Source organism: Pungitius pungitius, unplaced genomic scaffold (genome assembly GCF_949316345.1).
Source record: "Pungitius pungitius unplaced genomic scaffold, fPunPun2.1 scaffold_76, whole genome shotgun sequence".
Taxonomy (NCBI): Eukaryota; Metazoa; Chordata; class Actinopteri; order Perciformes; family Gasterosteidae; genus Pungitius; species Pungitius pungitius.
In genome coordinates, this window is record NW_026909799.1 from 1 (window position 1) to 55,138 (window position 55,138).

General features: G+C 46.6%; 3 protein-coding genes and 1 long non-coding RNA gene across 4 annotated transcripts; 2 read left to right on the forward strand and 2 right to left on the reverse strand.

Annotated features, from left to right (window-relative positions):
- The first annotated feature begins 2,671 nt into the window (after nt 1–2,671).
- On the forward strand, nt 2,672–7,417 carry fli1 (Fli-1 proto-oncogene, ETS transcription factor). The gene is made up of 4 exons (XM_062560310.1): nt 2,672–2,789; nt 3,368–3,427; nt 3,902–3,949; nt 4,050–7,417. The coding sequence occupies exons 1-4, from the start codon at nt 2,774–2,776 to the stop codon at nt 4,577–4,579; spliced, it is 654 nt and encodes a 217-aa protein (XP_062416294.1). The 5' UTR covers nt 2,672–2,773; the 3' UTR covers nt 4,580–7,417.
- A 1,449-nt stretch (nt 7,418–8,866) lies between these two features.
- Nucleotides 8,867–12,031, reverse strand: LOC119214363 (ATP-sensitive inward rectifier potassium channel 1). Its single transcript, XM_037466095.2, has 2 exons — nt 11,937–12,031; nt 8,867–10,500 (listed from the first exon to the last, which is right to left on the reverse strand). The coding sequence occupies exon 2, from the start codon at nt 10,484–10,486 to the stop codon at nt 9,368–9,370; it is 1,119 nt and encodes a 372-aa protein (XP_037321992.1). The 5' UTR covers nt 10,487–10,500; nt 11,937–12,031; the 3' UTR covers nt 8,867–9,367.
- A 4,595-nt stretch (nt 12,032–16,626) lies between these two features.
- LOC119219372 (uncharacterized) lies at nt 16,627–19,705 on the reverse strand. The gene is made up of 4 exons (XR_005120492.2): nt 19,586–19,705; nt 18,111–18,281; nt 16,852–16,956; nt 16,627–16,752 (listed from the first exon to the last, which is right to left on the reverse strand). It is a non-coding gene; the product is annotated as an uncharacterized LOC119219372 (long non-coding RNA).
- Nucleotides 19,706–21,115: 1,410 nt separating this feature from the next.
- kcnj5 (potassium inwardly rectifying channel subfamily J member 5) lies at nt 21,116–36,539 on the forward strand. Its single transcript, XM_037467627.2, has 4 exons — nt 21,116–21,302; nt 29,141–29,223; nt 30,912–31,785; nt 35,857–36,539. Exons 2-4 carry the CDS (start codon nt 29,161–29,163, stop codon nt 36,228–36,230), a joined length of 1,311 nt encoding a protein of 436 aa, XP_037323524.1. The 5' UTR covers nt 21,116–21,302; nt 29,141–29,160; the 3' UTR covers nt 36,231–36,539.
- Nucleotides 36,540–55,138: the final 18,599 nt, after the last annotated feature.

A 55,138-nucleotide genomic window follows, 5' to 3' on the forward strand; every position in this document is an offset into this window, starting at 1 on the left:
GTGTACATTCAGAACTTTTAATTGCTCCGCCTTTGCATTTTGATAATGAAGAAAGAAACAACAAAACATGATATCAACATATTAGACTAAATGTGTGCCTTGTTTATTCATGTGTCCCACGTCGCCCGGAAGGATTTGTTTCCCATTGCGAAGGCTTTCTGAAACACCTGTGTTACGATATTAAAAAACAAAAAAGGTTTGCCCCGTCTGGGTCTCTGTCTGTCTCTCCCCCTCTCCCCCTCCCTTGTCTCCCCCCATCCCCCCCCCCTCTCCCCCTCCCTTGTCTCTCTCTGCCTCTCCCCGTCCGGCACTCGGGGCTTGTTTTGACTAAACGTGTCCTGCAGTCCAAGTCTCCCAGGAGCGCGGCACCACACCCCAGAGCCGAGTGGAAACTGGCTCAAGTCGCAGTCAGAGCGAGGCCTGGAAAAATGAGGGGGGGGGGGGGGGGTTGGTTTTCGGGAGAAGAGCCGGCTTTGTGCACTTTCGCGTCTGCGTTCGGGGGCCCTTTATGTTCCGCTCCTTCCCTTTTCTGCACTTCTGCCTCCTCACCCCCAAAATCATCAATGTAATTTATTGTTTTTTTTATTATTGACAACCAACAACCAAGGCAAAAGACCCCCCCCCTCCCCGCCCACACCAGCTGCCTTTTGCTGCCCTTTGCTTTCTTTTCAGATTTTCCCAAGTTGTGTTTTTGTGCCCCCAACCCCCCCCCCCCCCTCCCTGTCTCTGCTTCCCTCACACTCTTTGTCATTTCTGCCCCCCCCCCCCCCCCTACCTGTTTGTAACCTCCGCTCTTCAGGTACGGAGGCAGCCCCCGTTGTGTTTTTTGGGGGGAGTGGAGAGTGGCTGAAGGGGGCCGGCGGTGCAGTCAGTAGACTGGGGTTGGAGAGGGGTGGGGGGGGGGGGGGGGGGGGGGGGGGGGGGCAGTAAAACAAAGAGAGGTTGTCTGCAGGCGAGTCAGGCAGGAAACGCCAGTCTCCCAGGACTCTCTCCCCCAGTCACTGCTCCTTGGCTATCCTGCCGGCCCCCGCCACATTGAACCTGACAGCCCCCGCTGAGCCACGGCAGCACGTCTCTCCTTCGTCTCTCTTCTCTTCTCTTTTCTTACTTTTCTTGAGCCGTTTTTTTTTTGCACCATTGCTTGTACCGTCTGCTCGTGCTGCAGGACCAGACCCCCCCCCCCGCCCCTCTGTCGGTGTCTGCAGATGTTTGGGCTCTTTGCTGAAACGAATGATGAATCGAGGGGGAAGGGATCACGTGGTGCCCCGAGAAGCGGGACGTTTTTTGATATTCCGCTCGTGAGGACGAGGGAGAACAAGTCAACAACACGTTCCTTTTTAAAGCAGCAGACACATCATCTCTAGAACATTATGAAAGTTGTAAAACAATGAAGCGCTCGCTTGGCAGCTTACCAGACGGGTTTCCATGGTTACGGAGAGATGATGGAACGACGAGTATTTTAATTTTGTTTTATTATTTGTTGTTTGGTTCAAGGGAAAAAACTACAAGTTGTCATTTTGTCCGAAAGCCACAGGAGGGCAGTATGGCACAGTGTTGAGAGCAATGATGTCAGTGGCTGCTGTCTGTGGTTATTTGAGTAAAGATGGCAGACAAAGTCTAAAAGGTGTTAAGACTGTCATTCATTTAGAAAAACACAGGCTGAAAAGCATTCCGCTCTTGAAATAAGCCATTTTTAAAGTGGGTGCTTTTCAAAAACTACAGTCAAAATGATTACACTCTCTCTCTCATTGAGTTACATAAGAAAATGTGTCCAAAGTTTTGACTGGTACTGTGTGTGCATATATTTATATTCCATAATGAACATGCTTTTCTTTGTTAGGAGCGACTGATGGATTATTAACTGCACTGATTAAAAGACAGCATAAGCAGAATAATAATAATAATTTCCAAAGGCAAACAAACAAACACCTACACATAATTGCAGGAATTGGATTTGAAGTTATCAACACACTCCCTCACTGGTTTGTCGAAACATAATCAAATGATCTATTCATGTGGATAATTAGCTATGCCCATTGTGTGCGTAGACATGGCCCTTTTCCGATGAGGACTAGATGCCTTTGTTTCAGAAATTGTGTTTTAGCAAAAGAAAAAAAAACAATTTACGGACAGAAACCAACACCTTTGATTGTCAACATGCCGCATTCCCCCTAATCTTCAGCTTCCTTATCCTCCAACCTCCGCCTATAACACACAAAAAGTATGCAAAAGCTTCAATATTACATTTTATCCCGGTTGAACAGTTTTACCCCGCAGTGACGCTCGTGGGTGCTGGACAGGTGCACTGTGAGCGCAGCGGGGGGGCGGGGGGGGGGGGGGGGGAGAATACATCCTGTCGGTGATTGATGGTCACTGGAAGCTGTCCAGCGTCACACTGGAAACTCGTGTCAACGCGGCCAGTTTGGCTGCTTGTCAAAGGCCCCTCGCGTGTGAAGAGGGGGGGGTCGAGGATGGACGCCTATTGTCTGCGTTTCATTTGCATCGGCCCCTTTTTCTTTTGTCACCCTGGAGCTGCTCGGGGGGGGGGGGGCGCTGCACCCGGGTAGAGAGATCGGGGCCGCGGCCTCCGTTTGAAGCGCCGCGGGCGCATTCCCACGTGTGAGATGACGTGTGAGCGCCACCTAGAACTAGAAATGTAAATGTAAAATATGTTTGTTTTTCTTCTAAATAAGCAAACTCATGTCGTCTCCTCTCGCTCTCTTTGTCAGACCCTTCATACGATGCTGTACGGAGGACAGGGTGGTCAAACAACATGCACAGTGGCAAAGGTGAGGACAACGCGAGTGCTGTGTGCATGTTGCCACTCTGAAAGGAGGCGGCACTCAGTTTTGTGCAGGTTACAATGACACTTCTGAAACTAAGGCCTCTAGTCTTCCAAGTCTGATTTTCTCATTTATTTTACTGTGATTGGCTGTTTTCACAGGTTCACACTGGGTGCATGTGTTGTGAGTTTATTTTTGAATGATGTCTCCGAAGTGGAAAACTTGTTGTTGTTATTGGCAAAAGTGTAGTTTTTTTTCTCATCACAGTTACGCTTCACACTACAACAATTTAGTGTGAAGCGTAACTGTGATGCTTCATCATTAGCAATGGAAAAAAAAGCATTCTTTTGTGTGCTGTACCACTGGAGGCATTTTGATCCTCCACGCAGTCCAGGCATGTAGGACACACTCCTTAAGATAACATCTGTTAAAGCAGGAACAGTCAGTCAAAAGAAGGAATTCTAGCCAACAGCCGCTGCCTTATTCACTTTGGCATTTGAAATGTAAAAACCTGGTTCTGGTGCCACTCCCGTCTCTGTCTGCCTCTCTCCGTTATCCTTCACTGATTACATCTCCCTGTGCAGGTTCACCGGTGGTTACTCAGAATGTGACCAAGTCCACCGAGCAGCCCAGACCTCAGCCAGGTAACTGCTGTCTTCCCTCATCTGGTAGCATAAGCTTTTGTGCCAAACAAAGGCAGAGGATAATTATTCTGTAAGATCGTTGCGTTTCCTTCACTTACCCAATGAAGGAAACGCTTTACTTACGTAAGAAAAGCGCTCGCAGCCTCAGGAAACGGCTAAAACAATTGTTTACACGTGGTTCGCTGGCCATTTAATAACAGACTCACACCGTGTCAAACAGCTGTGAGTGTTTTTTCTTACTACTCAACAACACATCTATTAGCATGTGTAACTGCCTTTACGAGACAGCTTATTATTTAGAGAAGAACAATAATCATCCAGATTTTGTGAAAATACGCTAGTTTTGAATTACGTCACCAGCAGCTCATTGAAATGTCTATTTTCAGTCTTACACACACTGTTTACTTTGGGGGGGGGGCAAAGGGACATATCAGTGTGCAGACCAAACAATCACTTTCACCTTTTTGTCCACAGACCCTTACCAGATCCTGGGTCCCACCAGCAGCCGCTTAGCCAATCCAGGTAGAGTACAGCGCGTCTGCTGCCAACAGGCTGCTTTTTCGCGGGAATTTCACGAGAAGGAGGCGTGACGAGGCTCTTGTCCCTTGTGTTCCTCCACCAGGTTCAGGCCAGATCCAACTGTGGCAGTTCCTCCTGGAGCTGCTGTCGGACAGCGCCAATGCCGGCTGCATCACCTGGGAGGGCACCAACGGCGAGTTCAAGATGACCGACCCGGACGAGGTGGCGCGGCGCTGGGGCGAGCGCAAGAGCAAGCCCAACATGAACTACGACAAGCTGAGCCGCGCGCTGCGCTACTACTACGACAAGAACATCATGACCAAGGTGCACGGCAAGCGCTACGCCTACAAGTTCGACTTCCACGGCATCGCCCAGGCGCTGCAGCCGCACCCCACCGAGTCCTCCATGTACAAGTACCCCTCGGACCTAACCTACGTGCCTTCCTACCACGCCCACCAGCAGAAGGTCAACTTTGTGTCCCCGCATCCGCCCTCCATGCCCGTCACCTCCTCCAACTTCTTCGGACCCGCCGCTCCGTACTGGAGCTCGCCCACGGCGAGCATCTACCCCAACCCCAATGTCCAGCGCCACCCTAACACCCACGTGCCGTCCCACCTGGGTAGTTACTACTAAGCACGCCGACTGTGACCCTGCGTCTCGCCCCCCCCTGCAAACGCCCACGAAACAAAACCAACCCCCCCCTCCCCCACCTCAACATATGCCTGCGAGACGAAGAAGAGTCCCAAATGAAGGACGATCAAATCCAAGGATTTTTAAAAACGTTATTTGTAAAAATCTATTAAAAAAAAAAAAAAATGAATGCTACGGCCCAAAATGGAATACTACTTACTTTTACTAGCAACAATGTTTTAATGCTTTTCATGACCCGCAGCTTCGTTTCCTACTTTCTCCAAAATTCCCCTCCGAGCAATGCGGGACGATGTCCCGCGTCTCGTTCCTCTTCAGAACCAGACATGGGCCTTTTTCTCTTTTTTTAATGGGTCTTAATCTACATCCTCCTCAGTACGTTGTGTACATTCCTCTTGTAGCACCTGACTTGCCCCCCCCCCACCCCCCCCTACCCCTGGCCTTTCTCCGTCTGCTCGCCCTGTTCGTGTGTGTTTGTGTGTGTGTGCGTGCATGTGTGGAGAGTCGTCTGGAATTCGCTGGATAAGAAGGAGCTCTCAAAGAGTTTAGTTTGAGTTGAACTTTTTCTCAGCACTGAATGAAATCTGGCAACTGGAATATGCCATTCACAATTGTATTTATCCTCCAAACTGGAAAGCTAGAGAAGAGTTTAAATTCCCGGAGAAGGAAGCGCTGTATGTTCCTCTGACCTGGGTCAGCGTGCGTGGCGCTGCAGACGGGCGGCGCGTACAGTTGACTCGACCGCGGAAGTCGAGATGTAATTGAAGTCATTTGTAACAGTAACTCAACCCAGGTCAGATGTTTTCAGGGGGAAGGAGGGGGGGGGGGGGCACACACACGAGGCTATTAAATATTTTCCTTGTTGTTGCCTTTCAGCCAATGTCGTTTCCAGATGTTTTGTTGCTCGACCATGTCAGTATTAATGTGAATGTCTTCTGGTTTGCGAAACACGAAAAAAGGGGGACACCCTGCAGCAAAATCTAAATTTGTCAGATGCTTTTATTTAAAATCTTTTTTTAATGAAAACAATGACGTCACGTCTGCTGCAGATGCCTGAATCCAAAGCATAAAAAGTGCCTTTTTTTCTAGATAGTTATCTAAACAAAAAGACCGTATGTTGTTTGGATTGTTTCAGCCAAAGTGCCTGATAGAACCTCACCTTCACAGTGCCTTGACTAATGTTACACGTCATCATCACCTCCATTTTTCACCAGAAATCTGACAATTTTTGATTTTGAGGCGCATCCTGTCAACAAAGTGTCTCCCTCTTCTCTGTAGGCCAGTCGGGACCCTGTAGGTCGGCACAGAGAAGCGGCTTACCATTCAGTCCGGTTAAAGGTGCAAGATACGAGATTAGGAGCATTTGCGATGGACTCTCAACATGGCGACGCCCGAGGGAGGGAAATCGGAGGGGGGAGGGGGGGTTGGGGGCTGTAGCTAATGGTGCTAACGGCGCTAACGATTCAAACCTACGCAGCATCGCTGTCAGAGCAGACGGTGTTTGACGGTAAATGGTCGACCGGGGGCGACGTTATCGGCTGTATCCATCGCGTGGCTGTGCGATACGACGTCACGTAGACATTACTCCACTATATCATTACATAGCAAATAGCTGTTTGCTGCTATACTAATGCTCTGAATGTCGTATGTTGCTCCTTTAATAGGCGGTTAAGTAGAATTTTATCGGGGCTGGATCCTAGTCTGAGAGCAGCATGTGTGTTTGAATGTTAGTTTCTCACTGATCTGAAGCCCAGCAAAATGCACATGAATCTCAAGTCAGAATTGCATCATCGTGTTGTATTTCGTATCATGTCTAAACATATCCGTCTTCAGGTGTTCAAAGCTGTTGATAGCAAAAGTATTCTTTCAGAGTAACGTAAAGTCGACACTTGAAAATAAATTACTTGGGACTAAGTCGTTTTTCAGAGGACAAAACCAATAAAGTATGACGAGATGAAACAAAGAAATCCTCAGATTCGCAAACGCTGTGCGTTTGTCAGACCTATTTTTTATTGTTTTATAAGCATCAGTCAACTAGGCATTAAAGCAACTTACTGTATAAATTATGCAGAGTTATTTTCATATGTGACACAGTATAAAAAGTCAAGAGAATTAATACGAGTTGACCTCGGTCAAAAATGCAAACCTTTGAAGTCCATTTCTGCTAAGTAGTTTGTTCCGCATTTTAAGCGTTTTTATATCTGTACATTTGGGCAATACATTTTAAAATTTTGTTATTGTTATTATTTTCTGAAATTCGGTTGTTACATCCTAAGTGTCTTTACGTGCACGCTGTATTTTCTTGTATTCCCAAAACGACAAATGCGTGTTTGAGTCATAACCCGGGATTCCTTCGCTTTATATGCAACGTGTGAGTATGAAGAAACTTTTCCATTGGGAATCAGGTTTTATGCCAAATAGCCCTGGAATTTGAAAGCTTTCCCTGTGCATTAAATAACTTCAGGTTTACTATGCAAAACAACACAACCAGTATTAACATCCGCAACCTGCTTCTCCTGAAAGTTTATAGCTTTAAAAGAATGAATAAAAAAAGGGGACTTGTAATTTGTAGCATAAAGAAAGTATTCTAATGAACCCTTAATTTCCATGTTTCACAAGCATTATCATTAAAGAAGGATCTGTGCTACTTCGTATATGCAATGTATTTCGGATACCAAATATATATATATATATGTGTGTATAATTTTACAATTAACCAATATATTATTATTATTGTCATTCCTGCAACGTATGAAGTAATACCTTTTGAAAAAGGGCTTTTGTGTAGGAAAATGTGACAAAATAAATGTTTTTACCTCTCAAGTTATCTTCCATTTCCTGCCCGTTGTCTCATTAGAAGACAACGCAGCCATTGTATTGATTTTATGTAAAATATTAATATAGCATTTAAGTGATGTACACATGTGTTACACATATTGCTGTGTATAACCCTTGTGCTTAACCAGCTTGAGATAGTCACACATGCTGAAAACAACTTTTTCTCTCAATCAAGGTTAGATTGTATTAGCATTAACAGCAGCTAACTGTATTTTTACCAGGATTCACAAATGTTAAACAGACTAAGTGTCCGTTTCAGTTTTGGTTCCTGAACTCAATCTCAGACTTGAAAGACTTGTTATCTAATTGGAATCACATCTATGCACAAACTAACCATGACAAGGTGCTACTGAAATGTTGTGTCCAAAATCCATCTGATACTGCAAAAGTACTTCATGCAATCTTTTTCTTTTTTTAATTGATTTTATTGAATATTTTATGATCATCAGAAAATGTAATTTGTGGTTATATTTAATTGAGTTGCATTATTTTTCAGGTACTTTTCCACCACAATAACCGCACATTGATCATATAATTAGCTATTGGCTTTGATAGTTGTGGCTGCACCTGGATAACTGCATTCAATATTATCGGATTGTATTGAATAATTTCCGGTGAGAGGGAAAGGGGCGCTTGAGGCTACGCCACTGTTTTAGTGATTCTATCTCACAACCACGGCGATCACAAATTACCTTTTGTCATTGCAATAACAGTGATAAACAGTGTTTACACACTTTTCGGTCGTATTCTGTTATGAACAGATCATCCAGCGCCGCGAGCTGTGAGCGAGGACATCGTGGGCGTTTAACCACTTTAGGCTGGTTTATGTCAATTAAATCGCACTCTAAGGACACCTTTATATGTGTGTTTGAAATGTAAGAACCAGTGCGTCTGTGTGTTGTCTGTGTTTAAAGACAGCCGCAGCCGAAGGGCTCTTTGCACGGGACAAACACAGCGGGAGGAAGGAGGAGGGAAGTCCGGCAAATGTCATCGTCATGCAAAGTGGCATCATTTGTCAATAATATTCACAATTCTTTACCCAAGGCAAAGGGTGCAGACGGGCACATATTGACGTACAATTTCGCAGTAGAGGTCGCCCTCAGCGAAACCTGTTAAAGCTCTACGTTATTATGTGCTGTTATTTCTCTAAAGGGAAAGTTCTGGTTTCATGTTCGGAGCCTGCACGTAACTTAATGGGTAGCGAAATCAGCGTTTGTCTTTTAAAAATGTTCCCTCTTTATTGTTTGGATCCCTGCTTGCTGTCACAACTTCTCTTTGTTTTTGGATGAAACACCACAATAAGGGTTGACACCTGTCATCCCGCTGGTTTGACCTTTTTCACCACAGTCCATGTATGGCATTCAGGTTCCGTTGGGGACAGAATGATGCAATGAAACATTTTCAATGCAAAAATAGCTTTATTACTACTGTGAGATAAAATACCAAAACAAAATACAGACAATTGGTTATTATACCATTCAGCATGCAGGCTTCCTGTCTTCACTCAAGGAGAAAACCACAACTTCGTCACCCACTGTTTGAAAAGAGTGGCCCGCTGAGCTTCGATTTACACCAGGATTAAAGATTTCATTCATTTTAGTCGATTAAAACCTTCTGTCTCCGTCGCTGAGTTGTAGCCTGTCTGCCTCGCGTGTCTCAGTGTCCCTTTGGTAAAACAGGTTTTGTCTTTTCAGCAGACATCGACAGGTGTGGATTTACATAAAAATGGTTCAGTGTCCTGGCCCACAGACGCCATTCTAATCTATGTTAAAAACAATAGAATAACAATTAGACAGGTTTTATTTACATCATGTTTGAATGCCACACAAAGTGCCATCAGGTCTGCCTTGACACCTGAGATTTGAGGCATTCATCCTTCGGCGGTGTAAGCCTCTTATACCAGTTTCTATAGTCTGTTACTCCGTGTCCAGGCGCTCACATATCGGTGCTAGGGGGATCATTGATTTCAATCACCTCAAAGCCCTCGTTTTCCTGTCCGTCTATTGAGTGATGATGGTGGCCCTTAATGTTGTGGAAGCAGTAGGCACAGTGCGCCGTGGCCACTGGCTCCACCCTGGAGAAGTTGGAGAAGTCCACTTTGTACTTGCCCTCTTTGCTTCTGGAGATGATGGGTAAGAAGTTGTAGCCCCACATGATCTCCTGAGGAAGGAAGGAGGTCCGGACTTGACAAGCAGAGGTGGTGGACTCTGCGGTGCCGTCAAAGAAGACGACCAGCTCGAACTCTTGTTTGTGGAGCGTATCCACGGCCATCTCGAAGAAGGGGCTACTTTTGTCAATGATGTGGTAGAGCGTGAGAGGACACACGAAGAAGAGGTTGTCCTTGCCGGCGTCCACCGTGAAGTCGATGCTCACCTGGTCCATGATGATCGTCTCCCCCTCGGGTGTGTACGTCGTCCTCAGCAGCTTGCCGTAGATCTGGCTTCCTATCATCAGGGACTTGCGCAGGTTAGCAACTCTGATCGACAGGGAAAGGAAACCGTTTTTGGGGCTGATGACAGCCATGTCACTGAACGAGATGCTCTTTGCCCGCTTTTTGGGCAATGAGATTTTGCACAGGATGACTCCGCACAAGAAGCAATTGATAATGGTTCCGAGGAGGTACTGGATGATGAGAAGGGCCACGGCACTCGGGCAGTGAGGGGTGAGCGCTCGGCCACCATACCCGATAGTCGTCTGGGTTTCAAAGGAGTAAAGGAAAGCTTCGGTGAGTCCCTCCATGTTAGCGACACACGGCGTGTGATGTATTGTCGGGCGTTGCCACGTCAGGTCTCCATTGCTGCGCGCAATCCAGTACCACAGCAGGCCAAATATGAACCAGCTGAGGGAGAAGGAGGCGCAGAACATGAACAGGACAAAACGCCACCGGATCTCTACGAAGGTGGTCCAGAAGTCAGCCAGGAAATGTAACTGGCTTCTGTACTGGACGTTCCCGTATTCAATGTTGCAGCGACCATCTTTGGTAACCAGTCGGGCTTTGCATCTTTTCCTCTCGACGATGTAGTCCTGGATCCGTCTGGTCATGCACCCGAACATTTTGGCCGACTGACCTGTGTGACAATGACACAGGAAAGGCACCTGAGTACGGAGTAGAAAACCAGTAACCGGGTTGTTGCGTGAACCAGAACTTCATGAAAGCAATAACAATCAACCCCTATCTGACTTTTTCTGAGAGATCAGATCAAAAGAAAACCGTAGTTTAAAGGGATGGTACAATTCATACTTGAGGGCTTTTCATCACAACCCTCGCTATTGAACCAGTCCGCCAGTCAAGGCCTTGTTAAACTGTCAATCATCCTTAAATACAGTCAATTTCTACAATCAGACAGCAAAATGTCAAGATGACACTAGTATCAAGTTTTGAAACGGAGGTGTATTAAGGGGGACAAGGACAGTTTATGTCGGGTACAAATCATCTATGTGCACAGTTGCAGGAGCAATTACCTCAACACAAGGTTTAGCTTGGTTTGCTAGCCTTCAATCCCGCCAAAATAAATGTGGCATTGAAACACTTGGGGTTCCCATCGCTTTGGTGCTTGACGGATAGTAACCGGCTATACAGAGGCGTGTGAGTAAAGGTCTCTGGTCATGCCGTGCAAAGTTACCATTTGGATCACTCCGTGCTTGTTAGTGCGTGTGAAGTGGTACAAATGTTTTCTTTTTCATCCCCTTAAAGCTCACATCCAGACATTTGGCCAAAAAGAAATCTGATAATCACTCTGTATTGTTTGTTCGAGAGCTTCAATTGTTTTGGAAGCAAACACCGTTCATTGCACACCTGATCCTTTGGTAGGCATGTTTTCACAACGTAACAAGATATGCACTGCAATCATTTTGTGTATTTTGTATTTTAATTGTATGTTGGACAAGTTACTCTGTATTATTACTTTGCATTGGAAAACTTCAACTAAATCAAATCTATTGGATCATGACTAAAAATCAAATTTCAACATTTTAAATAATAAGATCTCCCACGTCAAACGTGGTTAGTCAAAGAATAATAGGTATTACTTTACTTTATAAACCGCCGCACCTTTATCCTGATTTATTTTGAGTTACTTCTTTCTGCAAACTGAATTGAAATGTGTACCTAACTGGTACACATGGAGAATCCCTTAGAGCGAAAGGTAGGAAGAAATAAAGTAATAGTGCCAGCTAGGTTGCATCAAATGCCTTTTTTTAAACTACCGTACTTCATCTCAGGGTTATGCTGAAACTACGATAGCCTTATTTTAACATCAGTTAGAGGATATCTCAGTTGATTATTTGCATTATAAAAGTGGAGGTCTCGCCTCGATAAGTGGAATAAATCTAAGTCACACCATATTTGTTTTAAATGCTCTTTTTTTTCAATAAGATAAAAACCTGAACAAATGTAAGTTTAAACACATTTGAAATCCCTTTACTTTATTAATTCATTTAAAAAAAATCTTCACTCTCAATACTATGTTAACATGAAAGTCAATTTTCTTCAGTTGAACCTTACCTTAGCGATTCCAAGTGAAAGTTCGACAATGCGTATCACAGGTTTTTTTTTCTTCGTCTCCGTCTGGTTCACAACCGATTGAGACACTTTGGGCGTTTCCTCCTCTTGTGCCGGTTTACCAACACCTGTGTGCATTTATACTGTCCCGTCTCCAATCCTCCAGGTGATGTTTACACCCACAGAGACATCAAGCACGCCTCCCTCTCCCCCCAAAACACTCACGCACACCCTTCCCCCCAGCTCTAATAAGATGTTTACCCTACAGATGCCTGGCACCAAAGGGCCGAGCTGACCTCCGTCCGGCACATTCCCGCAACAATGTTGGCTGTGTGTAATACCTCTGTGTCTTTTTGTTTTTCCTTTATCTGGATGTTTCCGCTCCTCCGTGTCTCTCCGAGCGACACACCCACGCTTTTATTGCGACGTTTCGGGCAAATCATTTTTTATTGACTGTCTGATCGCTCTCGTGGTACTTAACACGTAGCAATATTGTTGTTGTCTCTAGAATACTTCATGCTCGATGACAATAGAGAGCACCCATCCCACATTTGTTTTTGTATGTATTTAACACATCCGGCATGCTGTGTTTGTGTGTATGTATTTGTGTGTGTGTGTGGGGGGGGGGGAGGGCATCCACTAGATGGACATGAATGATGAAATGACAGAAAACTGAAGCCGTGGTGACGACAAAAGATGCTCCACATGCACGGATTTAGCTTTCCAGGGTCGGTGAGAAGCCGAATCAGTTCATGAGCCCAAAATGAATACTTACAGGAGGGAAGTTGTGAATTTGGATGGGAATCAGTATTCGACAGAAATGGCTGCAGTATTAATGTGCATGCTGTGGAACGTGTTTCCCATTGGCCGAACCCACTGCATTTCTGGTGTCCCACAAGGAGACCGAGGCTTCCGTGCTATTGTGAAATGATGACAGGCCTTTTTATTTAAGCTTCTTTTTAAAAAATGTATTATGATGATTTTTTTCCAGTTTATTTTGTTAATGTTGAAGCATTTCATTGCTTTCGCACAAGACAAAAGGCCTCTTGAGTAGCCGCACACATTTTGTGCTGGTTTAACAATGTAAAAGCTGCGGAGGGTGCTTTTGATTGACACATGCGATGTGAAACAAATAGTGTGTTGAGGATTTAAGCAAGAAGGGCACACTTAGGTCAAAATTATAATACATGTAGAAATGTTGTTTGTGTCATGTTCGTTTGTAGTTTACATTTTTAGATGAAGTGAATGCAATATGAATCAAACACAATTTATAGTCATGTAAGTCATAATTACTGTACACATTAAAACCTGGGGACAGATAATTGCCGTCCTTTATTGATTTCTCCCAATTTTATCCCCAAAGAGGACTTTTTTGGGAGTTGGGAGTGAGGCAAATATCTGGAGTATTGCACCACATGAACTGTGATCCTGTATGTTGTGTTTATTTGAAGTGTACTTGTTTTAAGATGAAGACAAACCATGTATGCTTGTTACATTCACTCATTGAGTCATAAAGCCAAATGTTTTTACATAGAATGCATTCGAATGTGAGGAAGAGGTAAGACAGAGAGGTTTCAGGTTGCAGCAGCAGACTCACACCTGGATATGAAGAGGACAGACAAGGAGGAGACACTTTGAAGGAGAAGCCAATGACATTCAAATACACCCAAAAGACACACCCAGGAGTTTTCAAAAGACCAAAACTGAAGAACTGTTAGAATTTCCCAGCAGTCGCTTTGATAAGTCACCTTTGACTTGGTCAGAGAATTCTTATAAATATTTCACTATTCACATTGTATTTCACTTTGCAAAGTGTTTTCCTGATCACTTTTAGTTCTTAAATACTTTATTTTTAAATTTGAGTCATAGTAGTGTGATCTCCTTCGAGGCCTACCCGAACCCTTAACAACTGCCACTGAATAAAAACCACACAACAAACATAGATAAGTGCCCCTGATGTGATGATGCACTACAGTAGGAAGGATACATTAACATAAATAATGATTCAGACAGAAAACTGTAGTGACTTAACTAGAAAAAAATTGTTATTTGAATTCAATCAATTAAATTTATGAAGTGGAATATTCAATTGGATGAGTCAAACTTGAGTCCTCACTGATAATAAGATGCGAAATGTTTGAGACATCCACGCTTAAGTGCTTTTGATGGCACAATTCTCACCGCAAGCCATCGCAGTTTCTCTCCTCGCTAATTAGCATTCAAGTGAATCACGTGCGTTTCCGAATTAGCTGCTGGGAATCACCTGTGTGTGGCGAATGGCTTGGTAGTGGTCCTTCAGCATCACCTGCTACTCTTCACTGTGTATAAGGTGGTGTGTGAAGTAACAAAATGATGAAAAACCACATAGTCATGAGTGATCTTTCCTGAAATACTCAATGACCTAATTCCCTGATCTTGCTGAAAGTGACAATTTGGCTGCAGCTCGGATCCGTGTTGTTCTGTAGGTGTGGGAGAGATGAGAAGCTTCTCAGCCAGTGAAGTCAAGACCTGTCTCGACATTTAGAACTTCATAACTTTAACTAGATACCGGAACACAGTGCTTAGATGAGGCTATTATTTTTCAAAGGAAGCCGTTGCTCATGCCTCACCCATTCAAATTCGTTGCAAACGACCGACGGTTTCACAAGAAATCTGCAGCAGCGTGAAGTAATTATGCAACGTAGTCTTCAGCACTGGGCTAAAACCATTTGATTAATTGTGGAGTGAATAGAAATGAAACCTTTGTTTAATCTTTCCTATTGTTTGATTCAGATGGGCTTTGCAACGTTTGCCAGATATCTACTCTGGGGTATAAGAGCTTGCGTTGCGTCTCTATTGCTGTGTGTGTTGGGGAAGGGTCCAGGGGGTGGAGGGGGGTGAAGAGGGGGGGGGGGGCATGCATCAATCTCTGAGTAAAAAAGCATTACGATCCCGAGTTGTGTTGGGAAGATGATGTGATCCATGCACTGTGTTTCTTTAATGGCAGCGCGCATTTGTATTTGTTCAGGATCGTCTTGTGTGGAAAATTTTCAAACATGGGAAAGCAGCGGAAAAAAAGATGCTGTTAAGATGATAAAGATCTATAGGACCGGTGACCCCTTCTATTGACGCCTTCGGGTTGAAATGTTGGTGTCAATAGAAGCATGTAGACGTGGAATTGGGTTATCAGGCCTGACTAAGAAGCCTGTTCCACAGGGTTTGTGGGGATTTTGCCCCACAGAGCACTTGTTTGTAAACTATTTTCCTAATGGGATCATTTAGCTTTGTGTTTTTCAGTGTGATTCTATCACTCTGTGTTGAGATACATATAAAGCAAAATGTTTGAGATTCTAAACCAGGACTACAAAATAAAATTAAAGCTGCGAGCAGCGTTGGACGGGTCCTCGCTACTACTTGCACGTCGGGGCACTGGCCAGACGGTAACAAATGCGGCCGAGGAACCCTGTGGCCGTCGGACGAAGCGTTCACAAGTCAGTGGTCATCAACCGTGTGCAGCAACGCCAGGAATGCCGCTTTGCAAACTTTATCTTTGACATTATCATGGTCTTAGGCCTTTTATGTCAACATATGACCAGGGGCTTCTGATGTACCATTACAAATTAAATCCTCTGAGAATATGATACGATACAATTTCCTTCAATATCTCATTCACCAGACTTCCTTTTCGTCATTTTCAGATTAGATATAAAAGGAAACAATCAATACTTTCATGACCATTCCACTTCGGGAAGAGAGTACACATCACCATGGTGTGACTTGGTGATAACCAGGACATTCTGATGTGCCAGTCCAAAATAAAAGCCTCTCAAAATACCATATATGAGCCAATTTCCTTCAAAATCAATCACCAGAATACGTTTGGTCATTTTCAGATTAGGTTTAAAAGAAAACAATCAATACTGTCATGACCATTCCACTTCAGGTTTATAGTACACATCCCCAAGGTGACACTTGGATAACCAGGACGTTCTGATGTTCCATCTCAAAGTAAAAGCCTCTCAAAATACCATACATGACCCAACTTCCTTCGAAATCTTTTAAAAGGTGTTTTTTTTAATTGCTTAATATATAAGTATTATTTAAGTTGAAAATTTCTTCCAGTGAAATGCAACTTTTCGAGGCCAAGGTCTCAGGAGCACACTGCATGGATTTGAAAAGAATCGGGTTTAATCCCTGGGAGGAGTTCGGTCTTTTAACGGTCTTTAAAGAAATTATGAAAATATGCCAAAAAGGCACATCTTTAATTTTGGTGAGGGCAGGCCAAGCCATTTGGAAGTTATAAATCTTGCGAGATTAAGCCACACCCCTTGCAAAGTTCATTAACCGTAATATCTTCTTAAAACCATAAGACAGGTTAGAAATGATCATATGGATGCTTAAAGGGTGAGAAGTTCGTGCTATATGAGAAATATGGAGCAGATTGGTTAAAACAACGTTCGTGGCGAATGGTGGTTTTGTGAAAATCAAACTCAGTGTTTAGGAGAAATTGCCAAAAAGGTGTTTTTCAGATATCCATGCCAAATATAACAACTTTTTCAATATGATAAAGTCCCCAAAAAGGCCCGCGGTTTGTGAGAATAATTATAATAAGAATAAAAATAATAATTCCTCGAAATACAATAGGTTCCTCTACGACTAGTCGTAGCGAGGTCCCTAATAATAGCATTATTATTACCTGGATTTGGGGGGGGGGGGGGGGGTTTATTCTTGTCCTCCACTCGGTGTTGTCAGGTCTCACCGTGGTGCTCTCTTTCTTCTTTTTGCCACAGCAGCAGCCCTCCACTTCAAGGACTTGAGCCTCATTAGGCAGTCACAGAGCCTGAAGAAGCAACTCAAGGAAAGGTAAATAAAGAACGACCCCCCCCCTCCACCCCCTCCGCAACTGTGCAGCGATACGGCCAGTGTGAACATTTTGTACCTTGTAAATGGACACCGGGCGACAAAAGCACCAAGGGAACAACGACTTGTGGTTTCAGCCGAGTGGTATTCTCCATCGAAGGAACTGGCCGATTAGAACACCTCCCTGCAAGGTGAAAGCGCTCTGTTAGACAGGGAGGTGTCTCTGAATTTGTATTGTAAACCCTGCAGATGAAGGTCACAGAGATGAAATACTTGTCCTCTCAGAATGAAAGAGCATATAGGAGAATACACTGTATTTATTTAACAATGATATGGGCTCGCTGTCCAATTTACTTGATTGCAAAAGGTTCTACGTTACAGTTATACGTTTGCAAGATGAACGTGGCGACAATGCGTTCGTTTTTTACCAAATATTCAACAACTTCACTTGAAAAGATTCAGTCACGTCGATATTAAGTGACCCCGGTAATCATCGTTTTCAATTGAGTGACACTTCCGTCCCGCGCATTTTGAACCACGTGGACATCCGCTTCACGTGTGGAAGGGATGCCGTTTCCCTAAAGGTAAGACCTGTGTAATTATTTGGTAGTTTGACATTGTTTTGCTCTTCTGTAAAGTTAACAAACACGCCAACTGTGCTGCACTGTAAATGTATTTAAAGTCATTAAGCTAACGTTAGTGGTTTTTATTGTGTCGTCATATTTCATAGTTTCACTAACAAGCTAACCAAGCTAGCTAGCTAGCAACAGCACACAGACGCAGCTTTACGGTTAACGTTTGCAAAAGGAGAAACAAATATTCTTGCTTCCAAAGGTTAGTAAAGTAATTTAGTAAGGATTATGAGTTATCTGAATATCCCTGCACATTGTTTTGTAAGTAACATTCAACTCTACAAATCTATATCAACCCAATCCGGTGTTAGAGTAATGTAATAGTTTAGAAAAGAGAGAGTAGAGAATAGAGAGAAACCAATTCAATCATCAATGCCATCAAGTAATGCTAACGGGTTATTTTTTATGAATGATATAACTGAAGCCAAAGCTGTTGGACATTGATGGACTGCATATGGAAGACTAAAACGGAGGTAATGTCATGCGCTTTACTGAGCAAGGTGTACATCAACCCATGTTTCCTTTCCATGTTTTTCCTGTGCCGATGTGAGGGTTTCGGGACAGAGGATGTTGCATGTGTAAAGCCCTCTGAGGCAAATTTGTAATTTGCGATTTTGGGCTATACAAAATAAAATGAATTGAATTGAATATTTTCCACAATACTTGGTAAAAAAAGCTGCACATGGGTCTGCAGGGGATGACTTACCCAAACAACAAAGCAGGAGTTCACGTTCGGGGTTTTGGGTTTGAGGGAGCAAGCTGAAGGTGGTCACAAGTCGCATCAGCCCCTCACTGCGATGACCCCACAAGGAGGTTCTTCCAGGAGCGTCACTTGCTGCGATACCGCTTTCCTCCACATGGTGTCACTGTGTCAGGACTGCTCATCCACGGCGGGATGAAACAAATTATACGAGATTAAGAAAAATAGAATTTGCGGCGGTTCTTGCGCACAATGGCATCAACAAGGCCAATCGTTTCTAATACCACTGATTGTTAAGTTACAAATGAAGAAAAATGAGAAATAGTCCTGGCTTTGTAGTTCGGATCATCCGTCTTACATAATTATGTTCAGGCCATTGAATTGTGTTGTTCTGAGCTTAATAGTCATTTGATATGTTGATGTTATAAGGTGACTGTATATATCTGCTTCAAACCCTCCTCTGTGCCCAGGATGAAAACATACATACACTGTTGTATTTCTAAATAATTCATTCACATATTACTCGCACGGCGTAGCTCTTTAGATCTTCACACTCCTGTAATTCATTATTTAACGGCTAATAGATGTAGTCGTTCCCTAAGAAGTCCGGCTTCCCATCGACCGACACACGATTGTATGCAAAAGATAAGCAGCACACAGAGTGCTCGCTGACGTGGTTCACAATCTGCATTTCGTCATCTATATTCTGATGCGTCGCACAAATATGTTGACACGGATGAATTTGTTCCAGCGAAGCCACGCTCCGACACATAATTCAATAATTTACACTCCCTCCCATGCAAAAATACCTTCATGCATTCACCAATTTGCAATGCCATTAAATGCTGGCCTCCAGATATGCTCTTTAAGGAGAAGGAGGAGGAGGAGGAGGAGGGGAAGTTAAAGGTTTATCATGACACCTCCTCCTCATCCTTGGCCGGACACACACTGTCCGCTTGTTGCTGAAATGGACGGAGAGACCATTTTTGACATAGGCCACGGTTTATTTAATCTATACGTAGTCCTCCAGTGATTTAGGAGCTAGAGATCTCTGCATTGATGAATATTAAATGAGACTCACAGAGTAGGGAGCCCTTCACTATTTGCATTGGTTCACTTTAGAGGGATATCGCACGGTTCTATCATCTGATCGTCTATTAAAGCAAAGGAAAGCTTATATGTTGTGTAACCAAAAGGTGGGTTTCTCAGTGTGTGTGTGTGTGTGTGTGCGCGCTACAGTAGGTAACCACTCAAATGAATTTACAATACATTTTATTGCACTCTGAATCACAAACTACGAATTAAAAACAGTGTATGTCTGAAATGACAATCTAAAAGTCTCAGAGGTTCTGCCCCACCATAAAAACCCAGTAAAAGAGATGCATTTCTATTGAAAAAGACAAATAAAAAGAGGACACCAGATTGGGCCAGCACGGACAGGGCTCATTTAGGTAATTAGGACCAGAGGACAATTTGCTTACCAAGTGTATTAAAAGCCAAATGGATGACGGATGTCTTAAAAGCGTTTGAAAAACCCCACTAAGTCACAATGCTCTCTGTCGAGGTCCTCCGGTGCACCTCTACCTGCGTGCTGCTCCGACCGCCGCCGTCCCCGGATCACACCGGGCCCTTCTAAAAGGTGCAGAGTGGCACACCTGCTGTCAATTTCAGGGCACGCACCTGTTGACCCTAATCAGATGTGCCGTTAGACACTCACTTAATGAACAAGGTAAGGTAAAACAAATACAACCGCATCTGCAACACATTATTGACTGCACACTGACAATGAAAAAACAACAGTCAAAGCATGCAGATACAAAGTAAAAATGACTGTACAATCAAAACAGCAACGGTTACATTGTGTTATCCACAACCCCATTAAGCCAATCTAATGTACACACAATGTACGCTACGCACACAGCTTTCCTTTGAGCTCTCGCGGAAGTGAATGTGTCGGGAAGTTTTATTAATATGTGATTAATGTGTGTGTGTGTGTGGGGGGGGGGGGGGGGGGTACGATCATCGTCTCCCCATCTTCCTCTGTCTTTGCTCTCGCTGTCATTAGTCCTGCTCTGTTATGTCATGCCTATTGAATTTTCCCCCATGCCTAATAACATCTCAATGTCAAGCGTCCCTCCACCCATCTCCTCACTGAGCGCCCCCCCCCCCCCTCGTTGCCACATATTTCCCACACACCTACCGCAGTTGAATTAGACAGAATTTAAATGTAAAGGGGGGAGACAAACAGGCTCAAGTGCTGCATTCTGCCTCCAAGCCGGATTTACTTTGCTTTTGAACCATTCCTGGCCGCCGTGATTGATGTGATGCAACTTTTAATTTTCAACAAGGCCTCATTTCATTCGTTGAGGGGATTTAGGGAAAGCAAAACTCAACATTATTTGTAGGCTCCATCTGAGGAGAAATCCTGGTTGAAAATGTCCTTTTGTTATCTCGACCTTACTGCTTCTCCTCTTTCCTTGCTCCCTTTTATCCACGTTGACGCTTCTCTCCTATACTTCTTTGATGTTTTTATCTTTTGTTCATTCTCGTTTTTATCTGCTACTACCTCTCTCAAACTGGTAGGGTATTGTTTTCATGATTGTACCACACATCAGCTCACCCTGACAAGTTAATACCCGGCTGTAATGGGCTTTTGTTCCATGTATTTTGTCTGTGTGTATGTGACATCGCCCTTTCAGCAGAGAGAAGGGATGTATTCTGTCTCACACACACACACACACACACACACACACACACATATTTAGATATTTGCTGATTCTTTGTGCAAATACACAACTCTCCTATGAAGGACAAATCCTGAGAGACAAGAGCTTCGATATCTGTGTGCAAGTGAGAGGAGCATCGAAGAGAGAGAGAGAGAGAGCACACGCGCACATCTACATTCTCACCATCTCTTCACTCACCCACTCTGACTGACTCCCTCTCTCCCTCTATGTCTCCCTCTCTCCATCTTTCCCTCGGATACACACGCACATGCAGACCCCCCCCCACCCCCCTCTCACACAGGAGTAGATAGAGAGCGGGGAAGAGCAGAAGGAGCTGGGTGGCAGGAGATAGGCAAGGAGGGCTTGTTGTCGACGGAACAAAGCCAGGAAAGGAGTGCGCATTCCCGGGGAGAAGAGCAGCTGTGAAATGCCTCGAAGGGAACCGGCCAGCAACTCCTGCAGAGACCCGAAGGTAAGCGCTGCGCACCGCTGACGGAGGAGCACAGAGGAAGAGATGGAGAGAGCGAGAGCCGGAGAGGAAATGTGGAGTTTTTTTTTTTTTTTTTTTTTTTTAAAGCGCTGATGCATGGCACGACCTTATAGCTCCGCGTCCGCGCCGCCGCCGCCTCCTCCCCACGCGCGCGCACATCGCATGCGGTGGTTGCATCGCGCGTGGGGAGGAGGCGCCGCCGCTAATCCCGCCGGCGAAGCGCGCGTTACTTCGGGATGAAGAGCGAAAAAGTACGGGAGAGGGGGAATCGCTGTGGGAGACGGGATGGAGACGGGCACGGTTTGCGCGAGGAGGCGCGAGACGATGCAGCAGAGGAGAGCACGAGCGTCAAAGTGATGAAAGTGGCCGCGCCGTCGCCCTCCTCCATCAGCCACATCTTGCCTTAGATCGTCGCCATGCATGTACTTGCTATCATGTTGGGAGGAAGGGGGGGGGGGCGATGGATTTCTGTGACGCAAGCAGGAGGAGAGCCTGTGAACTCCCCTGCTGTGCCTGCGCTGTATAGTTATCGCGCAATGCAGGAGTTTCACACGCAAAGGAGCGAACCAGGACTCATTGTGCATCTGCATGTGTGTTACTGTAAGTGCGGGGGTGCAATGAACACGCAGCACAGCATGTTGTCTCACTGTGTGCCTCCAATAAAAGCACACGGCTGTGGGCAGAGTTTTCATGAATATGTCTTATGACACCAAAAGGCATTGAGTGAAAATGATTTGTACCCCAGTTCAAACACCCCGATGAGGATTATACTTGCTTCGATGACCGACGGACACCGCTATTTTCTCCTCATTTCAGTGCACATCTGGAGAGAATTCATCGTAAAACTTTGAATCAAGTGCAGCTCCCACAGCGCTCAGCTATTTCTATCATTAGGAAATATCAAGACAGCATCAAGGGAGCGAGTGGACTCAGTCGTCTTTTTTTAAATATATATACATCTGTATTGCTGGTCACTGTGGAGGAAAAATAAGTACAAGCCATGTCGGCGCTATAATCATTTTACAACATTGCACGTTCTCATCTCGACCCCAATGGAGGCGAAGGGGTACCCGGTCTTTTATTGGCATTGCAGCAACGCTTGTGTGCTGCTTTTATGATCTACACCACGACCAGGGCTCGCAGCCTGCTGGAACCGTGATTGGTTTCCGAGTGAGAACTGCTGAGATGTGGTGCATTTTTTTTGATGGATGCGCGTCATGGTACACACAGCCTCAGCCCGGCGCCGCTTCGCGTCTTATTACCCCGTGTCCTGATCCCACTCACAAGTGGACAAAAGAGGGCAAAGGTCAGACGCGATGCCACGCAGCATCTAAGGAGAGCCTCAGAAGACAAGACACTGTGAATAATTAATTGGATCTGTTCATTTAGTCAAGACTGTGTTTCTCCAGGGGATGTACAGGGAGCTATGTTCTTCAAGCAGATCCACACTCCGTAATACCGCAGCAGTGCATTTGTGTCAAGAGCTTAGTCAGGCGTGAATGTTTTTCGTATTTAGTGCCCTGGAAAGTGTGTGTGTGCATGTCAGAGTACTGCATGAAAATACAGTATATCTTTGTAGGTCCGGTGATATGTGAAAATGCCAAATTTATGCAACAAATATTCTCCTTCGGTCCTCGTTTGTATACATCCCTCTTTGAAAAATATGCGTGTATTATTTCAAATCCCAGCCTTTGCAGCTGTGTATAAATACAGTGCTCTTGGTATTTGCACGAAACAGATAAACAGCAGAATGCTTCCAACAGAATCTCCTCATCCCCCGTAAATCTGTTACTGATGCAAATTCAAGCTATCTGTATTTTAAAGATTTAAAGATGCCTTTGTACCAGATTTATGACGCATCCCACTCACCGGTCGGGGGAACGGCTTCACAAGGCTCGTATTTCTCCCACGGCCCTTTCACACATTGTACATTGTAACAGTTAACGTGGGGCTGCATGCGGCACACACAAAGCGATGACCTCCTGTACAAACATGGAAGTGCGTATACACATGGACACCCCTTCAGAGACTTCCGCCATGGTCAAGAGATACATGCACATATGTACAGCTTGCTGCCGCTTGGGGGTTTGTAGGCAGAAACCCCCCAAGAAAAAGAAAAATGGCTACTTGTTTCAGGTCACCTCGCCCTTAGCGTTTTGTCGGCTCGTTTACACCTGCCAGGTGGTCAGCTATAGATCCCGTCTCCAGGTTAACCTGTTCCCAAGAACCTCCAGCATGGCTCGTGTCGAGTTATCTGCCAGCTTAGACGTTCAACAATGCTGCTCCCGCCGAAGCCTTCAACAAGGGAAGATCCATCCCTCTACTGATCGGGAGCCCTTTGCTAAGCAACGGTAGACGCCAGCAGACGATGGCGCGGATGCATTCATGTCCAGCTGGTATGCAGGTCAGGCCTGCTTATACATCATTTTAGAAAAACAACATGGCAGGATATGTTACTGAGTTAAAGGACCCCTTTGTTCGTATGGTGTATGAACCTTTAAGAATCACGTTTTATTTATTCCATAATTTAAAATCAAACTCCTGACAACCACAATCCTGTCGTAATTGTCCAGTAACATATGCCCGTGAATGGGATTTACACACCTGTTCACATGGGGCAAGGGCACTACGTTCAGTGAAGGCAAACACATCGCGCTGAGCACTCGCGGGAAAAAAAAAGTTTTAATCATAGATCGTATCATTAAGATGCAGGAAGCCAACACATTCAGGGCTCCACCATCAATGAAGCATCAATGAAGCATCACTGAAGCGTGAGCATCCTTCGCCCTTGGGGAAGCCCACCTCCGTCGAAATTCAGCTCGTTAACACCGACAGAGGAGAGAAACACAGGATGCTCAATAGTAGGTTCTGTAAAGTGACAGCATGTTTTATTTTTTTTTATTTGACATGCTTCTTTATTTAAAGATATATAGAGTTAAATGTTTTCTGTAATTAAATGGTTGCTGCGCAAATTTTTCAACACCATCACATACTGCCAGCAAGGGAGTCGTAGGCCAAAAGACGTGTTATCAGACCTCGTGGAGTTACTTTCTAAATAAATGCGTAGCCCCAGTTAGAGTAAACACCTGGTTACGTTGTAAATGAAAGCATCTATGCTTGCTTAGGTGCTTAAGAGTATGAAAAATTTTAACTTCTCGTAAGGTGTTTTTATTTTTGACTTCATACCACGTCATCACACTTGAAAAGTCACTTGAAAAGCGTCTCGTACTGACTATGAAGGGGGCCTTTTGCATCGGCAAAAGCACCAGTATTTGACACCCTGGTGCTGAAGATGGGCTGTTTAATCCCAGGACCGAAGCACTCCTTGTCATTGCGCCGAGCGTCGCCGAACGGGCTTCCGATCCACTCGCAACTGGCACACGGCGACCGTCGAGAAGGAGGCCCCTGCGAGGGACGAGCCTGGGGACACAGTGGAAGCATGTCAGGAATTACAATCAAGAACATTTGACCTTTGGCTCCTCCGGCTTTGTTCGCCGTGCGCCGCCTCGCTCCGCGGCGTTGCTCCGCAGCCCCGCCTCCTCTCGTGGCCCCGCATGGCGCCGTCCTCCTCTGCTCCCCTGTCCTCTGCGGTGAGGTGAGGCAGAGGACCGGCGAACCGCAGACGCTGGGATCCAGCTCGGTGCAGATTTTTGTTGCATCAGCAGAACAGTTGGTGTACAACATTATTGTAAAATCATTTATTTAACGCAGAGCACGGTTTATCCCCACATGCTTCCCTCTCGTTGTCATTGGTTCTTGTACTCATGCTCGCCTTCTGAGAGAGAGAGAGAGAGAGAGAGAGAGAGAGGTGTCAAACCGAGGCTGTAATTCACATCAAGAGCCCGACACAAAATGCATGATAAGAAGAAGAAACCGAGTGTCGGGGAACATGCCCAGCCACCCGGCTTCACACGTCTCATGTCTCTCCCTCTGTCTCTTTCCATCAGATCTCTCGCTCTGCAGGCCAGCTATGGTTGAAGAGGGTGTTTTTTGGCTCCGCAAGGTGTCGGGTTTTAATCCCATCCGGGCTTCACTCAGCGGCAATGGGAAATATTAGCTATCACTATTCAGAAAATTTAAAATAAACCAGCCTTAGTAGAGTGACATGGCAGATCTGTGACGCGCAACAAACAACAAAATAGCTATTTCTGTCTTCAACAATTCTACTTTTGACTGAATGCGGCAACAGAGAAAAAGAGAGAAAGAGAGAGAGAGAGAGAGAGAGAGAGGGATCGTTAGGGAAATAGTTCCTCCAGTGCGAGTCGGACGTCTTGTGCAGCAGTGTCACTCCAGAGAATGTCACCCAAGAGAAGGATACAACTGGATACACTCAGCTCACTATCGGACATAGCGGGGATGGAGTGATGGTATGAAGGTTGTGCGTGCGTGTCTGTGCGTCTACTGGGCCTGGAGCCATACTAGCCCGGGACGTTTTTAGTCATTTGACCCGTGTGACCTCAAAGTGTCATAAGTGAGCAGAGATGGGGACGAGGCCATGTCATTTCATGGGCCAATCTTAGCCCTGCGACATAATCACAAGCAGGGCCCGGTAACCGTGACTCTTTGCCTTCACTCAAGGGGAGGAGGGATGGAGGACAGGGAATCAAGGAAATGGAAAGTTCTAGAGCTTACATGGCCAGGGAGCAGCGACGCTAGATTCGATGCAGTGATTCCGTAAATACGGTCATGCGACCTCAAAATCTATGGAGGACTGCCCACCAATCCCCATTTGTCTTACTGTAAATTTAGGGATCCTGCTGAGTTTGCAAAAATGTGTCATTTTTAACGCCGTCACGCACCAAGTCCCGCCCCGTTTCACCCCAAAAGAGGAACAGAGGAAAACACAAGCACCGTATGTCAGGCCAGAGCCTGGTCCATTTTGGAAGGGTTCTGATGTCAGACATAAGAAAAGAATACTGCTGATTTTTGTTATTCGTGAACTGCTCAGAGTGTTGGGGATACAAAGAAGCGTTCTCAGGATGTCGGATGTGCAAATCACATTTGACAAGAAAAACGACATGCCATTGCCTCCCATGTAATGGGAATGAGAAAGTGATTCACAGGACAAAACTGTTCACAATTGTGTTGATCAAGCGAGAATTTTAATTAATGTAATTAATCTGTTGCCCGGGCCTTTGGTATTGATAAACAGCCTCGGCTCAGTTCCAAGCCAGTCATTAAGTTTCAGAACTACACACAAACACAGCAAAAACGTAGAAAAAAATGAATTGCCCTGAATTTCAGTAAAATTCAGGGTCGAGAGAAAATTGATAGAGCTGCTTGCCACAGGTTGAAAGGAAAAGAGATTAAGAAAGAAACTTCACTGCGCTGAGCGAACATTTTACTTTACAGCGTCAGCAAACGAGAAAAAAAATGTCCCTTCGGCTGCATCCCTTTGGACGCAGGTCCCCTGGTTTACTGCCCCCCCCCTCTGCTTCAAGCACAACAGATGAGTGCTCTTGTTATCAGGACACAGACACAATTCAGCCGAAGCGTCCTGCCACTCTCTCGGTAACAAGATAAATGCTTGTTCCCCCTCTCGAAGCGCTGAGATTAAAGAACCCGGGCTGGTGTCCATGCTGGAACACCTCTCACTTTGGGGCCCGTTGACTCGGCCCGCGGCTGAGAGACCGTCGAGGGCCTCGCCGGAAAAAAACGAGCCCGGGAGTTCACAGAACCTCGGGGGGAACCATGTTTAATTCACGAGATGACCTCAAACGAGTCAGAAAGCGACTCTAATGTATTCAACAAGGCTTTTTCAGGAGCTTTGTGTGCGTCTGAGTGTGTGTTTGCGTGTCTGTATCCCCCGCCCCCCCCCCACCAACCGCTCCGATGCCGGTCACGTCCCTCTGCCCTTTGCTTTGGACCGTCAATGTCAACACGACATTCCTGCGTGTATTCCGATTCGTGACGCGGCCCTCTCGCCCTCCCTCCTTTTGTCGAAAAATAGAGCGAAGACGGACGACGCGGGAAATGTCACGCGTTTGTCCGGGGTCGTCGGGGAACCGTCTGTGGTACAAGGCGGCGCGTAGTCGCGCCAGTGGAGACTTCTTCTACTGGTTAAATTAAAAGTAGTCGATTTCTAAATGACACCCGGAGGCTCGGGGAGCTAATTGCCTCTTGTGGGCTCCAAAGGTGTCGTTAGATTACTGCTAAAATTAGGGCTTTATCTGAGGTTCGCCCCACACACACTCATACACCCCCCCAGCCCCCCTCTCTCCATAACTACAGCAGTGGCTGTTATTAAATCGCACATCAATCAGCAGACATTCAAAGTGTTCCTCCTCTACCTCTCCTGTCACTTTGGACCTCAAACCACAGAAGTTTAAAAATACCTGTTTTCGGGAGCAGAGAAACACTCTTTAAAATTACATCACACGTCAGCGCGTCACCCCGTCGCTCCGGCTGAGCTAAAAACAACCACAAATATAACATGTACACTTGTTTTACGAGGGGAGACAGTAGGTTTCTGACAGAAAGTGTTTATTTGATTGATTAAGAAGGCAATGACTACGTCTGATCAGGTGTTTTAAGTGGCCGCGGCGGAGCGGCGTGAGTTGTGTGTCCGCGTGGGTTTGTGTGCGTGTCTGCACGTGGGCACATTTGGTCAAAGCAACTGGCGATGCCGGCAACGACGAGCCTTCTCTTTGGGAATATGACACTGTTAGCCGGCCTCATTGTAGCCGCTAATTAGCCGGCAGCGAAAGCGCTGGTCATTTCCCAAGTGACGTTCAGAGCTAATCCCTTTATCATCCTGTTCTTTTTCTATTTTAATATCCTTTTTGGGAATAAACAGTGCAAGGGTGTTATTTTCCTCTCATGGTTGATTTTAGTTGTACTTTGAATTCATTGATGGTCATTGATGTGCTGTATCCATCAATTAACCAACCATGTCTCCCAAATATATGTATGTCAGCTGAGCTCCAAAACATTCATTTGTTTGCTTCATCGCTGCTGTTTTCCTACTGTGTGCAAGTAACCACATCTTCAAACAGTCCATTTGTTGTTAGCTTTAGGCAACAAAACACACATTCTGACTCACTGTGATCATTAAAATAACCATAACAACATAAAATGTTATTTGGTTGGTACAAGAGTGCAACAGTGCACAGTATTGGACAACAATACAAATAGAGTCCCTACAGCTAAAGCAGAGCGCTAACAGCTTGAGCTAACTGCTTGAGCTAACTGCGTACTACAGCAGGCTAACAAGCTCACAACGGCAACGCTAGCATTATGCTATAAAACGGGTTGGATATTCACTATGGCCACCATCAGTCTTGTAAATGACTCACGCTAAAGCTGAAAGCTGTGTCTTAGTTTTGGAGGTCATAACTAGCGTGCTTGACTAACAAGAGATCAACGGGGGAGATACGAGGTTTACAAATAACCGCCTCCAGACCAATGGTGTATAAACATCAGTTTTTTTAAAGATAAACTGAACTCAAGATTTTCCAGTCACTTTCCTGTGCAGTTTATACCAGTATAACAGACTTTCATGTACACTATTCAAGCAAAAGATTCATCCAGTACCATTTTGACATTTCTGTGTCTCACATAATTTCACATGTTGGAAAATAATGCCTTATTGACATTTTGAAGCAATTACAATATGCCTTCTGGTAAGTCGTAATGTATATGTATTTTTTATGTAATTCGATTAGTTGGCTGAAAGGTTGAAAGGCCTGTTGATGTTTACTCTCGTTTATTTAAAATTATTATAATGTTGGTCATCAACTCCCCGAAGCTCGGGGCGCTGCTTGAGGGTCCAAACAAATGTTTATTTCAGAGGCTAAATTCAAATGACGTTTGTCTTACAGATGTTGAGCTTCAGCTGAGGATGGCGGGAGATTCTCAAATCCTCATGGACCACAACATGGAGATAGGAGTCACACCTGCACAGGTAAAGATTGACAACCAGTCCAGGACCACGGCAGGGAGAGTGTGAGCGATGAGACAGGCGACGTGAGACAGAGGCATCGTGATGATGTCTTCTATTTATGGGGCCCATAGAGCGAGCAGAGGACAGAAAGGAGATGGAGAAGATCTAGAGAGACGGGAATGATGGGCGATGTGTGTGAGAAAGGAAACCAGACTGATTGCTTCCCAGAATAGTGAGAATGAGTAAAATCAAAAAAGGTGTGATTTATATTTGCTGTATACTTGATTGATTGATGATTGAAGAAAGAGTAACGATTGAAGTTTCATAAAGTTTTACATAGGCTGTTTCTTTTGTTCGGCTTGGCTGTCGAGGTATGGAACTATAAAGGAGACAACCACGCCTGCCACCATTAATCAATGGTGGAGTGGCAATAGTTATCCATCCTGATTCCCCAGCTGATTCGACCCACCCAAAAGAAAAAACATCCGCCATTTACTGCTGCCACAAAAAGAGAACTGATGGCTTGTCATTTGAAACAAATGAAATACTGATTAACAACTATTTAAAGAGACCGTGAACGTTGCCTCGTGTTGTCAGTGAAAGGTGTCACTCTTGGAAACGGCGGACTGACAGTGTCGTGAGTCTATAGGTTTATCCAACACCCCAGGACACAGCTGGCCCATTGACATTTAGTGAGTAGCCTGGTAACCAGGCCACTAATTGCATCTAGGTGCGATGGGATTTACCAAAAGGTGTAGCATGGCCTCGTCTACGCGAGATAGACCAGAGGAGCCGTCGCCGTGACCACACAAGGTACAAACTTGTCTGGTAACATGCGGATTACCCCGGAGAGCGACGGATCTCAGCTGTTCTATTAGAAGCGAGGGAATCAGAGGGCGCGGGAGTTGTTTCCCTGCCTCTACACAATCCATTTCAATTATCAACTCGGATTGGAAAGTGTCAGTGTGCTGCCGAGTGTCCTTGGGTTGTGTGAAAGGTGCCCTGAAACTCTGTCCTCCTGCCTGTATGTGTGCATGTCCCCAAAAAAAGAGGAACAACCAGCTACCCCTTGCAGGACTACGGTGCCGGGCTGTGGGGTTTGTTTTTCGTAACCCTGAATGTTCTAAAGCGTACCATATTAAAATCTTTCCTCTGTCTGCATAAAAGCCGGTTTCCAGATAAGCAGATATGTGTGCCAAGGCCTATGCCAACCTTTTTGGAGATGCCATAAGGATCTTATGGGAGAGGATGGGAGCTCTATTCCTATCAAAGCCTGCCAATGTCCCATGGGGTCTGAGGGGAGGGGACACGGGGGACAGGGAGGGAAGCGGGGCACAGCTGTGGAGCCAGATCTTCCCGGTGGAGCTGAGCCAACATAGACAAAGACATAGAGGCGTCCTGGTGTTCTTGTTGTGTCCTTACTCTCTTATTTCTCCCTCTTCATGTGTGCACACGCTGACACCTACAATGTCAGTGTGGAGTAGCGCGGAGCAGTCACTTCATAACTGTTGGTAATTATGTTTGCCTCCATGCCAGAAGCGCGGAGCAGTGTGCTTTGGCCCATACTAAAAACAAAAAAGGTTAACACCTACTTTTGTCCTACACAAAAAGAATCAAGAACAAAAAGGCTTTTAAAATGTCTTCACTTTCTTTCTTTCGCCCTCCTCCTTACCATTGCCTCTCTTTTTTTCTCATTCTCTTCCCTCTAGGTGAGGAAGCTCCCTAAACACATGCGGGAGGCTCAGATCTCGACTGAGCGAACCCACCTGATTTCCGACCCGGCCAAGAAGCCACGTCAACGATACGTGCAGAAGGACGGCAAGTGCAACGTTCATCACGGAAACGTGCAAGAGACCTACCGATACCTCAGTGACTTGTTCACGACGCTGGTGGACCTACGCTGGCGTCTTAGTCTCTTCATCTTCACCTTGGTCTACATAGTCAACTGGCTTTTCTTTGGCTTTCTGTGGTGGCTGATTGCGCTCATCCGCGGGGATCTGGTGCACGCTGATGAGGAGGGCTGGACCCCCTGTGTGGAGAACCTCAACAGCTTTGTCTCCGCCTTCCTCTTCTCCATCGAAACAGAGACCACCATAGGGTACGGTTATCGCGTAATCACGGAGAAGTGCCCCGAGGGGATCATTCTGCTTTTGGTGCAGGCCATCTTGGGCTCCATCGTTAACGCCATGATGGTGGGCTGCATGTTTGTCAAGATCTCACAGCCAAAGAACCGCGCCGAGACCCTCATGTTCTCGCACAACGCTGTCATATCGGTGCGAGACAACAAGTTGTGCCTGATGTTTCGGGTGGGGGACCTGAGGAACTCTCACATCGTGGAGGCGTCGATCCGAGCGAAGCTGATCCGCTCGCAGCAGACCAAGGAGGGGGAGTTCATCCCGCTCAACCAGACTGACATCAACATCGGCTTCGACACGGGAGACGACCGGCTTTTCCTGGTGTCGCCCCTGATCATCTCTCACGAGATCAACGAGAGGAGTCCCTTCTGGGAGATGACACTGACACAAATGGAGAAGGAGGAGTTCGAGATTGTTGTTATCCTTGAGGGCATGGTCGAAGCCACAGGTATGAAGCAGTCGGGGTATGAAAAGGGAGGGAATGTGTGAATGGCTGGAGGGGGGGGACACACAAACACGTGGATGACGGGTGGTTTGATAGTGAGAGAAAGAGATTGATGACATATTGGATGCAAGAAGAGCGCTGTGTGGGAGGTATGGGATAATGGACAAATGGATGGAAAGAGAGAAGAGGTTTACATGGAAAGATAACTTGCTTTAGAGAAAGGAGGGGCAGTAGCAACCACCTGTGAGTGCTGCGGTTATATTAATTATTGCTTCAACTGAAGGAGGTCAATGTTTTCTTTTCTCAATGCAACCCACATTTTCTTTTATTTTGTGTATTTCAAATATTTAATTGTGTCTAGAAGTCCTTGAAAGTGCTCCGGGCTGGTTACATTTGGTAGGCGGGCATGACCCAGTGCTTCTGTAAAGTTCCTAATTGCCGGATGAGACTGCGCTCAAACCCGCTATAAAAAAAAGTAGCATCTTCAACTCAACGATTTACAAAACTAGTGTATAACTTGAACAGTATTTTTATGTATCTAAGTTGCAAGAATGATTACAATCAACTCATTTTTAACACAATGCAACAGTAAATGCGTGATAGGGAGCGTTTAGTCTTTTGTTCACCAATGTCATTTTAAACCTTCCAACCTATACACAGCCATACAGCCCTAATGCAATCAGGCACGGCTTCGCATGCTTGTGAAATCTTTTTTTTCTCCTTCTGCCTCTAAGCACCAGCAGTCATCACGCTTCCCGCTCACGCTGCTGGATGCCTGATTCAGGCATTAAATCACCTTTCGCTTCACCGGCAGGGACCCTTGGTTCATGCGAGGGTTACGTCGTCACCGTCCTCGACCTCTCGGCAGCAGACCAATCCACTTTTTTTTGCTTGACACACATGGGGAAGTCAGAATGATGTTTAACAAAGAAGACAAGACTCTTAGCCAGTGAAGTTTGATCAAAGCCTCTAAAGAGATTATTTCATTCGTTAATTGCGTTTAAGATTTAATATGAAATTCAACAAAGATCACTACCCCCGCCCTACTGAGTAAATGTAAGATTTTATATTTTATTTATACAAAATGCAAGTGTATTTCCTATATCTAACCTTTGTAGTAGACGACTTTTCCTATGAAGGTGGTTGACTTAGATTTTCTTTAAAGCGATCCTGCGACAGTTTATTTTAACGTACCTGGGGCCCAGTAAGGCCCAGTCGTGCAACAACAAACCTTGTTTCCATTGTGGAATGGTCTCTAAAGATGCTGACGTATTGCCTCTTTGTCTCTTATTTCCTGGACACATTTAGAAACACGAGTTTTTAATCCCCTTGGGTCAGGATTTCCAGTTCATATGCACATGCAATTTCTCATCGATCCGATTTTATTTTAAATCTAAACCACCTCTCTCACAATTAAAAAAACAATATGTTACAGGCCAGAGGTGTTCTGACACAAAATTGAAAAAACTTTTTTTAAACGCAGGCATAAATTGACACTTGTCACCTTGTCACTGCGGTTAGCGGTGGAGACATTTTCGGGCCTGCGTGAGTCTACTGGTGGATGCTCGAGGGACGTCATAAGCCCACATGAAGTACTCGAGAGGGGGCAGAAGCCGTCACACCTGCAGGACATTCTGACATTTAAGCAAAGGTGTGACCACTAACACTAGCACTAGTTAAACACACCTCAGGGTATGTTGTGAGAAAGTCCTCTTTGTTTCCTCTTTGTCACTCACACATCCATTGAACTCGTGTGCTCCTGCATGCTTTGGCTTCTCTGTTAAAGTGTTCTGGCTTTTCTGATTGCTGAAGTGACGTCGAGGATTAGTCTTCTATCAACAAGAAGAGGGGCCCTGTGGGAAAGGTTCAAGAACCACAGTGCTTTGCTGTGTTTGTGGAAATACAGCCTCTGCTCTGTGTCACGTTCATGTGCTCAAGGTGATGACAGGGAGCAAATATGGTGGAAAATAATAGCTTAAATTCTGTTTTATTTAAATGGCTCCTGCTCCTCTGCCATCTCTCAAGTCTTGAAGCACATGAACACATCGCAGCCCTAAGGGTCTCCTACGCACCGTGCACCCTCTAGCACACTTTTTAAACCACTTTTTCTTCTTTCTTTTTTTTTAATAAAAGATGAGACCAGGGCCAAATCACTTCTGGCAGCACAGGAAAGCAGGAGACATTACCATGCACTCTAGCTGCTGTCGGCATGGAACAATGGAAAAAATTGTGTGTATTCTAAAGCAGTTTGAGAATAGACGAAAAGAATGTGTGGATTGGTTAGTGGTTGTTGTATTTGTGAATGATCGTATCTCTCGAAAAAGCAGCACGACAGCAATGCATGAGTGAAAGAGTGTAGCAGTGGCTGTGAGGGGACTCGGTCATCCTTTAGACGGCTTCCAGGAGAATTAAATCAAAAGCAACGCGACTCTTGAATTGCGACATAACCCTAATACGATCAAATGCTTATGGGAGAAGATTCTGACAGACCTTCACACCACGACATCTTGTGGTTGGACTCCAAGGTATTAGCCACGCTAAAAATTTAAAACCTGTACATCAAAAAGTGTTCCAACGTCCTGAAAAAAAAACATTTTAGAGCATTTCATGGTCTTTGATGAGCCGGTCACAGACATAACAAACATTTCACAAGCTAAATGTGGAAACTAGGCCACGTTATCTCCATCTTCAGAAGTAGCGCTGATGAAAAGGTGCAAAAAGTCTCGCCTTCCACTGGGCCACGAGACAACATCTCAGTCTTTCAGGCCACCTGCATGAAGTTATTGGTGGTGTTTTGCATTTATGGACAGACAAAACATGGTTCTTCAGCTGTGAAGAACATCATCATCATCATCAGGGGAGACAATTTTTTCCTGTTTCACGAAAATCAGAAAAAAAAATCAGAAAAGTTCCAAAATAAAATAAAATTTTGAAGTGAGTCATCATTTTTTTAATACAACGCTAAACCGTTTGATTAAAAAACTGTCAGCAGTTCACACTCACAAACAAAGGGAATTAAATAACTAATTTTTAAACTAAAGAATCAAGACCACGTCAATTTTGATGACTTTTTCTCATTCCCTTTTTGTCACATAAGCAAGTTAGGCTCACTTTTAGGCAACAAAACTATTTGGTGGGGGTCAATAAAAGGTCATGGCTTTGGTCAGAATTACATCACCAGTAAATTACAAACCCCCACGTTACGTGACAGATTGTAATCAGAATCATTTCCATAATCAATTCTAATTCTTGAATATTTATTCAGCATCTTGTTTAACTTAATGTTGAATCCACAAGAGAGATGATGGTGGCGAGCTGGCTCAGCACTAATGGGGGTGCATATTGTCACCACTAAATCCTGTTCATACTACACAGTGGCACTGGGCTATTACATCTGGGATTCATTGGGTGTTTTTTAATTCCTCCTCAGTATTGATTTCTTAACGTTTGTTTCACACTAAGCCGGTTTGCGAGCTTTCTGCCGCTAAGCTTTTCATGCTACGTATTCTTCATTGTTGGAAAAAAACCCCAAAAGAAAGCAGATGTAATCAACAGCAGATAAAATGACTGGGTTCCGCTCGGGTGAATCCCTCTCAGTGTCCGGATAGAGAGCGCGCTGCCTTAATGGCACAAAACCACCGTCCACTTTCAAACGATGACGCCCACGAGCTGTGTGGGAGTTCATATCCGAGCCCACCACCGATGCTGGAGGACGGCACTGACGTTACGAAAAAGCTTATTGACTTGAAAGAACCCTCATAATAATACCGACACTTATCTTTTTTGTGTGAAAAGCCGAACGTGTAATTTATGAACCAAATCTTCTTCTATTAAACATGTGGCCTTTCACACTTTCCACAACCACGATGGAAACACTCTGCAGTTTTGACCCTTTCACAGTGTTTACAGTTCTTATTATAACTATGACTAATTTCCAGGCTCTCACTCTCTCTCTCTCTCTCTCTCTCTTTCTCCCCACACCTCTTTCTATCTGTACGCGTGTGTGTGTGTGTGTGTGTGTGTGTGTGCGTGTGCTTGCGTGCGTGTGGACACCTCTTTCCCCGCGCGTGACAGGGATGACGTGCCAGGCACGGAGCTCCTACCTGGACACGGAGGTGCTCTGGGGCTACCGCTTCACGCCGGTCCTCTCCCTCGAGAAGGGCTTCTACGAGGTCGACTACAACAACTTCCACGACATCTACGAGACCAACACGCCCAGCTGCAGCGCCAAGGAGCTCGCCGCCAAGCTCCGGGACGGCCCGCTGCTGCCCCAGCTGTCGCTCCTCAGCCCCGACCCCAAGACGCACAGTACTTTCGACCGCCTCTCCGACCGGGACCCGCTCAGCCCCGGCGAGGGCGGGGAGGAGAGAAACCCGGCGGGGGGCGAGACCAACGGCTCGGCCGGCGCCGCGGAGGACCCGCCCCTCGCCGACGGGCTGCCCGGCTGACGGGAGCGGTCGGTCGGCGCGTAAGGGGGGGAGAGAGCCTGGACGCGAAGGGGGACAGGACAGTGCAACGCTTCATTTAGTCAACAGGCCAGCTTGTTCCATCGCAACGCTACCCGGAGATGCAAGACACACACACACACAGCCCCCTCCCCCCCCTCCCGAACTCATGCAATACTCCTCTACTAGAGTGTCGATCTATGGCATATAGGCCGGTTTTGTAGACACGCAAGTACGCACACACAGACACACGTACGGCATCTATAACCACACTAAAAAGGCTGGTGGTCGGATCGTCTTTTTTTATCATGGGGGGGGTGGGGGGAGGGGGGGGGTGGGACCTCTTGCTGCTGTAACAGCTGTACGTTGCATAAGGTGAAGATGAGCTGAAACCCGGCAGCCATGACGGAGCGCCGGGGGGGTCTCATCGTGGAGGCCCCCCCCCCCCCCCCCCCCAGTACTCATTTAAGTGTTTTGATTCAGCCTCGTTTGAACGGAGTCACTCGCAAAACACAACTAACGCAGCTTCTGAGGGACAATGGAACCTTGTTATTGACGGTTTTTGTTTTTGTTTTTTAATGTGGCGGTATTTCCTTTGTTGTTACTATTCTGTGTTTCTGCAACCAAAATTCACCCAAGGAGGAGTTACATAAGGCTTGACGAGAGGTGAGAGAGTGTGTGGAAATGTGTTCTCTGGAAGGCAATTTCATCAGCAGCTGCAGTCCAAGTCGTATTTGTTCACGCTTCCTTCGTGGCCGTGCGCTCTCTCACGGAGTTTCTGCACCTGACCTAAAATAAACCAGCTAGCACCTCATTTCATACTCATCAACGGAGGTTTTGAAAGCAACAACGATCAAGTCAAATGCTGGTAAAGGACTTGTTTATTTTGCTAACCCTTTTTAACTGGTTAATTAACTTGGTTAATCTTTACGACATTAAGTTCCGAGCCCTCCTCCTGGGACAGAAAGCACAAACGGGGCCACGAGGCGACACGCTCACCTGACCGCGCAGCTAGAGACGCGCAGCTAGCGACGCGCAGCTAGCGACGCGCAGCTAGCGACGCGCTGCTAGCGACGCGCTGCTAGCGACGCGCAGCTAGCGACGCGCAGCTAGCGACGCGCAGCTAGCGACGCGCAGCTAGGGACGCGCAGCTAGCGACGCGCAGCTAGCGACGCGCAGCTAGCGACGCGCTGCTAGCGACGCGCTGCTAGCGACGCGCTACCGGCTAACGCACCGCCAGTCCTCCTGAAGAGTGGCATTCAAATATTTACGTGGATGATTTACTTGAAAGCGTTTTGGATTTCTACACGCCGCACACGTTCATATGTCACATGCTCCACACGCAGATCTATTGTTTGCTCTTTCAATTTTGTTTTTACGTATTTAAAAGATATCCAGCCATGGCGGCGTTTTTGTTTGTTTAGTCCAGTGAAGATAGAAGCAGGTTTTCTGTCTAGTCTCACGGTTGGACAGCTCCAATCTGTTCAGTTTATGATTTGAACCCTCGTTCCATCGGGTGCTGTTTGCTCTTTATCCCCACAACCCACCGCTCTGTGGCCATTGTCACCACTGGAAGCCGACCCTTGTCATGCTGGGGGGTGGGGGGGGCACGGCAGATTTGAACCTTTCTTTGGAAGCACACGTGTCAGAGCTTGCATGCACGCATCGACGCCGCGTCCCGTCGGTGAGTACGTTTCATACAGTAAGAAACACAGGGTATTTTCTAGGCATGCAAATGATGAGATTCATACAAACTATTAACAGATAATGTATTACTATTCAATCATAATTTGTCAAAAGATAAATTCTTGATACTTTAAAATCTCTGACTCCCTAATTCTCTGTTATTACATTTTGTTTTTGTTTGTTTTTTTCACAGAGGCTTGTCCGATCAATGTATTTATTTGAACTGTGACATTTCAGCATCTTACTATGTATCACATTTGAAACGATACATTTGCCATCAGCAGGAGATCATCTTTCTTTGCTGGAATGTCATCTGTTGTCTCTGTGTGCTCATGGGAATAAACATAATATGGTCGAAAGAACAAAATGTTCCTGTTAGATAATGTGTGCATGCACGGGCGACTGCTTGAGAGTGTGCGAGTGTGTAGCTATTTTGCACATAACTTTGCGACTGAGGATTGGAGAGTTTCAGTTGCCTCGTGTGACACAGTATCAGCTGCACTGTGACAAAATGCTGATTCATGGCCGTGGATCTGTGTTCAACAACTGCGTCTGAAGCACGAGCTGAAAACTGGATTAGTCGCGTATCAAATCAAGTAAAAGGAGACTTAAGCAACCTTTTAATTATCAGTACAAAACAATCTTGTCTTGTACAGGACCTTCGGGGGGAGTTTGGGGGGGGGAGGATCTGCTTATTGCATGCTGGAGAACAAACATAACGGATCACATTGAGAACTTTGAATTCATAAATGGAAATGATACACCAGCAAAGCGTGGATGTCGAAACCTCATCGCACTCTGTTGTAAATCGTTGCCTCAGCCTCAAAAGACAAATAACCAACCGTTTTTTCTTGGACTGGATAATTGCGGCTGTGGGGTCCTCGGGACCTTAACGGCAACCCCAGAGTCGGCTTTGTGTGTTGGAAGACTGCAATTGCACACACATTCACGCACGCACGCACGCACGCACGCACAACCACAGGAAGACACAATCACAGCCGGCAAGACTGATTAAGAAGGTCGGCGCAGCTAATAACCAGTGACAGAGGAAACGGAGCCCAAGTCAACGGGGTAATCGTATTTATCCAGCGTCCAGAGAGTGCAGCGTGTCATAAAATGAAACTTGATGTTACGTTTGGAGTGCGGTGTGTCATAGAAATTCACTGAATCACAGCAGCGGGGCTGTCGAGGCTATTCTTGTCCGAACTATCACATTTGGGGGCAAGCTGACAGCCCCTGATTCAGATCTGAATAATGTACGACGGAGAATATAATGCGCCATTGAATGGTGCATTGAAATAAGTACTGAGGGCAGGTGCATGTTGGCGAGCAGGGGGGTTTGTGTGTGTGTGTGTGTGTGTGTGTGTGTGGAGGGGGGTGGTAATCAATCAAACACACAACAAAAAGCAAATTTATCCATGTATCTTTTGCCAAGTTTGACGTGCCTTTTTCACAATGAAGAAATTATGAAAATGGAAGAACAAAGAAAGATGAATTGACTAAAGCTGATGGATGGCTCGGCACCAACAGAGTAACTAGCTATTATCCTTTCTCTTTCCGTGGCTGGCTAATACTCTTCCCTTCTCTTTTTAAATAATGCATGCTGGAGACAAAGAAAGGAAGCATATAGCCCATTAACAACTGTGCAGTCAGAATGAAAAAAAACAAGCGGGAAGAATTTCACTCAGACGCAACAAACTGGTGTAAACTCTTCTTCATGCTCCATTCCTTATCTCCTTATTCTGCAACACAACGGAAACACACACAGACACACACACACACACAGGCACACGCAACAGTCTTTTCCACATTTCTCCGTGAGAGCTCGCTGGCTTTTCTTTTCCGCCCCCCCCCCCCACCCCCCCCCCCAGAGAAACATTAAGCTACCAAACCCGATTGTTCCTCCTGAAGCAACTGTGAGTCCCGTCTGCAATTACATATTATTAAGCATTCAAATATCCTCTCACGCACTGTAATGTTTCCAATGTCTTCATTGCCTAAACAGCTCCCACCGGTGAAAGACGGATGTGTGCGAGTGCTTCACGTCATTTGTGTCTTTCTTACCCTCTTACCTTCAAAGCTTTTCAGTTAACCCGCCATGTGTGCGCCGCATGGTCCCGAAAACCCCTCTCGTTGCACACATGTCCACGCGTAGAACGAGCCGGGTGGGAACCTCGCTCGCCGCTTTTTCGATGGCTCGCGGGGCCTCCGGGCTCCAAGCAGGGGCCACGGTTTATGAGACATTGTGTGACGCGAGCTTCACGCAGAGCGGGGCGGGCGTGGCTCAGCCTGCTGTTTGCTCGCGGGCGGGACAATCACTTTTCAGCTAAACGCCGAATTACCCCGAAAAACCGCTGAAATTCCGGTAAAAAAACAATCCCCCTCCGTAAAGGAGCCACCGATCCATCTGCAGCGTAGAAACCACTCGTCCCTCTGGTTCCGTGTGAAAAGGAGCCCGATGGAGCTTCGCGGTTTGAGAGAGAGAGAGAAAACCTCTGCTTTTCCACCGGCCGGGAGACAGAGGTCTGCCCTTTGATGTGTTTGGACGATGGCGGCCTTTGATGGATGGATCTGTGGCTTCGAAATTAGGCCGGGCCGGGCTTCTCCTGCTGAGGAGAGAGCTCACCGAGAGCTCACCGAGAGCTCACCAATCGCGTCGCCCTTTCTCGTTTGTTCGTTTTCTTTTGAGCGCTTTTGCTTTTCCCATCTTTCGGGAATCCGAATCAGCGGCCATTCGTTGTCTCGGTCGTGGTTTTCCATGTCTCCTTTCATTTGATGAACCTGCCATTGCCACACGCCCTGTAGCTGCCTGTGCATCGTGCTCCCGCCAATACCCCGATCGCCCCCCCGATTCCCCGCTCCCTCATTAGCGCCCCTGCACATAGCCGCAGTCATTAGCCCGATAATTGAATGTATGTAATGTTCCAGCCTCGGTTCCTGACCAATTTGTCTCACCTGCCTCTTTATTCATTGTTGCTGACTGATTATCTGTCGCCAAACTCTGCCTTGATCTCCAAGTAAAAGATTGATGCTACAAACTGCCTCCGAGTCCTGCTTTTGAACACATTGCGAAAGGCGAGGCGTCTTTATGAAAGAAGAATGATTCACAATTTGGTAAAAAAATATTCTTATTTGCTTTGAGGGCTGTCCATCTAGTGGTGTTACACTAATCTGTCCGCCTGCTGTCCTTAAGTTCATTTTTGGAAAGCAAGTATGAGACATGGATGCAAAGATGTGAGTTTACAAAAGAAAGAACTATGCATTTGCGGTAAAACAGCTCACCCAACAAGGGTTTGTTAGGGTTTAATTCATAGAAAGCAGTGTGTGATGTTCTGGGAAATAGCATTGCAGGCCTGCTTTAGAACTGTTCAAAACCAATAGAACAAACGAGGTTTGATTCATTCACGCTTACATTTTTGGATCACAGTGAGGCCATAACTTCGACGTTAATACTGCAGTGAAACATTCACAGAATTGTAATGTAATCCGCAGTCACTTCAGAAGCTCACTGACTCATCTCAGCACAGAGCGATGCAGAGAACGCTGGATGCTGAGGTACTTGTTGAGGATTGTGTGAAGAAAAAAAACGGAGCGTTGACTGAGGTCTTTTATTCGTTTTCATCGAATTGATTAGACAATCGATGGGAGTATTGATGAATTTCAAGGAGGAGGAGAGGTCGTAGGTTGAAAGAGAAACATCTCGCGTTTAATTTGTCACAGGGTGAGGTCAAGTTGGGTTTTTGTCGGCATGTTTTGGTCTTGTCATTTCCGTTTTATTTTGAAAGTAGTAACCTTCCTCTCGTTTCAGGTCACTTGCCCTTCCTCATGTCACCAGTCCAATCGTCTCCCCTGATTCCTGATTGTGTCCACCTGTTTCCCATTACCCTCATGTGTCTTATAGTCTGCGTCTCCCTTTGTCTTGTGCCTGAGTGTACCACCGTGCGTTCACCCAAGCCTCGCCACAGCCACAGGATTTGTTTATACCATTGCCTTGTCTCGGAATGATTACCCCTTTTGTTTTTCCTCTGAGTAAGAGTGACCTTTTGTTTGAGCTTCTTAGATTTAGTTTTAGCGCGCTTTCGAAGCCGTTCGTTTTCCTCGTTTAAGAGAGATTTTAGTTTGTTAACTTTCGTCGGAAAAGCTGATAGCTCATAGCCGTTTGTTTGTTTTTTCACGACGCGAATAAAGACGCCAAACCCTCTGCATCTGAGTCCTCATTTTAATCTGGTCCTGACAGAACACTCAGGCCAGTATGGACTCAGCAGAGGCAGAACAGATGGCGGCAGCCCTGGGTGCCCAAGATGCCCGTCTTTCCCGTCAGGAGGAATTCCAGACGTCACTGGCTTCCCACATAAGCCTACTCTCATCCCAAATTCAGGGTCTGCGTGACCTTTTCGTCCAGGACACCACAGCCCCCAGGGCCTCGACAGTAGAGGCTGCTCCTCCCCCAACAGCGGTTGTCCATGGGTCTGGAGGAAGGTTAGCCCCCCCTGAGAAATTTGCGGGGGAGCAGGGACTATGCAAAACCTTTCTCATTGACTGTTCCATTCATTTTGAACTGACTCCTCATGCTTTCCCCACCGAAAGATCCAAGGTAGCATTTATGATGACACACCTGACCGGCAGGGCCAAAGCATGGGCCTCGGCAGAGTGGGCTCGTGACTCCCCACTCTGCTTTTCCCTCACCGACTTTAAAGCAGCCTTACAGAGGGTTTTTGACCCAGTGTCGACCGACCGCGAAAAGGCTCAGGAGCTGAGCAGGTTGAGGCAAGGCGACAGCTCTGTTTGTGACTACGTCATAAACTTCCGCACCTTGGCTGCAGAGAGCGGGTGGAACTCCACCGCCTTGTACGATGTGTTCCTGAAGGGGCTGGCTGCCCCTGTTCAAGACCTCCTGGTGCCTTTGGATCTACCCCCAGATTTAGACTCTCTAATCGCACTTGCCATCCGGACGGATAACCGGCTCCGCCAACTCAGACGAGAGCGGAGCAACAGCTCTGCTACGGCTGAGGGATACCCACGCACCCGTGCACCAGGCGGGCCAGACCCCCAACGCGCTCCGCCCGACCAACCGGGGCCTTTCACCACAGAAGAAGGGGGGGAACCTATGCAGCTGGGGAGGGCCCGGCTGACCACGGGAGAGCGACTGCGACGACAGCAAGAAGGGCGGTGCTTTTATTGCGGGGATTTGGGCCATCTTGTTGCGGGCTGTCCAGCCAGGAGACCCACAGTGGTGAGACAACTCGCTGCTCCAGGCTCTGCTTCCCGAACCTTCACAGCAGTCAAGGTAATGCACCACACCACCACAGAACTTGAGGCGCTATTAGACTCGGGAGCTGACGCGAGCTTGTTGGACTGGGGACTAGCGGAGAGACTCGGTATCAAGTCCGAACTCTTGGTAAAGCCTATCCAAGCCAAGGCCCTCAACGGAGCAGAACTGTTCACCATCACCCACACCTCCGAACCTCTCGAAATGCACATAAAGAACCATAAAGAGATCATTCGTTTTTATTTATTTCAATCCCCTTCTCAGGCACTGGTCTTGGGACAGCCATGGCTGTTTCGCCACAACCCCCATGTGAACTGGAGAACGGGAGAAATTATAGGGTGGGGGGAGGACTGTGTTGGGAACTGCCTCGACGTTTTTAGTCCGGCAGAGGATATTCTAGTGCTTAACCTTGCTTCCATTAAATCTACCACAGACTCAGAGTACCCGGACCTGAACACCGTGCCCTCCTGCTATCGCCACCTTCGTGAGGTTTTTAACAAGACTAAAGCCATGTCTCTTCCCCCACATCGGACATATGACTGCGCTATAGATCTGCTTCCGGGCTCTGTCGTTCCCAAGGGCCGCCTGTACTCTGTTTCGGGGCCGGAGAAGGAGGCCATGCGGGAGTACATCCAGACTTCACTCAAAGCGGGGTTGATCCGTCCCTCGTCATCCCCAGCAGGCGCCGGCTTCTTCTTTGTGGCAAAGAAGGACGGGTCCCTGAGGCCCTGTATAGACTACAGCCCTCTAAACGACATCACAATAAAGAACCGTTACCCTCTACCCCTCATGTCCTCTGTGTTCGATCAGCTCCAGCAGGCTAAAGTCTTTACTAAGCTAGACCTTCGCAGTGCCTACCATCTAATCAGAATAAGAGAGGGTGACGAGTGGAAGACAGGGTTTAATACCCCAAGGGGACATTACGAATACCTGGTCATGCCGTTTGGGCTAACAAACGCGCCCGCAGTGTTCCAAGCCATGATTAATGATGTCCTAAGGGACTTTATAGACCATTTCGTGTATGTGTACCTGGATGATATCCTCATTTACTCACCTGACCTTGACACCCATAGAGAGCACGTAACCAGAGTACTTCAAAGACTGTTGGAGAACAGACTCTACGTCAAAGCAGAAAAAAGTGTATTTCATGCCGACACCATCTCCTTCCTGGGCTTCATTGTAGCCCCTGGAAGGGTGCAGATGGATCCGGCAAAAATTAGCGCTGTGGCAGAATGGCCCACACCTGATAGCCGTAAAAGGGTTCAGCAATTCCTCCGCTTTGCTAACTTTTACAGACGGTTCATCAGAGGCTTTAGCGCAATAGCTGCCCCTCTCCATGCTCTTACCTCCTCAAAGGTGCAGTTCCAATGGTCTCCACAGGCGGAGACAGCCTTCCAGAACCTCAAGCGTCTTTTCACCTCGGCCCCCATTCTCACCATGCCAGACCCCCGGCGACAGTTTGTGGTCGAGGTAGACGCCTCCAATGAAGGAATCGGGGCAGTCCTCTCACAGCGGTCGGAGCAGGATGGTAAAATGCATCCCTGCGCCTTCCTGTCACAGCGGCTGTCCAAAGCAGAACGCAATTATGATGTTGGTAACCGGGAACTGCTGGCGGTCAAGGTGGCCCTGGAGGAGTGGCGACACTGGCTTGAGGGGGCTAACCACCCATTCATTGTCTGGACTGATCACAAGAACCTTGAATACATTAAAAAAGCCAAAAGACTGAATTCTCGCCAGGCCAGGTGGGCGCTTTTCTTTAACCGGTTTTCTTTTTCCCTTTCCTACAGGCCGGGGTCCCGCAACGTCAAGCCCGACGCCTTGTCTCGACTCTTCGACCCCGAGCCTGTTGCCAAAGAACCAGAAACCATCCTTCCACTAACCTGTGTGGTTGGAGCAGTGACTTGGCAGATAGAAAATGAGGTAAAGCAGGCTAATGGTGAGACCCCACCACCTAGTGGGTGCCCCGCAACTCGGTTGTTTGTTCCGGTTGAGTTACGCCCACAGGTGATCCACTGGGCCCACACCTCACTGCTTTCTTGCCATCCGGGAGTTCGGAGGACGATGTTCGTCATCTCCCGGAGATTCTGGTGGCCAGCCATGGAGCCGGAGGTCCGGGAGTACGTTGAGGCATGTTCGGTCTGCGCCCGAAACAAGACTTCTTCTACGTCACGCATGGGACTCTTACAGCCACTACCCATCCCCTCCAGACCGTGGTCAGACATCTCTATGGACTTTGTCACGGGGCTCCCGGTTTCACAAGGTAACACCACTGTCCTCACAGTTGTGGATAGATTTTCTAAGATGGCTAGATTCATTGCTCTGCCAAAACTACCCTCCGCCAAGAAAACGGCGGAGGTAATGATGAACAATGTTTTTAAGATCCACGGCTTCCCCAAGGACATAGTTTCGGACCGGGGGCCCCAATTTGTTTCCCGGTTCTGGAGGGCCTTTTGTCGGCTCATCGGAGCGAAGGCCAGCCTGACCTCGGGATATCACCCAGAGGCCAACGGCCAGACCGAACGCCTCAACCAGCAACTGGAAACCAGCCTCCGGTGTCTGGTGGCCCAGGATCCCTCAACATGGAGCAAGAACCTGGTCTGGGCCGAGTATGCCCACAATTCATTGCCTACCTCAGCCACTAATTTCCCACCATTTCAATGTGTGTTTGGTTACCTGCCCCCCGTGTTTGCAGACAATGAACCGGAGGTGTCTGTGCCCTCCGCCCTTGCAATGATTCGTCGCTGCCGTCGCATCTGGGCAGCCGCCCGGCAGGTGCTGATTCGCCAAAGGGACAGAGTAAAGAAGGCTGCAGACCGCAAGAGACGACCCGCCCCTGCCTACCAGCAAGGTCAGAAAGTGTGGTTGTCAGCTAAGAACCTCAACCTCAAGGTGCCTTCAAGGAAGCTGGCGCCACGGTTCGTGGGCCCGTTCCCCATCACTAAGACCATCGGACCTGTGGCGGTCCGTCTTCGCCTGCCTCAATCCCTTCATGCTCACCCCACCTTCCACGTCAGCCAGGTCAAGCCTGCGAAAGAGAGCCCGATGGTCCCTGCTGCTGCACCCCCGCCACAACCAGAAGTTATAGACGGCGGTCCGGTGTATAAGGTCAAGCAGTTGTTGGCGGTACGCACTCGGGGCCGGGGTAGACAGTACCTAGTAGACTGGGAAGGATATGGACCGGAGGCGAGACAGTGGATCCCATCGCGTTTCATTATAGACCCTAACCTCATAAAGGATTTTCATAGGGACCACCCTGAACAGCCTGGGCCGTCAGGAGTCGGCCCTAGAAGGGGGGGTACTGTCACAGGGTGAGGTCAAGTTGGGTTTTTGTCGGCATGTTTTGGTCTTGTCATTTCCGTTTTATTTTGAAAGTAGTAACCTTCCTCTCGTTTCAGGTCACTTGCCCTTCCTCATGTCACCAGTCCAATCGTCTCTCCTGATTCCTGATTGTGTCCACCTGTTTCCCATTACCCTCATGTGTCTTATAGTCTGCGTCTCCCTTTGTCTTGTGCCTGAGTGTACCACCGTGCGTTCACCCAAGCCTCGCCACAGCCACAGGATTTGTTTATACCATTGCCTTGTCTCGGAATGATTACCCCTTTTGTTTTTCCTCTGAGTAAGAGTGACCTTTTGTTTGAGCTTCTTAGATTTAGTTTTAGCGCGCTTTCGAAGCCGTTCGTTTTCCTCGTTTAAGAGAGATTTTAGTTTGTTAACTTTCGTCGGAAAAGCTGATAGCTCATAGCCGTTTGTTTGTTTTTTCACGACGCGAATAAAGACGCCAAACCCTCTGCATCTGAGTCCTCATTTTAATCTGGTCCTGACATAATTGGTAAGAAGCTATTTTCCCGTTTCAATAGACTAACCAGGTTTCTCTCAGATGTTTAGAGTAGTCTGGATTCCAATTACCCTTTGCCACCAACCCTTTAATTCTTACTTTGTGAAATATTTTGCAGCAACCTTATTGCATTTGCATTTCTAAATGTTGGCCTATTATTATTATTACGCGTGAGGCTGGAACCGAAGTGTGCTTTTAAACTGGTGGACTTTTGCCTTCTTGAGAGCCTTTTTGAATGTGTAGGAGAAAGCGAGTCTGGGAGATTTCAGAGATCGCAGATCAATGTTAGCGATAAATCAATAGTTCCAAATGAAGGCATCGGTTAGCTTTGTCTGAGCTCTCTTACCACCAAGCCCTTTGTTCCAACACGGGTTTTAAGCCTCTGCAAGACCTACTTTGTGTGCTGACAGTTGGGTTTTATTGCAATATTTAAACAGCTTCCAACTTTCTCTGTGTTGAGGGGGAAGGCAAAGAAAGAGCAGACAATACGGATATAAATAAATGCCCTCCGACACTTTAAGGGTTCTTTTTTTTTTTCTTCGCCGTAAACCGCCTGAATCAATACCCGTGAAGCAGCCCTCCCCTTTCTTTGAAAATCATACAGATTAAATCATGAAAGAATTATTTATGTTTTCATCACAGAGCGCGGTGTACTCGGCCAAAAAAAAGCCAACGGCGGGTTTATTTGCAGAAATCATCAAATTACACGGCGTCCAGTGTAAGTGGCTTCATGGGCATTTAATGGGGAAGACTAGTCGTGCAAAGTAACCCAACCGTGACAATGACATTTACTTACTTCACTGCTGCACAGTCTGTGCGAAAGGCGACCTGTGCAAAACAAATGACCTCATGCAGAGGTGTGTTCATGCTTTAATCTCTCTCTCTCTCTCTCTCTCTCCCTCTCTCTCTCCATCAATCCCTCTCTCTCCCCCATCTCGTTGAGCTGGTAACCCTCGTGACTCTTCCCCCCCCTCCCACGCGCTAAAAAGGGTACTGGAACAGGAAAGAGAGCTGTCCGGTTCACACGGGCAGGGATGTAGCTTCAAAAAACCTGCAGCCGTATCCCTGAAGTAAATCGCATATGAATGTGAAAAGCGAGAGAATTTACTATAAATACAGCCATATGGATCAAATTACTGATAAAACGGTTCTCCAAAATGTTAAATTTCTCCACAAGCTCTCAAATACCAGCCTGATGACGGTGTTTTCCCACACGTCTGTTGGAATATCCACCAGCTGACGGAGTCCACCACCAGCCAAATCCTTGTCTTAACAAGTAAACACTTTTCAGAAAATAAACCATCCAATCCCGTCTGGGAAGGCCTCTGGACTGGGTCGTACAATTAATAGGGGACCATGACCAAGAACCATACATCGAGCCATCACCAAATTCGCCATTTCGCCATTTCCCGGGAAGAAAAAAAGACACTTTTAGGATTTTTTTATCATTTTGTCGTCTTTTATATAAAGCTTTTTACTAAAGGTTTAACATGGTGGACTCACTTTTTAATCTTCTAACATTCATTTAAAAACACAGACTAAGAGGCACCATTGTATACGAACTTGATTGTGAGCCTGTGCACGTCTATCCTTCCCCTCACCTAACCCTAACGCTAACCCTGCTACATGCTAATGTTTAGCATCACTCGCACGGCCCGGTCCCACAGCTCGCACAGCGCCAACGCTGCCTCGCTTCTGCTTGGGTTTCTGGAGAAATACACAAAGGAACGTTGTTCGCACCGATGCGACTAAACTATTAGCACGTTCCCCCCCCCCCACCCCCCCTCACGTTAACCACGCCGAGGCGTCTCAAAGGCTCTCGGAGGCCCCCCCCCCCGGAACGTCTTGGTCACATGCTTTCCCCCCCGGTCCCTGCTTGTCATCCCTCCAGCCGAGCCGCTTGCGTTGCCTCTGACCTTTTTAGCGGATTCCCCCCCCCCCACCCCCCCGGCGCCGCCGGAGCCCGCGGTCGCTTGCAAAGCGCGGCCGTCACCGTCGGCATAGCAAACGGTCTCCAAACAGGGCCACGAGCCGCATGTCGGGCGTCGCGGTCGGGCGCCGCTCTGATGGGTTCCACCCAGATTTATGTCGCCATCACCATGGAACATTTTAAAGGTGAAGAATCAATAGTTTGCTTCACACACATGCTGTGATTTGTTGGTTTGCCCTTCGGCATTGGATGAGGCCTATATTTAGACAAATGAAGTATGCTAATGAGCACCTAGCTGCTGGAAGGCATATCTGACACACGCTCTGCAGAGTCCACAATCTTTACCCCCCCCCCCAAACCCAAATCCCTTCTTTTTTTTGTCCTCGCTCGGCTTTGGTCTTTTTTTTTTTTACAGATCTATTGTGTTCGCGTTGTGCGTGCTCACAGAGTTACACAACGTGTGGTTTGTTCACACGGATATGGATGTAAGAGAGGGAGGGGGGGTTCACACATGCATTAGCTGCATCTTAATTTGACGACTTGACACTAACGCTCACCCCCCCCCCCCGGAGAAAGACAACGCTTGCATAACTGTGCCCCCTCACCCCCCCTCCTCCTCGTCAGAGCGGTGCTGACTTGTTCTATGGAACATTAATGATGATTCTTGATCCAGATGAGATCGTTAAATCACGCCCGGGACGCAGCATCTCACCAGCATGGTTTTCTTCTTTTATTTCAAAGCAATCGTCCAGCCTGAAAAATAATTCCAAAATCTTCAAATTGGTCCACAAAAGCTTGTAATGACGAGGCGTAAGTTAAGGGAAATAATTAAGAGCTGTTTGCTGTTTCTAATTAAGAGGAGCTTACCTGATATTAAGGGAAATTATTTTCACTAGTAAGCTTTTAAACCTCACGTCAATACTCTGCATTTGGATTAGGCTAAAAAAAGGGAGAAGAAACAAATATATTTGAAAAAAGGACACGTCTTTTCTGTTTTAAAATAGTACTTAACCAACTCAGCCTCTTTCAGACACGGATCCACAAATTTCCTGGAAAGTATTCAGGATCGGATGGAGCTCTACACTTTAATTACCAAGCGGGAAAACCCTGTTTAGCATAAGTGAACAATAGTGTAGACAATGCTAAAGATAATTAGTCCATACGAAACTATAGTAGCATTAGAGTCCTGTTGTGTGTAATTATACAGCTGCAACCAGCATCTTAGATGGTACGTACTTAATCACTCTTTCAATTAATCCAATAATTTCTATTTTGAGGATGTTTGAGTCCAACCACATGAGGGGGGGAGCGGGTGTCAGCCGTTACGCAGCAACGTGCCCTTATTTAGAGAGGTCAGAGTTTGGGGTTTGCTGCGGTTTTAGAGATGATATTCCTGCATCAGGCTGTGGTGTCGCTGCTATTGATTCTTACCTTTTCAACATTATTACATGGCCGAGCAGTGCAATTTGTAATTCTGAACATCAAATGAAACGCTAAGAGTCCTCAAAAATCATCAAGTGTCACTTCGCGATGGCTCGCTGGATTAGGGCGTGTGTGGGCCCACAAAGTCACGCAGGTCCAGGTTTTCTGCATTTTCTGCATAATGAAACACGGTCCCTCGCGTCCAAAGTGCCCGACACTTTACACCTCCTAATCAAGCAAAAAACTCTCAACAAAGCAATCTCACGATGGCTCTCCAGGGCTTATGAATAATATTTAGCCAATCCTGCAGTCCACTGGTTTGCCATGAATTAACATGCTATCATTGTGAGGAGGTCACAATCAGCTCGTGCCTCCGAGGAAGACTGTCTTCACCATCTCCGTCGGCACCTTCGCAGTGGAACGAGGCGAGGTGTATAGTGCAAATCAGAGGGTTTCCAAAGAGTAGCACTGCATTTTTTTCAACGGGAATTGGGAGGTCTGGCTCGTTGCGTGCTGTTGTTGCCATGGCGATCGCCTAGCTTTTGCCTCCCCCCCCCCCGTTTCATTTTGTGTTAAAGTCGGGCAAAAAAAAATGTGATGCTGCTGCTTTTAGTTTCCCCTGCCGATCGCTAGGTTGAAAGAATTATTTGTTTTCGTGGTGATTTGACCATTTCTTTTGTACTGCAGGTGTGCGCCTCCGTGACCAGCCCGGTCGGCCTTGGTCCGCGTCTGCTTTTGTGTTTGAGCCTGTCTCTGCTTGTGTGTCTGTGCTTGTATTCATGTGAGGACTCAGCTGTAAAAAAAAAAAAAAAAAAAAAAGGTCTTTAATTAGGATTGGACGGCTCCTCGTATTCTGGGTATTTTCAGCCATTACACAGGCAGACGTCCCGTGGGACAGGCGCTACTGAATTAGAAATGGAGAACTGCTTCTCACTCACAGGATTTATTTAACCAATCAATGTTTCCATCAAAGAGCGGAGGCGTCATGTTTGCCCCGCGTGCATCTGGGATCGTATTGCAGCCACCCATCCACAATTCTTTCCAAAACGAATATCCAATGAGAGGCACCGTCCTGCGGGTGAATCGTTTCCCGCCTCAGCGTTCCATAAAAGTGGCATTTAGAACGATGACAAAGCAGCGATGGCATCACTCGATTTTTTTTTTGGTGTAAAACAACTACTGCCGCTCCATCTGACCGGCGCTTGTTAATGTCATTCTCAATCTGCACACATCCCCGTTGGGTAGATGCCACCGGTGAAGGGCCTGTCAGCCATCTGTGGTACGACAGCATCATCAGAAAAAACAGGCGACGCTGTTTTGTGACCCCCCCCCCCCAGGGGTAATTAATGCACTTCAGCGAATGCGGTATTTGTTGGTCCTTCTCCTCCAATGTTCGAGATGAAAAGCTTGCTCGTGCGGGTTGGTCCAAACGGTTCGATGGCGGCGAGACCGGCTTCCAGCTGATCAGAGACCAGACAAGAGAAGAGACACGGGCAGAATCGTCACGTCACTGTCTCGGCTCCTTCCACTTTAAGAGGCATTCCTCTCTGTGAGCGCGGTGCACTTTGCTCAGTGTACCTGCCCTAATAGTTGAAATTCGTGCCCACTCATTGCGCTGCCGTGATCCGCCTGGCGAAAAAAGGCACCGTGGCCCGATTTTGTTTCGGATGCCGGCTGCTCGTCTGAATGAAGCATTTACATCGGGTGCACATTTGACAGCGAGTGGGCTTTACATTGCTTTTTAAGGTGGAGTCTAGTCGGATAACAGTAACAGAACAAAGAATGAGCAGGCCGGACTCATGAAAAACATCTGCACTTTCAGATTATTTTCCTGCAACGCGTCTTTATGTGTCATCAAGTGGGTACGGTGCATTGAGTGACTTCGTGTGGATAGCACACCAAACAGGACCGTCCCTCAGCTGCCTCTGGGTTCAGCTCTTCCAGACATACGCTTTACGTTCAGGGAAGACGTCGTATTTGGAGTCTCTGCACAGTTTATGAAATGAAAATCATGAAATCCTTTGTGCAAACGAGGGAGCATTATGCCCCGTTCGTCTCCTTGGAAAGTAAGAGACACGGTGTCAATAGCCACGTCACGTGCACAGCATGCTACTGACACTCCACCTGACTGTGCTTTAACAAATGGTAAACTACGGTTTAAAAGAAATAGTAACAATACCTGATGAAACCTCATTCAGAAGCTCACTAATTGGTTCCCGTCCGAGTTGTTAGTACAACTCGCCTCCCCCGCCCAAACCCCCATGACACTGTCATCATCTCGGCGACAGCCCAGGATCCCTCTTCCCCCCGTCTCGTTTGCGGTCCATCTGACGCCGGGCGTCCCTTCTGACAAAGTCAATTGCCCCGTCTCTACTTCTCTAATAGCGGCTCCCGCCATTCTGACTCTAATTAATGGACGAAGCGGCTCCGGCTGACAGCGGCCCCCTTTGATGTAGAGCTATCGGCGTATAATGTGCCCCCCCCCCCCCCCCCCCCGCGGCTGTGTTTTTATTAGCCACGGTTTTGATCTGGCGTGCAGAGCCGAGGTTAAGGGGCCAGTTTGGCCCTCCGTCACTGCGGGGGGGGTCCGTCTAATAACCCCGGTTTGCGGCCGGCACTCCATCTTCATCCCACACACACACACACACACCGTCGCTGGTCGATGGTCAACGCGGACGGTATTTCTCCATTTTTCCATCACACGCGCGATGGCTCGTAAAAGGTCTGCGCAAATGCTCATTTTTCCACCAGTCAGCTGGCTGCCTCTGACAATTTAACCTGTACCTGTGTAAGACTGAAAGGTAATGGCAGGTCAGGGAAGGTGGACGAGCACGCTTTCACCTCAGAAAGAACCGCAAAACGAAATGTTTTGACTGTTTTTTAATTGTTAAAGTCTTCCACAACGTTGTCTGAATGTTATGCTCCACACAAAATTAATCAAAATCCTCGACAGTTGTTCACTGCCAGAAACTTGATGGTGTTCAAACGTGCCTGTCTTAAGACAATGGATTTTAAAAACCTTTCCCATCCAAATTACTTGTTCAGCTTCTCGTGTGCCCCGAGTGTAAAATTGAAATTAATTTTTGCCTTCCCGCCGATACGGAGCCATTTCTCCCTGCCAAGTGAAGCTCGGTCGGGTCTATGAAAACACTTGGTTCGCCCTCTCAGCTCCCTCCACGTCTTACAGCACCAACTCTGGCAGGAGCGACAGTGAGGGACGACGTTGGAACACAGACGGTCGAACCCCGCATTGGCCGCTGCCAGGAGGAAAATCAGAGACCAAATCAAAGGCACAGGTGGAGCGTGCCAACTCCAAAACTGGGATGGTGTTAATGACCAAACACAAAGCTGGTGTGGACAAGTTTTTTTTTACATTTTTTTATTATGTTTTAAATGAGAACATTACATTTGGTTGCACGCTGAAAAGTGGCCCTCGCGCAGAGGTTTGTGGTTCACAGCCTTTGGTTTGCCCTTTTGGCGGTCTTGGTTTTTTGGATTCGGTTGAATGCTGGATCTGCTGCTCGGTGCTGCTGGGAAAAAAAAGAAAAAAAAAGAAACAAAGCTTTTGTGTTGTGTCTATTTTTGTCTTTGCCGCGTACCAGAGCTGCACAGGTTAGCCAACATGCTGCTTTAGCTTTAGCTGCCCGAGATACAGACCTCTATGCAGGGCCTTCCTCTCCTCCTCCTCTTCTTCGTCGTTGATTTTACGTTAGCTTGATCTTGAGCTTGAGTGTGACCGCAAACATAAGCGCGCAACCATCGTCGCCCCCCCCTCCCCCCCCAAACACATATAAGATTGAATTTCAACATATGGCGGGGGCGCCATGTTTATTTGATTTAATAATGGTTTTATTTCACCAGGGTTTTATTTCATTTATATTTTGTTATTCAATGTTGTTGAGAGAAAGATGTATGCCTACGGGCACACCTAGAGGGCGCCCCCCCCCCCCAGCCAAATTTGGCGCCCCAGGCTGACAGGTCGCCTATAGGAAGGGCCGGCCCTGGGTGAAAGCACAGAGATCTCACAATAATACGTGAAATGACCACAACCTCATGAAAGAGCAATGCGATTTTAAATTACAACCCGCCAACTCCGAGACATCAGAAAAACACCTAAAAGTCCAAGAAGGTTAGAAACAGAACAGGGCTCAAGATACGATTTCAATACAATTCGAGCGACTCCTTTAAATGTATAAATGAATGGCACTCTTGTCACTTAGTAATAATTTACTAATTAGTTTATTGCGGCACACTTATTACACTATAGCATGATAATGATTGGATTTCTGTTCATTTTTCCACAAAAAGGTGAAGCTCCAGGAGATGGGAGAAATGGGATGGCTCCCATGAGAGCGATGGAGAAACCGGCGGCCGGAGGGACCCGAAAACAAACATTTGGATTCTCTTGAAGAGATGAAGATGTTTTTTGATGAACTGAGCTTCAACTTTTACCGACATATTTCCAGTAATGATTCGATCCTGAATTCAAAGAGTTCACAGTGTGGGAAGAGATTTTCTTACAGCTTTAGGGTGTAATCTGCCCCCACCCACCCCTCCTTTCCTCCACACAGGATTTACATGCCCGGGTTATACAGCTCGTGGCCAGGCCTAGTTTCGCCGGAGGGGTTATCAATTTTTTACAAATGGTTGGAAAACGAAATCGGTTGCCAGCGAAAGTAGGCCATGACATGGGTAACGTAACGTTTCTCCTGAAAAGCTTGCAGCCTTGAGGCGGCGTCTTTGGACCCAGCAGACATTGTGGTTCAGGC

Bases quoted from the DNA above. Each gene is read 5' to 3' on its own strand.
- LOC119214363 (XM_037466095.2), bottom strand. From the start codon at position 10,486: ATGTTCGGGTGCATGACCAGACGGATCCAGGACTACATCGTCGAGAGG.
- fli1 (XM_062560310.1), top strand. The intron at 3,428-3,901 runs GTAACTGCTGTC...TTTTGTCCACAG, and splicing joins GCAGCCCAGACCTCAGCCAG to ACCCTTACCAGATCCTGGGT. The intron at 3,950-4,049 runs GTAGAGTACAGC...TTCCTCCACCAG, and splicing joins CAGCCGCTTAGCCAATCCAG to GTTCAGGCCAGATCCAACTG.
- kcnj5 (XM_037467627.2), top strand. From the start codon at position 29,161: ATGGCGGGAGATTCTCAAATCCTCATGGACCACAACATGGAGATAGGA. The intron at 29,224-30,911 runs GTAAAGATTGAC...TCTTCCCTCTAG, and splicing joins TAGGAGTCACACCTGCACAG to GTGAGGAAGCTCCCTAAACA. The intron at 31,786-35,856 runs GTATGAAGCAGT...CGCGCGTGACAG, and splicing joins GGGCATGGTCGAAGCCACAG to GGATGACGTGCCAGGCACGG.